Consider the following 67,660-nt stretch of genomic DNA (forward strand, 5'->3'; position numbering starts at 1 on the left):
CTACAGTAAAAATGGTAATACAAACCAAAAGTTCACTAAAGCACGTAATGACTTATGGCACAACATTAGAAACCGATTGCTAAAATGCACAAGGCCCCAAAATCAATTCCTAAAACCACAGAGAGATGAGATGAGGAAGCTAGAAACTGGGGAAAACTGAAGAGGCGGCCCGGCCTGAGTCAGTCGGTTCAGCGCAGGCACGGCCTACCTTCTGAATCTGCACAGCCAACTCTCTCGTTGGAGCCAAGATCAAAGCTTGGGTTTCTCGCACCTGGGAAATGATTGGAAAAGACAACCCTCAATGGTCTTCAGAAATTTTTACAAAAGAATGTGTATTAACTGTAGAAAATAAAGCGTTTCACTGTGACATCTTCATTCCAGCAGACAATCCACTATGACCACAACTGCCACTACCCTCTTGTCTTCAATATTTTCCTCTTGTCAAATAACCACTTTTCTATTCTCATAGGTTTTTTTTTTGTTTTTTAAATTTAGGTTTCACACATGAAAAAAATACATAAAATTTGCTTTTCTGACTTGCCTATTAATAGCTTAATACCGTGATTTCCTGCCACAGAATTTGTTTTCCTTTTGCTGGTAGTGGGGTTTGAACTCAAGAGCTCTGAGCTCTTGGCTTGCTTGCTCCCTTAGCACTCTTCCACTTGAACCATACCTCCAGACTTGCTCTCTATTTATTCTGGAGATGGAGTCTACCAAATGCTTCCATCTAGTCTGGCCTCAAACCATGAGATCTAAACCTCCTAGTAGCTAGGAATATAGGCATGAACTGCTGCCATCCAGCTAATTTCAGTATTTTATTTCATTTTATTTTGCCAGTCCCAGGCTTGAGCTCAGGGCCTGAGCCCTGTCCTTGGACTTTCTCAAAGCTAGAGCTCTAACACTTGAGTCAAAGCACCACTTCCGGTTTTTTCTACACATGACACCAAGAAATTAAACCTGGGGTCTTCATGCATGCTAAACAAGCACTCTACCACTAGGCCAAACTCCCAGCTTAGCTTCAGTATTTTTAAATGCGGCTTGTACTGATCCATCCTCAGATCTACTTTAAACATTCTTTAGTTTAAAAAAATTCCCCTGGGCTGGGATGTAGCTCAGTGGCAAGTGCTTGCCTAGCAAGTGCAATGTCCTAGGTTCAATCTCCAGTACAAAAAAAAAGGGAGGGGAGAAAGGGGGAGAGAGGGAGAGGGGGAGAGAGGGAAAGAGAGAGAAAGAGAGAAAGAGGGAAGGAGAGGGAGAGGGAGGGAGATAGAGAGGAAGAGAGAGGGAGAGAGGGAGAGAGAGGAAGAGAGGGAGAGAGAGGAAGAGAAGGAGAGAAGAAAATGACAGCAAAGGATAGAAGTGATAAAGTTCAGTAGTAGAATACATGTCTAACATGCAGAAAGCTCTGGGTTTGATTCCTACCATAGCAAAAACAAAAACACACCTACAAAACATTCTTAATGGAAAGGATTTTAGACAAATTATCAGCTTAGATATCAGCCATGTAATCAAGATGCTGAGTTAATACAACATAAAATACAAATGACACTCTTTTTCTTTTTTTGCCAGTCATGAGGCTTGAACTCAGGGCCTGAGCACTGTCCTTGGACTTTTTCTCTAGGCTAGAGCTCTATCACTTGAGCCACAGAACCACTTTCAGCTTTTTTCTATGTATGTGGTACCGAGGAATGGATCCCCGGCCTTCATGCATTCTAGGCTAACACTCTACCACTAGGCCAAACTCCCAGCTCTACAAATGACACTCTTCGAACACTACACTACATAAGAAAAAGCAGTGGCTCCCGGGACCAGGAGTAGTTTTAAAGGCAGCACTCACCTGAATGTCCAAGCACTGAAGGACAGATATACTGAAGGTGGCCGTCTTGCCTGTGCCAGACTGAGACCTGTTCAAAAGAGCAGACAGGTGGGACCGAGGGCCTGTCCCCATCCCCATGTCTCCTCCCTCTCTCCACACAGATCTTCAAAGGCCCAGCTCCAGAAGACTTCCTGGCTCTAGAATGGCTTCTTCTGCTCCAGGAGTTGGGGGGTTGGGGGGTGGAGGGAGGTGCACGCGCACACCGATTCTAGAAGTCCAGGATTTGAACTCAAGAACTCTCATTCTCTCCACTCACGGCTGGTGTTTTACCACTTTAACAACACCTCCAGTCAGCATTTTGCTGGTTAAGGAGGTAACAGTCCCACAGACATTCCTGCCTGGACTATCTTGAAACTGTAATCCTCAGATTCCAGTCTCCTAACAGCTAGAATGGTGGAAGCCATGAGCACTCATAAACTGATTTTTTTTTTTAAGGGCTTGGGGTGTGATTCAAGTAGGAGAACGCCTTCCTAGCATGGCAGAGTCCACACTGATAGCTGAGCAAGGTGGCTAAAACACAAAAAACTTTCTCTAGTTGAGAACAGAAGAAAAACGTAAAGTATAAAGCTATAGGGTTAAAGTGAAGGAGAAGACTGGACCCTGCAGAAAGCCTTTTCACTGTGCTGCATGCCACTGGCTGGATCTGCCCTCCCCACAGACCAACTTACTGTGCAATGACATCTCTCCCTTTAATTATCTGCTTGATAGCTCGCTGCTGGATTGCTGATGGTTTTTCAAAACCTGCAAAAAAAGAACAATTGAGCTGTCAACACAACAGCACTAAAAAAAAAAAAATCCATGGTGTATAGGCCAGGAGTGTGGCCTAATGGTAGAGTGCTTGCCTAACATGCACAAAGATCTGGGTTCAATTCCTCAGTACCACATAAGCAGAAAAAGCCAGAAGTGGAGCTGTGGCTCTAGTGGTAGAGTGCTAGCCTTGAGCAAAATAAATAAATAAAATTTAAAAAAAATCTATAGTGTAAACTCAGGGATTCACTTTTAAACTGCTACCAACCTGTGCCAGACCTAACCCAATATACAGGCAGGATGCATTTCCTACTATGTGAAAAAGATAACATCTGTAAAACAAACAAACAAATAAACAACAACAACAACAACAGCATTGAGTGCAGAAGACAGAGACCACAGTTTTAACAAGATGGTGGTGGTCTTTCATGGACAGTGAGAGGATGAGGAGGGGGCTTTACCTTTTACTCCACAATTTCTGTAGCCTCTGACTGTATTACAAAAGGCTTCATTGACTTACTAAGTAGCTACAGCGCTGTCTCTCCTGTCTGACAGTTACCATAAACAAACCTATTCTTAAGAATTTTTCCAAGCAAATAAAATCTTACAAATGACTTGAACCCATGAAGTTCAGCTCCTGCCAAGGACTGCCAGATAAACGGCATCCTGAACAAAGCCCACACCCTCAACCATGCACATTCCCATTCAAAGTCCCTATTCACCCACCATCTTACCCCAGCTCCACCTCAAACAGTAACAGACCCCCACAGTACTCCCCTCCCTGGAGGCTCCCAGGGCCAAGTAGCCTCTTAAACAAATCAAGACAAAATTTCTGCATTTACCTCCCTCCACCTCTGCCAAATATTTGCATCTGCCCATCAGGTCATTCAAAACCCCTGGAATTCTGCTGGAGTCCTTCTTCCTCTGGGACCAGCCCACCTGTGGCAGCTACAGTTCTCAACCACTACAGAAACAAACATCCTATGCTTCCTGGCTCCCAACTCACGAACACGCCACCTCGGCCCAGATTCAGACATTAAACATACTCATGCCACCTCTAATTAAAACGCTCCCAAGTTTCCTATTGCAATTAGAAACCAATGTGGCTCAGGTGGTACAATGCCACCAGTGAACATAAAAGGCTAGAGCACCGGTCCCGAGCTCAAGTTCTAGTGCTGGTGCACACAGGCGCGCACACAGCCACACATTTCCAATTACCTAAGTCATTCCTCCTGCCAGCTGACCCTGGGGCGTGGTACCGGCCGGGCCCCGCACCAGGCTCCCCTCTCCAGCTCACCCCACCGCGATCTGCCCGGCTTTAATTCCCTCTTCCCAGATCCGAGTCCACGACCATTCCGCTTCGTGGGTCTCAGCGCAACGGCCACTGCCTGAAGCCACTTGGTTTTGAACTCTGCCCGGTAGGCCAAACGGGGCTCACGGGTGCCTCGGGTCTCCGGGCACAAGGCCGCTCTCTACCGACTAGGGCGTGCGAAGGATGGGAAGGACTTCGAGGCCCCGCCAGACCCGGCCCGGGGGCGGCAGACCCGACAGGCGGGCGGCCGGCGGCTCCCGCACTGGTGGTGTCTTGGCCCTGCATTCCCGGCGCCAGACTGAAGTCTGGCGGCTTCCCGCCCGGCGTCCCCGAGCCCCGGCGTCCCCCGGCCCCGATGTCCCCCGAGCCCCGGCGTCCCCCGGCCCCGACGTCCCCAGAGCCCCGGCGTCCCCCGAGCCCCGGCGTTCCCCGGACCCGGCCTCCCCCGAGCCCCGGGGTCCCCCGGCCCCGGCCTCCTCCGAGCCCCGACGTCCCCCGGCCCCGGCCTCCTCCGAGCCCCGGCGTCCCCCGGCCCCGGCCTCCTCCGAGCCCCGGCGTCCCCCGGCCCCGGCCTCCTCCGAGCCCCGACCTCCCCCGGCCCCGGCCTCCTCCGAGCCCCGGCGTCCCCCGGCCTCCTCCGGCCCGCGATCCGTACCGTAGGCGTAGATGCCGCGCAGCAGGTCCTCCCGCAGGCCCATGGTGTCGAAGGTGGGCGTCACGTCCACCTCCTCGCTGGTCTCGAACTCCACCTTGGTCATGTCCTCCTCCTTGAGCAACCGCTTCCGCGCCGACCCCGAGGTCGCCATCGTGGCCGTCGCCGCCATGATCACCGACTCTACTGAGAGCTCGGCGCGCGCCGCGGCGGGAAGCGGAAGCAGGCCCGGCGCCACACCGGCGAGAGGAAGTGACGCCACGGCGTGCGCCAGACGCCGCGAGTGCCAGGGGGCCGACGTGCGCGCGCGGGGTCGTGGCGGGCGCGCACGCGCGGGGGCGTGCGGGGGCGGGGCGCGCGCGGGCGCGCGGGGTCCTGTGGGCGCGGGGGCGGGGCGTGCGTGCGCGCGCGCGTCCAAGCTCGCGTCGCGGCCCCGCCCTCCGGCGCTCCCGGCGCTCCCGCGCTCGCGCCCACGGGAGCGCCGCGGGTCCCGAGGCGGAGCGGCCTGTGGGGCGGAGCGGCCTGTGGGGCGGGCGTGTCCGCGTGCGGCCGGCGCCCGCCTGGAATGCCGTCTTCCCCCGAAGCGGAGGCCTGAGCGGCGGTTCGAAGCCGGCCTGGGCCGGGAGGCCGGGAGCCTCCGGGTCCCGCTCCCTTCCGGGATGGAGAAGCGGCCGGGCCCCGCGCACAGCGGCCTCCGGCGGCCTGACCGCCGCCCCGGGCCTTGCGTCCCCGGCCCCGGGGAGCCGGCCGGGAGCGGACAGCCCGCTGCTCCTGGCCCGCCGTGGCCAGGCCGCGGGCACAGGGCGCTTTCTCCTCGGGGGGGTGCGAGCCGGGCTGTGGAGTCCGCACGGCCGGCCCGCCCGGCCCCCGGCGGGGAGCCACGCGCAGGGCCCCCGCCGGCCTCCCCCGGGACCCAGAGGGCCGGGCCTGCCCCGCTGGGCTGCTCCCCGGGCGTGGCGCCCGACCTGGGGCGGGGCCTCAGGGAGCGCCGCCCTCCGCAGCCCGCCTCCTTCGGACTCGCCGGGGACAGGGCGGCCCCCCGCGGGCGCTGTCCAGCCGCAGGTTTGCGGCCGCCGCTGCCCTGCGGGAGTTCGAGGCCACAGAGGAGAGCAAACCCGTACAACTGCAGATGCATGATCACTTTTGTGTTGTCGCTGTGGAGCACAGGGCCCAGGTAGAAAGCTTTTGAGCTGCGTGTTTGTCCCCCCCCAGTTGAGAAGTGTTTGAGTCCAGTGCCCCTGGGAGGATGGGGCGGCAGGGTTAAGGCAGAAGAGAAGGCTACCAAGTGGGGTTCACAGGTGCTGTGGTGGCTGCAGACCCGCCTCAGCAGAGGGAGAGCACCTTTAGACCGTGTAGGGTTTCAGAGGGTCTGGGCCCCCCGGGGGAGAGCTGGCTATGGCCGCTGCACCTCTCACTTGGTTTTTGCGAAAGGGGGGGGGGTCACAGGAGGACTTAGGATAAGACAGCCTTGCTGAGGTTGACTGGGCAGGATGGTTAGGGGTGCAGGGCAGAGTTGCCTTGGGCTTCTGGTGAAATGAACACACCCCAGGAATGGGGGAGGTGTGGGCTGTGCACCCTTTGGGGTGAGGAACCTGCTCTGGAACTAGACACAAGTATGGTTGCACAGTGTGGATCCACCAAACACCACTGAGTTGGTCCCTCTGAAATAGCTGGTGGACTAAATACCACGACACCGGTCACTTTAAAGCAGCTCAATTTACATCGTGTGGTTTTCACCACAGCTTAAAAAGAAAAAGGAACACCAGTGAAGACAACTTGGGGGTAAGTGGGGGGGGTGGCGGTTAGGCAGAGGGAGCAGCCAGTTTACCCGCTCTGTGAAAGCACTGGCTTCCCGCCCTTCCCTGGCCCACTCCCCTGGGTTAAAGCCTACAGGTGGGCATGAGATCAGTGTCCCTAGCCAATTGAGAATCCATTGAGAATGTTCTAGAAGAAGACACAGAGACACACACACTCTCCCTCTCTCTCCCACGCAGAGATTCTCTCTCTCCTCTCCTCTCTCTGTCTCTGTCTGTCTGTCTCTCTATCTCTCTCTCTCTCTCTCACACACACACACACACACACTAGTAATAAGTAGAGAGAAGCCCCAGACCAGACCCCCCCCAAATTTCTCCGCTCATACTGTCCTGTGGTCCTTTGTGGGGGCCTTGATGTCTACCTCACACTCCATCTTTACCAGGTGCTAACACCCTGCTTTCAAGGCAGAGTCAGGACCCTTCCCCAATCCCAGATTGTCCTGGATAAATGAAGTGTCACCCTGAGGTGCGCTATGACTGGCCTAAGTTTAGGTCATGGCAGTCAGTCTTGCTGTCATAGGGTGTGGATCTGCTAGATCACCCTCTTGGTACCAGCTGCTGTCACCCTCCCCCCACCCCACACTTTGGGTGTTTCCCCCAGCAGTGCCCTGACCTACCTATCCAGGTTACCAGAATACCGTCCCTGCCCTGGTAACACTTAGCCTGGCCAGGATACCAAAATCTCTGTTGAATTGCCCCTGGCATTGGCACCCACCTACAAGCTGTGGCACAGAATGACTGATCCCTCAGGGTCTTTCTGGGGGCACAGTTCCTGCCCTCAGAAAGCTGACAGGGCCAGATGGCTGTTGGCTCACACCTGTAATCCTAACCTCTTAGGAGGCTGAGATCTGAGGATCCTGGTTCAAGGCCAGCCTGGGCACAAAAGTCTCATATCCAGTTAACTACCAGAAACAGAAAATGGCACTGTGGCTCAAAGTTGTGGAGTGCTAGCCTTGAGCTGAAGAGCTCAGAGACAGTGCCAGGCCCAGAATTCAGGCCCTATGACCCACAAAAGAGAAAAGAAATGGAAAGAAAGCAAGCAAGATGACAGTCCTTTAGAGTTAGGTACTTCCTCTTGTTTCTATATTTTTCCTTGACTCCTGAAGAAAGCATCTGTTTTCTTAAGTGCTGAGGCTTAGCGCGTTCTCCTCAGCTGACTCCATCAGCTTCCCCTTTTACTTTGCATGACATTTCTTTATGTTTTCTAGAACTATCTTGAGCTTTCTACATGCCAGACATGGTGGAGACACACTTTTACCACCCTCCTCTTTAAAAAAAAATTTTTTGCCAGTCCTGGGGCTTAAACTCAGGGCCTGGGCCCTGTCTTTGAGTTTCCTCAAGGCTAGCTCTCTACCACTTGAACCACAACACCACTTCTGGCTTTCTCTGTGTGTGTGGTACTGAGGAATTGAACCCAAGTCTTGGTGCATGCTAGGCAAGCACTCTACCACTAGGCCACACTCCCCCCATTTTTGTGGTGGTACTAGGGTTTGAACTCAGCCCTCACACTCTTTTTTTCCATATAATTTTATTGTAATTAATAGAAGGGTTACATTATATTCACCAGATAGAAGGTGCATTACTTCATAAACATTGATACCTTTTCAGCCCTGACACTCTTACTTGGCTTTTTCATTCAAAGCTAATGCTCTACCACCTGAGCCACGCCTCCACTTCCTGATTTTTGATGGTTAATTGGAGACAAGAGTCTTTTGCCTGAACTGGGATCTTCAGATTTGGCCTCTTGAGTTGCCAAGATTATAGATGTGAACTACCAGCTCTCGTTTGAGACACACAGTTTCAGACTTTAAGGTGTAACCAGTCTTTGGAGTTGTGTGAACCACCATGGGGCTGATGCTGGCGTGGACGCTGAGACCCTGGCTAGAGCTCTCACACCTGCCTGGATGAAGGTATCTCTGGGAGGGGCTCTGGGAGGTGACACTGTGTTACCTTGGGACCAGCCTTCCTTGTCTGAATGAAAGCCCTCCGGTGCTTCCCACTGAGGCCAGAGCAGTGACTCTCCTTCTCCATGCTGACCTGACAGCAGAGGACCAGACAAAGCGCTTCTGGTTCTCTTCCAGTGGGACGGCCAGCAGGAGATGGACCAGAATATGTAAGAAACCAGGGGCAAGGCACTCCACAGAGAGCAACGGAAGGGGAACGGAAGGGGAAGAGACAGCTTGGGGAGAGAATGGGCTGGAAAAGGCTCTCTGAAAGGCTATCTTGCCCTGGAGTAGTGTTCTGTAGTCAAGTGAGCTAGGTGGAGGGAACTATTTCTGGTGGAGGGGTCATGAGAGGGAGGTGTGTGGGGTGGGGGGCTCCTGATGCATTTGACTCCACAGGCATGTGATGCCTGCAGACCTGGGTTCTACTGAGGGCCTTGGACCTGTGTAGCCAAGTGAGTAGCCAAAGCATTACTAGGACTACCTTGCCTGCCACTGCAAACTGTCAGTGGAGGCCACTGGAGATTGGAGGGCCCCCAAACGTAGACGAAGTTGTTGGGTTCCAGTAGTTCATGCCTGTAATCCTAGCTACTCAAGAGACTGACATCTAGAGAATCCTTATTTGAAGCAAGCCCAGGCAGAAAAGTCTGTAAGACTCCATCTCCAGTTAACCAGTGAAAGGCCAAACAGGAGGCATGGCTCAAGTAATAGAGCGCCAACCATGAGCAAGAAAGCCAAGTGAGAGTGTGAGGTTCTGAGTTCAATCAGTGGTACCAGAAATTCTTTTAAAAAGCTGAAGACTAAGCTGATTGTAGATACCTGTCAACAGAGAGGAACCAGGACTTGTTTAAACTAAGTGTACACAAATAGGGGTAACCCCCACCCAAATATCCTCCCCCATCCCCATACTCACTGCCGGCTGTAGGCCAACCCAATGCTTGTCATTTCTAGGCTGGTGCCAAGCAAACGCCCATCGTGGCACACCCTGGCATGGCAGGAGTGTGCGGAGGCTCAGTTTCTGTGGGCAGAGCCCGGTGGATGTGCCGTCAGACCTGCTCGCCAGCTGCTGCTCTACCTACCCCGCCCGGCGGCACCACTGGGGGTCATTGTCACCGCTCAGGGAAAGACCGTGAGAGCCCACAGTCTGCCCCCCAGAGCAGGCCAGCACGCCAGAGGGACAGTGGCCAGGTAGGACAGGGCCCTGGCTATCCTAGGGTTGGGAGGGGGGAGGTGTGGAGAGCTGGCTTCTTCCTTGCCAGGAGCGGAGGTAATGCCTGGTCTGTGGAAATAGGTCACACCAGCTCATATCTTTGCTTGGCTAAAGTTCTGGGGCATTCTGTGGCTGCTGAGTTCCACCCTAAAGCAGGGTAGGCTGGGCCAGGTGGAAGGGTCCTGTGACTTGTATCCTTTCCCTCTGGATGCTGCTGGGAATATTCGCAGGAGGAGACTTCTCCAGCCAGGTGTACAGTGAGTGAGACTAGCTGTCCTGAGATGGTGGGAAGGGCACCTCCAGACATTCCTGGCATGGTGGCACTAGATTTGACCCAGGGTGAACTCTGCATTGGTGACCAACTGCCTTGTCCACCAGTCAAGGGCCTGTGAGCTCATTCCTAACTCATCATTCTTATTCTGGAATCCAAAATTGGGGCATGGAAGAGAACCTGTACTTTCTCCTTCCTATTTCCTAGGAGAAGAGGCTGGCCTTAAGAATCCGAGGAGAAGGCTGCTTGTGAGAGCAGGATCTGGATAGTCTGCCCCTCCGATGCCCTGGACTCCTGTGAGATTGAGTAGCTGGAGATCTGAGGGTTCCCTGGGGTATCTCTGGACCAGACTGCTTCTTTCTCTCCACGACTAACTTCTGTCAGAACTGGAGGGGAATCACCCACCTCCTCCCACCTTGTTTTCTGACATGAGTCTCATAGTGCCACCCAGGCACGTCTCCAGTTCCTGGGCCCCCGTCATTGTATCAGGCACTGAGACAACAGGACTGTGCTACCACACCTGCCTCTCCCACTTGTATTTTTATTTTTTAGTGGTCTGCCAATGAAGTCCAGGGTCTCATGAATACTATGCAAATGGTCTACCACACCCCACCACACACCCTGGGGCCAGCTGCTGTGGTCTCCCAGAGTGGGCCAGAATGAATACCTCCACTTACGACCTCACCCCAGCACATTGTGGGGTCCCCAAAGCCTGATGTGGTTGCTGGGGTTTGCATAGCTCAGAGAAGCTCTAGCTTTTCCTCTCCATGTTCATGTGCCAGAGGCAGGACCTACCCAAAGGCTGTGTCACCAGGCTGCAGGCAATCCTGAGACCCTCTGAGAGGGAGCAGAGGTGGGGACTCTGCCAGGGCCTGTTGTGGCTACTGGGACCCAGCTTGGGAAGGCTCCAGAAGTCCTTGAAGACATCCGAGCTTACTATCGCCCAGTCTTGGCCTCAGAGACCCCAGTCTTATCTAGGGGCCATGTAGACAGAATGAAATTGTGGTGAGCACCTGGCGAAGGGACAAAAACACAGATCAGTGCTCTGTGAGCCCTGTTCTGGGGGTCCTTGGGGCCAACTTAGCCCTAAAGCTGCAGGCTTCAGTGGTTACAGCCTGAGGGGCCCAGGTCTCTCCGCTGCACTGAGGCTTAGCCCCCTCAGGCCAGTACCTGTCCCGGGGGTGTCTCCGGAGTGGTTTGTACAAGACTCAGGGTTCTCTCTCTGTGTTGTGTTTGTACATAACAGAGAATCCTACTCCAAGCGTAAGACCTGGCCAGGCCAGTCCTGATCCAACCCAGCCTCCTTTCTCCCTTCCGGGAGCTTTTCCAGAACTTTCCCCAGCTCAGCTGGCACTTGTTATCCTGTCTGTACCCACCCTTCCATGTGCTAGCATGAGATAGAGATGGCTGACATCCCAGGGCTGAGGCAGGGACGTGGGAGAAGGCCACCGACGGGGAGCTGGGCCTCTGCACCCCCGCCTCCCGCCAAGCTGCTATGGCACCTGATGTAGGTGACTTGTGAGAGAGGAAACAGGCACTGCCAGAAATTATCCTGTGGAGAGACATACACGGTCCCATCCACCCCTCAGTCCCCCACCCCCCATAGAGCCTTCTAGCCAGTGAATGCCATTAGATGAGACCTTACTTGTCAGTTGAACTAATTTTATGGATTTCTGGAATAATGACTTTATGGCTTGATTGAATCTATATTTACTTATTCAACAAACATTGCAAATATCACAATTATGGAATAAGAGTCTAGAATCTCTGTGTTCTATCTGTGTTTGTGTCTCACATACACAGGCATAGCAGATGGACAGGTTGAATGGGTGGATGGATGGAAGAATGAGTGATACACATTGACTACTAGAAATATTATACACTAACATTTTATAAAAATGAATCCCATGATTTCCACGATCTTTTTGGCAGCATCGGGATTTGAACCCAGGGCTTCATGCTTGCCACACAGGTACACTTCCATGGAACAATATCCTCACCTCTTTCTTTGTTGGTTATTTTTGAGACAGGGTCTCACTTCCTGCCCAGATGACTGGGCCACAGCCAACTATTTTCTGATAGTTAAAGCCCCTGTGCACAACTATGTGGGGTTTTTTGGTTTATTTTTTATTTTTTTGCCAGTCATGGGACTTGAACTCAGGACTTGGGCACTGTCATTGGACACTTTTTGTTCAAGTCTAGCACTCTGCCACTTGAGCCCCATCACCACTTCCAACTTTTTCTGTGTATATGATACCGAGGAATCAAACCCAGGGCTTTGTGCGTGCAAGGTGAGCACTCTACCACTAGGCTACGTTCCTGACCCCCAGCTATGTTTTAAGAAGGGGATCTCATCAACTTTTCTGCACTGACTGGCCTGGAATGATCATTTTCCCGTTCCTTTAAGCCTGTAATCTTAATTACAGTCTCTACAGTGCTCTCCCACGTTGAACCATACTACTTCCAGTTTTCTGGTGGCTAAATGGAGATTAGAGTCTCAGGGACTTTCTTGCCCAGTCTGGCTTCAAACCACGACCCTCAGATCTCAGCCTCCTGAGATCTGGTGGGAACAGCTAGATTACTGGTGTGTGAAAAATCAGCACCTAATTAACTTTCATTAATTTTTCTGTTTCTTTTTCTTTTTTTTTTTTTTTTTTTTTTGGCAAATCCTGGACTTGAGCTCAGGACCTGAGCACTGTCCTTGGACTTTCTCAAGGCTAGCACTCTACCACTTGAGCCTCAGCACCATTTCCGGCTTTTTTCTATGTATGGGGTACCGAGGAATCGAACCTGGGTCTTCGTGCATGCTAGGCAAGCACTCTACCACTAGGCCAAACTCCCAGCCCAGAACTCGTATTTCTTTACAAGCACTAAGGTTGGACTGAGAAAGTTGTTCTAAGGTCTCTGCATCTCTCCTGCCCCCACCCCCACCCCCACCCCCACGCACCCAGGACTCTGCTGCCCTCTGCCTTGGAAATGGAGATATCTGTCTGCTACCTGGAGGCTCAGGAGGGTCAGTAGGCTGAGCTTTCCTTCTGATCAGCTGGGTTTCCAGCCAGATGCAGCTCCTCCCCCATGCTGTGGGGTGTGGGGAGGTGGGCCAGGCTGCTTTCCTCCTGCTTTGGGTGAGCGCGTTGCTGAGGGGTCCTAGCCCTTCTGTCTCTCCCTGTCCTGGGCCCATCTCTGGCCCTCTGCATCACTAGCCCATTCCTCCAAGCTTGGGGCAGGAGAAAATTTTTCTTTCTTTCACGCCGAGGACAGTGGTCTCTCTCCCTGGGCAATGCCATCCTTTGCCCAGCTTTCATGCGCTGAATTTGACTGAACCTTTGAGTCTGGCATGAGGGGAAGTGATTGGCCATTCTCACTCACACCCCTCTTATATGAGAAAGTGGGAGGGGACCCCAGACATAGCCCAAGCCAGTCCCAGAGGCATTCCTGGGAGGTTCCAGGGCCCTTAGGAAAGTGGCGACTCTGGAATGAGGAAGTGAGGGGGTGGGAAGGAGGAGAACAAGTGACAGCCAGAGTTATGACAGAAGAGCACAGGCTGGAGCTGGGAGTTTGGCCTAGTGGTAGAGAGCATGCATGAAGACTTGGGTTTGAGTCCTTGGTACCACATACACAGAAAAAGCCAGAAATGGTGCTGTAGAGGTCTAGCCTTGAGAAAGCCCAGGGACAGTGCTTAGGCCCTGAGTTCAACCCCAGGACTGGCAAAAATAAATAAATAAATAAATAAATAAAGCACAAGCAGCACTGGGAATATGGCTTAGTTGGTAGAGTGCTTGCCTAATATGCATGAAGCCCTGGGTATGATTCCTTAGTACCACATACACAGAAAAAGCTGAAAGTGGTGCTGTGGCTCAGGTGGTAGAGTACTAGCCTTGAGCACAGAGAGGCTTAGGGACAGTGCCCAGGCCCTGAGTTCAAGTCCAAGACCAGTTAAAAAAAAAAAAAAGAGCTGGCACCTGCAGGATGGAGGCAGTGTCAGAGGGCAGGGTGACAATAAACTAAAATGATCAATTAAACCTCAAAAAAAATTAATCATAGTACCTACCCTTCTAATAATTTCCTCTTTTTCTATACCTTTAGCCCCCTTAATTTACTCTATCCTATAGGGATTTAGGTTATACAAGACCAAGAGCCTTCAAAGCCCTAAGCAGCTCTCATGTTTACCCTCTGCCCCTCACCCTTGCTTGAGCCCTTTTGCCCAGCCATGTTGCTTTCCAGAGTTCTCTGCATGCATGTGTGCAGGGCCTGAGGCTTGAACTCAGTGCCTGGGTACTGTCCCTTAGCTTTGTTGCTCACGGGTAGCACCCTATTATTTGAGCCACAGCTTCGTTTCCGGCTTTTTGGTGGCTAATTGGAGATAAGAGTCTCGTGACTCAAACCATGCACCTCCAGTCTCAGTCTCCTGAGGAGTTAAGAGTACAGGTATGAGCCACGGGCGCCCATCCCCGACCTGGTTTTTCATGTCATCATCATGGGTCAATTGGGTGTCTGAGGTGAAGCAGCAGACTCCACTCACCTCCTCCTCCTGCCTGCCCAGGGAGAGGACTCAGTGCTGTGAGCCCAGGGGACTGGGCCGTCCCTGATCTGGCCCTGAGACACCAGTGCCAGGGCAGGAAGCCAAGTGTAGACTGTAAGGATGTCCTTCTTGCTCTCTGACTGGGGAAAGGGGTGTGTGTGGAAAGTTGACCTGGCCTCCGAAGCCAGCTCTCTGATGCCAGCCACCATTGCACCCCTCCAGGTCCCTCCCAGCCTCCAGGCATGGCGGAGCTGTGCCGCACGGACTCCCGGCTGATGGCTGTGGACGAGGAGACACTGTGGGAGATGATGGAGAGCCATCGCTACAGGATCGTGCGGAGCATCTGCCCCAGCCGCCTCACCCCCTACCTGCGCCAGGCCAAGGTGCTGGGCCAGCTGGATGAGGAGGAGGTCCTGCACAGCCCCCGCTTCACCAACAGCGCCATGAGAGTCGGTGAGCCCCCCTCCCCCCCAGCCGGGACTGCTGGCCCTCGCTCCCAAACCACAGCTGCAGTGCAGAGCCCCTCAGCAGGCGTGCAGAGTGCAGGACTTGAATACCTTTAGGGCCAGGGTTCAGACCAGAGGACAGCACACTGTGAGGCCCCCAGAGGCCGCCTAACACTGACAGCCATGCACGGTGGTTTAGAACAACGGGTGGGGGGGTGCTGGAGAGGAGGGGAGCTCACATTCAGCATAAGAGTCACATGAGTGAGGCCTTGAGTTCCAGTCCTGGCTCTAAGGAAAAGAAAACCACAGTGGGCACTGGTAGCTCACACCTGTAATCCTAGCTACCAAGAGGCTGAGATCTGAGGGTTGTAGTTTGAAGCCAGCCCAGGCCAGGAAGTCCATGAGTCTCTTATCTCTAATGAACCAGCAAAAAGTCACCAGTGAGCTATGATTCAAGTAGTAGCATGCCAGCCTTGGTTGAAAATGCTATGGGAAATGGCCAGGTCCTGAGTTCAAGCCCCAGTACTGGTGTAATAAAAGACATTGGATTCTCTCCCAGGTGGTGGGAGGTGTCGTGCAGCCCTGTGCAGGCAGCGCTGAGCTGGCCAGCTTGCCTAGGGAGAGCATTTCACCTTGTCTGCTTCCTGGGGGCTCAGGCATGCCTTGGCTTGTGGGCCCAACATTCTAGTCTCTGATCTGTCCTCCCGTGGCCATCTCTGTGCCTTTTCCCCTTTAGTCTCTTGTCATTGGGTGCAGACCCTGTGTGTGTTTCCAGAATGGCCTTCTCTAATTACTCTGGCATAGACCCTTTTCCTAGAACGCCGACTTTGAGCACACTGAGTGGTGTCTCTTTTGGGGATGCTGTTTGTTGGCCCTCAGATGTCTTGTTCCAGTGATGAGGCTGTGTTATTTATTCACCCAGAAATGTGAAAGCCAGTGACTAGTACAGAAACTGTGAGAAGTAGGGGATTTAGCTTGGTGCTCCTGTGCAGCCTGGGTCATGAAGGCAGGCGGGCAGCAGTGGCTGTTAATGTGCTGATGTGTGCATGGCGGAGCGCTCCATGGCTCTCTGGGGCCACCCCAGAGGTGCGGTGCTATCTGTTGTTTACGTCCATGGTCCCAAAAGCTCTCTCTGCACTGTGGTGGGCCATGTGTCTGTGTTCTCAGACTGCATGCCTCGCCCATAGCCAAGGGCTTGCCTGGATCTCAGTAGTTACTCAGTAAAAGACCTAGACTGCTCAAGCTGAGGTCATGTGTGTAAAGGGGCAGAACACTGAGGACATCTCACTGTGGGGATCCACAGAGATGCTCTCCCTAGAGATCCCTCACATGCAGGGCTGTCCCCCCACAGCCCCCTCATGGGGAAGCCAGCCTAGGCACATGGTCACTCAAGGTGGCAATCACCCTCCAGGGCACTTACTGGACCTGCTGAAGGCTCGAGGGAAGAATGGAGCTGTGGCTTTCCTGGAGAGCCTCAAGTTCCACAACGCTGACGTCTACACCCTGGTCACAGGGCTGCAGCCCAACGTGGACGTCAGCAACTTCAGTGGTGAGAGCTTGGCTGTGGGTGGGGTCACAGGCTAGCAGGGGTGTCCCTAGGCTCTCCCCACTTCCAAGGTGGATGTCCTTGCCTGAGTTTCCTGGGCTCCCTGAGGTCCAGATTTCATCACGTAGTATGCTGAGGAACACCCTGTGAGGGGGGAGGGGAGCGCTCTGGAGACCAGGCTTAGCCTCAGGTGGCTGGAGGCGGAGGCCAGCAGCACAGTGCTGTCTCTCAGGAGGGGACCTAGGCCCCTTCCCAGGAACGGGGAACCGAGCCTTCTGTACCCAAGCAAGCAGAGCTCTCGCCGGCACAGTGACAGGCAGTCTTATGGCCACTCAGTGAATGATTGACGAGGTCATGGTCAATGAGTGATGTGGGCTTCCCAGGAAGAGCCACTGCGCTATCTGTCTGTGGACCTTAACCCTGCACAGTGACACAGGCTCCTCCAGCTCTAGTATCTGCCTTTGTCCTTCTCAGCTGGTTCTGAGTCTAGACAGGGAGCGTGGGAGTGTGTTCAAGTCAGGCCTCTTTTGCATTTGCTTATAATCCTAGCCACTACCTCAAAGTGAAGCCAGCCTGAGCAAGGAAAGACCATGAGAATTTTCAATTTTTGGTTGTGGGGCTTGAACTGGGGTCCTGGGCACTGTCCCTGAGCTCTTCAGCTCAAGGCTAGTACTCTGCCACTTTGAGCCACAGCACCACTTCCAGTTTTCTGGTGGCTAATTGGAGGTAAAGGTCTCATGGATTTTCCTTCCCCGGGCTGGCTTTGAACCACAATCCTCAGTTCTCAGCCTTCTGAGTAGCTGGGATTAGAGATGTGAGCCACTGGCGTCTGTCTCCTTGGGTCCTGCTAACCACCAAAAAGCCACAGTGTAGCTGTGGCTCACTGGTAGAGTGCCAGCCTTGAGGCAGTAAGGCTCAGGGACAGCGCCTGGTACACATATAGGCATGTACACACATGCACACGAGCCCCACGGCTCTCAGGGATGATAAGCTGTGTGTGAATGTTCTATGTGTTCTATTATGCTTTTATTGGGATAATATTAAAATTATTAAATTTGGGCCCGCCATTGTGACCAAGGCCTCTATCACAGCTGTGTGGGAGGCACCTATTAGGAGTGTGCTGGTTCAAGGTCACACAGAGAATTGTTGTGCCCCCCCATCTCAATTAGTAAGGCATGGTGATCCTACCTATTACAGGAGACTGCAGATGGGAGGGGGAAAACTCAACACTCTACATGAAAAATAACAAAAGTGGTGGTAAAGTACCTGCCCAGCAAATGTGAGGTCTTGAGTCCAAGCCCCAGCACCACAGCCAGTCAGTCCACCAGTCAGTCAGTGACTCGGCCTGGGCGCTCTGAGCTGAGGAAGAGTACTGGGCATGGGCGTGGGGCCCCAGGGGAAGCCTAGCAGCTGCCTGGTACCCATATCACAAGCCACACTAACTCAAGCACACAGTCTAGCCAAGCCACTGGTCCGGGCTGGGGCCCTGGCATCTGGAGGCTGAGGACAGTGAGGCAGGTGACCAGGGCTCAGCCCCCGGCCTTCCTGCAGGCCTCATGGAGACGTCCAAGCTGACCGAGTGCCTGGCGGGGGCCATTAGCAGCCTGCAGGAGGAGCTGGCCCAGGAGAAGGCACACAAGGAGGCTCTGTCACGACAGTGCCAGCGACAGCAGGAGCGTCTGGGCCTGGCAGAGGCCCGAGCCAAGGACCTGCATCAGCTGGAGGCAGACCACGGCCGCATGAAGCGGGAGGTGAGCACCCACTTTCACGAGGTGCTGAAGCTGAAGGACGAGATGCTGAGCCTCTCACTGCACTATGGCAACGCACTTCGCGAGAAGGAACTGGCCACCACGCGCTGCCGCGGTCTACAGGAGGAGGTCCGTGACCCGTGGACACTGTACCCCTGGCCTCTGCCTGCGCTCTTCCGCCTTGCCTGAAGTTCCCTTCCCCTCCGCTTGTCCCCTCCTAGCTGCCTCGACTTTCTTTTTCCTGTTGATTTTCACAAGTCCCAATTCCTTTAAAATATATATATATATTTTTATTAGTTCTGGGGTTTGAACTCTGGGCCTGAGCGCTTGTGCTCAGGCTAGTGTTCTACCACTTGAATTACAGCTCTTTGGCTGTTACAGATAAGATTCTCATAGACTTCCGTCTGGGCTGGGTTTGTACACTGATCCTTAGTTCTCAAGCTCCTATGTAGCTGGGATTATAGGCCCAGGCCCTGGTCAGTGTTCTGACTTATTTCGTATGAGTAAGGTGAAGCAAACCACCCAGCCTCTGCCCAGCAGAGAGATACCCACCCACCTCCTCCCACCCCTCCCCCGCAGCTGTACCTGGTAAGGCAGGAACTGCAGCGAGTGAGCTTGGTGTCTTCCTGTGAGCGGGAATTTCGAGAAAGATCCCTGAAGATAAGCAGTGCCCTGGAGGCTGAGGATGAGGAGCTGAGTCGCCTGAAGGAGGAGAATGAGAAGCTTCGCTCACTGACGTTCAGCCTGGTAGGTCTATCCTGGTACCCTCCAACAAGTGTACCTGCCTGGCAAGGTCACCTGCCTGGGCACTGGTGGAGTATCCCCGCAGTCTCCACCCCCCTGCTGCTCAACCCACTGAGACAGTGACAGAATTAAAAGTCCTAGACATAGCTTGGCACCAGTGGTTCACTCTGTAATCCTAAGATCTTAGCTAATCAGAAGGCTGAGATTTGAGAATTGTGGTTTGAAGCCAGTCCAGGCAGGAAAGTCCAAGAAACTTTGGGGGCGTGTGTGTGTGTGTGTGTGTGTGTGTGTGTGTGTGTGTGTGCATATGCTCGCATGTGTCTGCAGGCACCAGTACCAGGGCCTGTACTCAGCCTGAATTCTGTCCCTTAGCCTCTCTGCTCCAGGTCGGCAATCTACCATTTGAGTCACAGCTCCACTTGGTTAATTGGAGATGAGAATCTCCCAGAGTTTCCTTTCAATCTCAGTCCTGAGATCTCAGCCTCCTGAGGAGCTGAGATTATAGGCAGGAGCCAGGCTTGATTCCTTTTAGTGAGTAAAGATCTATTTAGTGAGAAATTCCTTCACCACTCATTCGTTAGGGATGAAGCATGGTTGTCACTAGCCTGGGTTGTGCCATTGTTGTGTGGAGTGTGTGGTGTGGAGGGGACCTGCATTCTGGCTTTTCCCTCCCATTGAACCTCTGCAGGGAAATGGTGAGGAAGCCAAGAAGACATAAAGTGAAACTGCCACCCCGAGAGGCTTCAGCTTTGCTTTGTCTCCCTCCCTTTTATGATGAGTGCCGATCCATCCACGTTCCATACCTGCCCAGTGTACAACAATAAATTGGCGCTATCCATGGGTGTCCACGGAGGTTTCCTGCCCCCTCCCAGCAGGTGTCAGGAAAGCGGGGTCGTGGGCTGACCTCTTTCTGTCCTAGGCAGAGAAGGACATCCTAGAGCAGAACCTGGACGAGGCACTGGAGAGCAAACAGGAGCTGGTGAACCGCATCCACTCACTGAGAGAGCGGGCTGTGGCCGCAGAGAGGCAGCGGAAGCAGGTGACACAGCTGCCACCATCCTGGGGTGTCCCTGGGGTGTCACCAGGGACAGGGCTGCCCTTGGGGGAACCAACAGATGCTTCTTCTGCATGGAGATCAACTACTTTGCTTAATAATTTGTTGGTCCACTTACCAGACCTGCAATGGAACTCTATTGAATATCAAGGGGACTGGGTGAAGGTCAGGCAAGGGGAGCTGGCCAGGGAGCCACCGGCTTGGGTTGGAGCCTGGTCTTCCACTGGGGAAGAATGAGGAGGAAGGGGATAGCGTGAGAACATGTGGTTGTCTGGTAGCCTGGACATTAAATTAAAAAAAATAAGCCTCTGCATGCAATAAACATGAAAGTTCTGCTGATATATATATATATATATATATGTACGTATGTATGTATTTGCCAGTGCTGGGGCATGAACTCAGGACCTGGGCACTGTCCTTGAATACTTTTTGCTCAAGGTTAGTGCTTGTACTTGAGCCACAGCACCACTTCCGCTTTTTCTGTGGATGTGGTACTGAGGAATTGAACCCAGGGCTTTGTGTACACTGGGTGAGCACTCTACGCTCCTGGCCTCTGCTGATTAAATTTAATATGACCACTGAGGCTCTGTAGACACTCATCTCAACCTCACCCTGAAGAAAGAGCCTCTACCTACCTTCCTTCCTGTAGAGGCCCCTTTGGAGCTCCCTCTCCCTCTCCCTCTGCTTGCTCCTCCCCCATCATCTGGCCCTCAGCAGCTGACCTCTGTGGTCCTGTCTCCTCTCCCCCACTACTCCCACCTAGTACCTGGAGGAGAAAGAACAGACCTTGCTCCAGTTCCAGAAGACGCAGGTGGACTGTGAGCTGTACCGAGAGAAGATGAGCGCACTGCAGAGCCAAGTGGCCGAGCTGCAGAAGGAGCGTGACCAGGTAGTGGGAGACGCTGGCCAGGGCTCAGGCAGGCACGTGGTGCTACCCTTGCCAGGACTGAGCCACAGAGGCCCGGTCCCCTCCCCTGCCTGTGTGCGTCTGGTGAGGGAGCACTGCTGGCTCGGGCATAAGTCTTGCCTCCACCCATCCTTAATGGCAGCTGCTTCCAGATTTCAGTTGTGTGTGTGCAGCTGTGTGTGTGTGGTGTGGAGGAGGGCTGTGTGTATGAGTGTCTGTCTGTCCATCTGTCTGTGTCTGTGTATTGTATGTGTGTGGTATACACTGGTCCTGGGTTTTGAACTCAGGGTCTGGACGCTGTCCTTCAGCTCTCATGTTCAAGGTTAACACTTGAGCCACAACTCCACCTCCCACTCACTTTCTTCCCTGGGCTAGGTTTGAACCTCAATCCTCAGATCTCAGCTTCCCGAGCAGCTAGAATGACAGGCATGTGGCCCTGGCTCATGTGAGGCTACTTCCCTCTCCCCACCTTCCCCTGCCCCTCCTCCCCATCTCCTGCCTATGTCACTCCCTCTGCTTCTATTCCTAGCACAAAATATTGAGAAATCCACTTTGAAGAGTGGGTTCTAGCAAAACCACCTTAGGTGCACAGGCACGGAAATGGATTGTTGGTTTTTATGGCCCAGCAAGCAGTAGGGCTTTGTTGGGCTAAGACCTCCACTGGCTCGTCGGCCCTGCCCCTCACTGTCCACACCAATCCATCTTATCCTGGTGGTAGGCATACTCGGCCAGAGATGGGGCACAGATGGAGATTTCCCAGAGCCTGGCAGAGAAAGACTCCCTCCGCAGGAGAGTGTTCGAGCTGACGGAGCAGGTGTGCGAGCTGCGAACCCAGCTGCGCAGGCTGCAAGAAAAGCCCCCAGCAGGGGTGAGTGTGTGGGGCCTGAGCTGGGGACAGGGGCCACACGAGGGCCTGGAGGGCTGGTGTTAACTCTGCTGCCACTGCCTCCTCTGAGCTAGCCACCCCACACAGAAGGCCCTGGAGCCCATGACACTTCGCACCTGGGTGTGGGGATGGAAGATGTGAACCTGCTCCCACACTCACGTTTGTTTGGCTCATGACACTACAGAGTGCTGCCCATGTCAGGAAACCCCTTTTGGGGTCCTGCAGGCAGGGTGGGGTACGACACCGGGGGTGAGCAGGCTTAGCAGGGCTCAAAGGCCAGTGTGGAAATGACGGAATCTCCCTGCCCACGCAGGGGTGGCTCAGCCCCCAGTCTTCCTCCTCTCTAGACAGCAGTGCCCCAAGTCAACTCCCCTAAACCAACGGGGAAAGGGAAGGAGAGTGAGGGGAGCAAACCACCATGTAAACCATTTTGAGTGTGAATTGATTCTGTTCCCCACCTTCCATGTAGATAGTTCCACGTGGTGTATACAAATAGTTTTTGTTTGCCATTATCAGCGTTTGAACTCAGAGCTCATACTTGCTCAGTTGGCACTCTACCACTTGAGTCATACCTCCAATCTGGCATTTTTTTGTCAGTCCTGGGGCTTGAACTGGGCCTGGTCACTGTCCCTGAGCTCTTCAGTTCAAGGCTACCACCATACCCCTTGAACCTCAATGCCACTTCCATCGAGTCTGGCTTTTTTGCTGGTTATTTTGGAGATGGAGTCTTGTAGGCTTTTCTTCTCAGGTGGGCCTCCAAACTTGACCCTTTGGTCTTAGCCTCCTGCGTAGATATGAGCCACAGGCACTGGGCGGCATGAAAAAATTTAAACTAGCAAACAGCAATGTGTGTCCTCTAATAAAGGAAATGAAATGCTTCCAGTCTCCCTGGTGAGTGTGCTCGGGGGCTGAAGGGGTTTCGTGCCCAGAGGACAGGGACACAGTTGTCTTATCTGGAAGCTGAGGACAGGAGTCTGCCCCAGAAGAGGGTGTGAGCTCGTGGAGGGCTTCAGGGCACTCAGGGTGATGCCCTTTAGCTCTTACGCTCAAGGCTGGCACTCCACTACTTAAGCCACAGCTCTGCTCTGGCTTTCTTGGTTTCCTGAGTGAAGAGCTGTCTGGCCCATCTTTGGCAGCTGAAACAGGAAGCCAGGGCCAAGGATCCCGGTCTGCGGGGGAAGCAGCGGCTGGTGCGGATGCATGCAGTATGCCCGCTGGAGGACAGCGAGGGCGTCGGCCAGCTCCACAGTCTCAGCTCCACCGAGGTACCAGGCTCTCCTCCTCACCATGCCGCCAGAACATTCTCTGTCAGTACTAGGGGTTGTGTGGAGGCTGTGATTTTGGCTGGTTCTGGAGGCTGGGCATTAGGAATCAAGGCACTGCAGGGCCACACTCTCGGCTCCTCTTGAGAGGCTGGTGAGTTCCGGCCTTCTTTACCTGGTGCTGGATAGCTTTGACCCCTTCTCCACAGCTAGATGATGCTTTCTCCCACGCTTCTACCCAGATTGTTCTCCCCTTAGAAAGTATATCAGTCAGTTTTCCATTATGTGACAAAAATGCCTGAGATAGGCCATGTAAAGAAGGGAAGATTTGGGTCTGGAAGCATGGCTCAGTGAGTAAAAGCAGCAGGTACCAAATTCAAGTCCTGGTCTCAAGAAAGAAAGAAAGAAAAAAAGAAAGAAAGAAAGAAAGGAAGAAAAAAGAAAGAAAGGAAGAAAAAAGAAAGGAAGAAAAAAGAAAGAAAGGAAGAAAGAAAAGAAAAGAAAAAAATCTAGCTGGGTTTCAGTGGCTCATGCCTTTAATCCTAGCTATTCAAGAGGCTGAAATCCCAGGATCAAGGTTCAAAGCCAACCTGGGCTTTGAGACGCTTACTTCTAATTAACTGGAAGGAAAGATGTGGCTCAAGTGGTAGAGTTCCAGCCATGAATGGAAAAACTAAGAGACAGTGCAGCACTGAGTTCAAGCCCAGCACAAGAAAGGTGAGGGTGGGGGAGAAAGGGTTTATTTTCAGTTCATGGTCACGTGCCCCTACTGTTTTGAGTTTGTGGTTAGAAAAAAATCTCATAGCAGGGAGCACATGGTGTGCAGCAGAGATGAAAAAGACAGACAGACAGAAAGAGAGAAAAGGAGTCAAAACACAATAGAAAGACTAATGGGATCAATTTCCTCTCTAATTCAGTCTGAGTCCATCATAGGTTGACTTTATCGGAAAGATCCTAGTTTCTCAGAGTTTGGGTGACCATGAATTTGGGGAGTTTCCAGGAGGCAAGCTTACCAGGGTTTCTGGAACCTCAGGTCCTTAGTGTCCACTCCATCCCTCCAGAAAGTTCCAGGTTCAGGATGCTCTGGGTGGAGCACTCCTCGGGCAGGTGGAGCACTGCTTGGGCAGGTGGAGCACTGCTTGGGCAGGTGGAGCACTCCTCGGGGGGCAGGTGGAGCACTGCTCGGGCAGGCCTCCATGCCTCCTTCCTGGACCCTCCCAGCCATGTCCTCACACGATCCGCAAAGAGCGGCTTAGACTTGCCTGCTCTCTGGCCTGTTGGGGAATTGAGGAGAGGCAAGTTATCTCCCAGAACACCTTCCTGGGGAGGCGCAAATCCCAGGGTGAGCTCCCTGGCACAATCCACACCCACTGTGTGCAGTGCCTAGCACACAGTAGGTGTTCAATATATGTGATTTCTGTATGTATGCTCTCTGCTTCCCTTCACTGTCCTCCCTGCTGCTCAGTCCCAGCTGTGGTGGGACCTGAGTATCACATCGAGCCGTGAATTGACTGACAGCTTCCGCTCCAGCAGCCCAGTGCCTCCTAGCCAGCAGTCCCTCTATAAGCGGGTGGCAGAGGACTTCCGGGAAGACCCTGAGCCTGCAAGGTAGAGTGGGATGCAGCTTTAGGGGCCAAAACCTAGGAGCCACAGCTAGATCTTGGGCCATCTGGGCATTGGTGCAACAGCTCTGGAGGCCCCAAGGGCCCCAGGCTCTGGAGGAGGGGATTCTGCAGTGTAATCTGGCTCTCTGTGTTCTGCAGCCCCTTCCCGGACATCCTGGAGGTGGACCTAGGGGCATCTCCAGGAGCCAAGGATGACATAGACCTGGATTATGAGATCCTAGACAGGACAGGTGAGTAGAACTGCCCCACCTGAATCTCTCCTGCCCCCTCCCCATGATGGCAGGCAGAGTGGGGAGGGGCCACAGCTGCCTGGGGCAGGCAGGATGCATGCCAAACAGCCTGGCTGGGGCTCTAGGGAACAGGAAAACAGAAGTGAACTTGACCTGTGCCCTCGGCCTTGACCTCAGCCCCTAGAAAAATGCAGGCTACTTAGTGTCTCAAGTCCAGACACACACACACCTACCCCCGGTCCTCTCCCTGTTCTGTTCTGGGCACACTGGGCCTCCAGGGGGACTGGGACAGCAGGTGTGGGTGCTCAGTTGTGCCTGGCAGAGACACGGCGGGCAGGCTGGCATCCACCTGCTGGGAGCATCCATCCTTGGCCCATGACAGAACTAGTCCCTTCTTTACAAGTCCATGGGTCCTTCAGGAAGGCCCTTTGCCTTTTCCTCTGGGCGTCATAGCATCTCAGCCACCTGGAGTTCCTCTCATGGCCACCAGGGGGCAAGAGAGTCATACTATTCTGCCCGGGGTTGCTTTGGGTCTGTGAGTGAGGCAATCAGAAACCCTAATCTTTACAGACTTAGTTATTTATCATTTATTTAGTGCCGGTCATCTGGGCCTAGAGTTGCCCCTGAGCTTTATTTTACCCAAGGCTAGCACTTGACCACTTGACCCACAACTCTACTTCTGGCTTTTTTGGTGGCTAGTTGGAGATAATGAGTATTTCAGCCAGGCGCGGCATGGGGGCTCACGCCTGTGATCTTAACTACTGTGAAGCTGAAGTCTGAAGATCATGGTTCCAAGCCAGGCAGGCAGGAAAGTCTGTGAGACTCTTATCTCTCATTAACCACCAAGAAACAGGATGTGGTGTGGTGGCTCAGGGTGGTAGAGTGCTAGCCTTGAACAAAAGTGCTCAGAGACAGGGACCAGTCCCTGAGTTCAAGCCCTACAATGGACAAAACAAAACAACAACAACAACAAAGTGTTTCACAGACTTTCCTGCCTGTGCTGGCTTTGAACACTGTCCTCAAATCTCAGCCTTGTAAGTAGTTCAGATTACAGCATTCATTTTTATTTGTGACGCTTACAAGTTGAGTGCATCCACCCAAAGGCAAACCTACCCTGGACGTGACGCCATGAACGGAAAAGCGTTGTTCCTCTCAATTTCTCTTCTGTTAGGATTCTATGTAATTCTTATATTGCATATGCTTAGCAGAATTGTCTTCCAAATTCATTTGACTTTTTTTTTTCTCTCCCTTGCCCCCTGCCAGTACTGGAGTTTGAATTTGGGGTCTCGTTGCTTGGCTGGCATTCTACTGCTTGAGCCATATCACTAGCTGAGTTTTTTTTGCTGGTGATTTTGGAGCTGAAGTCTTCTAGATTTTTCTGCCCTGCTGGCTAACGCTTTGGATTTTAGCCTCTTAAGTAACTAAGATTATAGGCACGAGCCACTGGTACCCAGCTTCATTTGGAATATTTTTGTCACTCCCGGGATCATTTGGATTTGAATATAATCACAAAGGGATTTTTTGCTTATAGCAAGTAGTCATTAGGGTGGAATTGATTCTCCAGGGCAGTCCACAAGGGAGAGGCAAAACTGCAGATCTCCTGGTAAGGGGGTCATTGTCTGCAGATTAAAAACTGTCATGGGCCCGGAGCGCAGCCTATTAGTAGAGTGCTGGCCTAGCATGCACGAAGCCTGGGGTTCAAGTCCTTGGTACCACATACACAGAAAAAGCCAGAAGTGGTGCTGTGGCCCAAGTGGTAGAGTGCTAGCCTTGAGAAAGTCCAAGAACAGTACCCAGGCCCTGAGGTCAAGCCTTAGGACTGGCAAGAAATTCCACCACAGCTGGGCACTAATGGTTCATGCCTGTAATCATAGCCACTCAGGAGGCTGAGATCTGAGGATCGCAATTTGAAGCCAGCCCTGGTAGAAACATCAGTGAGACAAAAGAAGCTCAGAGCAAAAGAAGCTCAGAGATAGCATTCAAGCCCTCAGTTCAAGTTCCAGGCCTGGTGTAACAAACAAATAAACAAAATGCTAGAGCACTAGGTGTGGTAGTTCAGGTGATACACACCTATAATCTAGTACTTAAGAGGCTGGGACAGGAAGATCACAGGTTTGAGGCCAGCCTAAGATACATGGTGAGGTCCTGTCTTGAAGAGAGAGTGAGAAGAAGTGAGAAGAGGGAGGGAGGAGTGCTAGTCTTTGGGAGGCTCTGAGGAATGTCTTATCTTAGGACTGCCAACTCAGAGACCTGCCACAGCCAGCAGGGCACTGACCAGGGCCAGGAACTGCTGGTGTGGGAGTTCAGGCCAGGGTCACACCAGATTTTAGGACGAAATGTTTCCCATGTTAGTATTGAAGCCAGAAATGTAGACTCCAGGTGGTGTCTCCCTGTCTTTCACATTGTTGGAGACTAGTTCAAATGTCAGGAAATGCCACAGCCCATTCTTCTTTTTTTTTTTCTTTCTGCCAGTCCAGGGGCTTGAACTCAGGGCCTAAGCACTGTCCTTAGACTTTCTCAAGGCGGACACTTTACCACTTGAGCCACAGCCCCATTTCTGGCTTTTTTTTTCTATGTATGTGGTATCGAGGACTCAAACCAGGGTCTTCGTGCATGCGAGGCCAGCATTCTACCACTAGACCACACTCTTGGCCCCACGGCCCCTTCTCACTGGTTACTGTGACACTGGGAGACATGCCCTCGGGGTTTGAACAGAGAGGAGGAGGAGAGCAGGCAAGGCCAGGTGGGCAGGCTGAGGTGGTCAGGGTTGAGCAGGGTCAGCAGCACAGGGTGACCTCAAGCTCTGGCCACGGGCTCCCTGCTTCCTCCCAGACCTCCCCCAGCCAGAGGGCAGCCTGCAGAGGTCCATCAGAAGCCTGGACGTCCCAGAAAGGTGAGCTGTGACTGAGACCCCTCCACCCACTGGGGAACCAGAGCCCAAAGGTGACAGAGCAGAGTGTGACAAAGTCCCGTCCCCACGGGGAGGCCCCAGCCTTTCTGAGAGGGCGGGGTCATGGCAAAGGGAGCCCTCCCCCATGTTGGGGGCAGAGGGGCCGTGAAGCCATGGGCCGTTGGCCTCCTGCCCTGGCCGTGCTGGAGCTGGTCCCCTCCCTGCCTGGCAGTGTCCCTGTGCGGAGGAGGCCGGCCCGCAAGGTCTCCAGCCAGGTCACAGTGCTGGCGTTCCAAGGGGCGGCGCTGCTCAAGCAGGTGAGCGTCATCGGCGGGAACCTCACGGGCATCTTCATCCACCACGTCACCCCCGGCTCCGCAGCAGACAGCATGGCCTTGCGCCCCGGAACCCAGATCCTGATGGTGAGCAGTCCAAGGGGCCTCGGCAGCCTCTGGCCAGAGCCCAAGGGCCTGTGGGACCAGCACGGGGCTCTGAGGAGGTCTTGGGCCTGGGAGCCCCAGGTGAAGAGGGTGGTGTGGTGTGGAGGGAGCCCAGGCCTTGACCTGGAACCCCCGAGCTGGGAGGCCGTATTTGCCAGTAGCTGTACGAAGGAGATGCCATTCAACAAAGCAGCGTCTAAATACTGTGTCTTGATCAATGCCACCTCCGTCAACTCCTACCCTCTCCCTCCTCCATCTTTGTTAAATGTTATAGGATGTAGCCCCTTCCCATAGCTCTACCACTTCCAGCTTTGGGGTGGTTAATTAGAGATAAGAGTCTTGTGGAGTTTCCTGTCCGGTCTGGCTTCAAACTGTGATCCTCAGATCTCAGCTTCCTGAATATCCAGGACTACAGGCGTGTCTTGATTTTATCTTGTTATACAAGTACATAGCCTCCTAAACTTAACACAGGGAATGAGAAGAGTGGGCAGTGACAGCCCTGCGGGTAGGCATGGGCACTGGACGGAAGAGGACGATGTGGGTCATGTGGCATGGCGCAGGAGAGCCCCACTACCATAGAAAAACCAGGCCCCACATGTGAATAGTCCCAAGGCTGGAATGATCTAGAATATTCTAGAACCAAGTTCAGTCCTCCGAAGAGGGGAGTGCCTCTCTCAAGGAAACTGTGCTGAGCAGGAGGCTGGGAGGGATGGGTTAGTCAGTGACGTGGGGTGGGAGTGCATATGGCCTGGGTCCCCCAGCTTGGAGACTCCGATGGTTGTCCCCACACAGCCACCTGTGACAAGGGCTCCGTCTGGCCCAGGTGCAAGGGTGGCTTGGGAAGGGCAGAGGGTCTGTCTGCAGGGCCCCATTGGGCCCGCCTCCCCTCCACCCCTCTCCACATTCCTGAGCTCAGACTGCCTGCACCAGGAGGCCCCCCTCAGTCCCCGCGCTCTGCCCTAGGTGGACCATGAGGCAGCAGAGCCTGCGTTCAAGGCCACCCTGGAGAACACGACCCTGGAGCAGGCCATCCGGCTCCTCCAGAGGGTGAACGGCTTCTGCTGCCTCTCCGTGAAGCTCAACACTGAGGGTACGGCGCCAGCCTGGCCTGTGACCTTAGGCCTCACCCCTGCCCCTGATGGGTGCCTGGGCCTACCCAGAGCCAGAGGCGGCCCAGCCGGGCTGGCCCTGCACCCCACATCTCCCCCAGAGCAAAGGCAGCCCAGCCAGACTGGCCCTGCGTTCCCACACCCCCTGCATTAGCCCCTGGGGCTAATGTATCTTCCATGGCGTGGGGTGAGGCCCTTCCCTGTCCTCTGTGGGCTCCGGGCGGGGGCTCACTAATCCCTCATAGTCTGGCTCATCAGGTTACAAGAAGCTGGTCCAGGACCTGGAAGCCAAAGTGGTGACGTCAGGAGACTCATTCTACATCCGGGTCAACCTGGCCCTGCAGGGGAGAGGGGAGGGGGAGTTGGCAGTGCACTGCAACGACACACTGCATGTCACGGACACCATGTTCCAGGGCCGCAGCTGCTGGCGAGCCCACCGCCTGAACCCCTACACCATGCAACACACAGACCATGGCACCATCCCCAACTACCCTGGGTGAGACCCGGCTGCCCCGCCCTGCCCAGGAGTCGGCGTGGGGGATGAGGGGGCCTGAGAAAGGACACCCAAAGCACTGCTGAGATCTGTGGCTTGGTGCCTCCAGCACAAGGACTTCCGGTCTCTAGAACATTCCAGACGGCCTTCTCAGGCCCTGGTTCTATTGACGTTTGAGGCTAGAGCATTCTTCTGCACAGCTTCCCATTCTCCGCACGCCAGGTGGGACAGCCAAAACTGTCTCCACATCTATTGCCCAGGCCGGCGAGGCCCTGCACCCACAGCCTGGCCTCTCCTCACTGCTCACTGTCAGTCGACCTGGAAACCAGATGGAGCGGGTCCGCAAGTTCAGTTAGCTCCTCCAGGGTGGGCTGAGTGGGGACGGTGAGGGCCCATGGCCTGCAGCCGGGCAGGTGGGACGGCTCTCCTCCAGGATCCCGCCCAGGGCGTCCAGCAATCCCGTCTGTCCTCACAGGGCTCAGCAGCAGCTGCTCACCCTCATCCAGGATATGACCCAGAGGGGCCCCCCCACCCGCAAGGTGAGCTGGAGCCGAGGTCCTGGCCTCCTGGGGGGGGGCAGACTCTGACAGGGAGTGGGCACCAGCTGTCACCCCAAACGGCAATGTCTGCCCCCAGTGGGCCCTGCCATGCCAGTGCTGGCTTCTGCACAGCCTGCAGGCTCCGGAATGGACTCTGGAACTCTCCAGGTCTGCTCCTGAGAGCAGGCGCTGCACTGTGTCCCCCACTGCGTCCCCCTCTGTTGCTCAGCTCCCGTGCTCTTCTCCTCAGGGCTCTATGCACGCAGGACACATCCTAGTGAGACGCTGCTCTGTGCTGGGGAGGGGGCTGCTTCCTCTGCCTTTGTGGGCACCCTTCCCTGTAGCTCCTGATGGAGCCTGAACCCCCCACTACCACCAGGGCAGCCTGGTGCTCAGTGGCCCCTGGTGGTGTGGGGCTGTCAGGTGGGGTGGGGTCCAGGCCTGCCCCCACAGCACCTGTGACCCCCCCTCCTTGGCCCTTTCCTTTATCCCTCCCTCCTCACAGTCTTCTGGGGGACCACAGAAGCTGGTCCGGATCGTCAGTATGGACGGAGGCAAGGCCGGCCCTCTGTGTTCGTCCTTCAGCGAGGGCCAGCTGGAAGCGGGAAGGGTAGAAGGTGAGGCCTGGCTGCACAGGTGCTGGGGGACTGGGGAGCACACCGGTGGCTGGCAGGGTCCAGGAGGTGCCTATCAGGCTGGTTTTGCTGGCACAGGGATTGGTACTGGGGCTTGAACTCAGGCCCTGAGCTGGCTGGACAGGCAGGTGCTCTGCCACTGGAACCTCCTTTGCTTTTTTTTTGGGGGGGGGGTGCCGGTTCTGGGGCTTGAATTCAGGGCCTGGGTGCTGTCCCTAAGCCTCTTTTGCTCAAGGCTAGTGCTCTCTTTTGGTAATATAGTGGAAGACTCCAAATTTTCCTGCCCAGGATGGCTTTGAACCATGATCCTTCTCAGCCTCCTGAGTAGCTAGGATTACAGGTGTGAACCAGGCTCTGCTTTTTGCATTTCTGCTGCAGTCAGCCTGGACTGTCATCCTCCTGTTTATTTCCTGCATCGCTGAGATGACATGTGTGAATCACTGCACCCAGTTTTTTACTGAGTGAGACGGGACCTTGACAGCTTTTTGCCTGAACTAGCCTCAATGATTCCCTTGATCTTCCTATGCCATAGAGCTAGGATTACAGGCATGAGCCACGGCACCCCATCCCAGGTCCTGTTTAAGAATCACCATTGACAGGGCCAGGAGTTTGGCCTAGTGGTTAAATTGCTTGCCTAGCATGCATGAAGACCCGGGTTCGATTCCTTGGCACCACATACATAGAAAAAAAAGCCAGAAGTGGTGCTGAGGCTCAAGTGCTAGAGCTCTAGCCTTGAGAAAGTCCAAGGACAGTGCTCAGGCCCTGAGCTCAAGCCCAGGACTGGCAAAAAAAAAAAGAAAAAAAAAAAGAAAAAAAAAAGAATCATCATTGTCCTGCCCACCAAGCATGAGGCTCTGAGTTTAAACCCTAGTACTGAAGAAACAAACAAATATAGCTCATTGGTATGCACATGTCTTTCCGTCTGGCAGCTGAGGCATCTGTCTTTACGTCCTTCATACACTCCCTTCTCTATGACCTCCTCACTGGAATGGAAGCCATCTACACAACTCTATCCACAGCAATCTGTCTGAAGTAGTACAAATGCCCCGCATTGTATATAAGCCATCAAGCCCCGCAGGATGGTCACCACAGGTGTGTGCCAAGGTCACAGCTGAGGTCAGCATAGGTTGCTACAGGTGTGTGCCAAGGTCATGGCAAAGGTTAGGATAGCCCAGACCTCCACACACATGAAAATTTTGTAACAATGATTTCCAAGGTGGATTTTATTCTTTTAGTGTGGGTACTGGAGCTCAAACTCAGTGGCTGGGGCTTCCCCTTAGCTTTTTCATTCAAGGCTGTTGTTCTTAACAATTGAGCCATAGCCACTTCCCGTTTTCTGGTGGTTAACTGGAGATGAATCTCACAGATTTTTCTGGCCAGTCTGGTTTCAAACTGCCATCCTCAGATCTCAGCCTCCCAAGTAGCTAGGATTCCAGGTGTGAGTTACCGATGCCTGGTTCTTAAAGTGAATTTAGAATTTATTTTCTCCTCCAAAAGTACAGAAGAATCTAGGTGTTGGTGTCTCACTTCTGTAATCCTAGCTACTTAGGTGTCAGAGACCTGAGAATCCGGGTTCGAAGCCAGCCTGGCAGAAAAGTCTGTGAGATTCTTATATCCAATTATTCACAGAAAAAGCTGGAAGTGGCACTGTGGCTGTAGTGGTAGAGAGCTTGCCTTGAACAACAAGGAGCTCAGAGACAGCACCCAGGCCAATAGTTCAAGCCTCAGGACCAGAGGAAAACAACAACAAAATCATAAGGTGGCATTTGACAAGAGAAGAACACCACAAATTACTTCAACAGTGGAGGGCCCAGGAAGTGGGCAGCAGAGGGGCAGGCACCTGGTGTGAGGGCACCGCCCAGTGCTGTGCAAGGTGTGATTAGCTGTGAGAGCTGGCCACAAGCCCCTGTTAGTCTAAGGACGAGGCTGCAGCTGCTGGCCCAGCTCCCCCTTCCTGTCCAGTGAGGGGTGGGGGGCAGCCTGTGGCACTCACACCCCCTCCTTCACAGACCACTGCAGCGCCTGCTTCTGGGCGGAGAGCTGTTTCACCCTGGCCCCCTATACGCCCGTGAACCCCCACAGGCCTGCCCGGCCCCGGCCAGTGCTCACTGTGCCCAGAATCATCGGGAAACTTCTGAGCAGAAAGCTGTGTCTCCTCCAAGAGTTTAAGATGTGCCCAGCAGGTAGGCACCAGGCAGGATGGGGATGGGTGGGGCCTGCCAGAGGTCTGACCTGCCAGGGGGACCCTCCACAACTGCTGGGGGTGCACAAATAGCAGAAAATCTATCCATCCGCCTGTCCTTGCTCCCATTCACCCACCAGAGGCCCCCCCCTGCAGTGTCCAGGTAGTCCAGGCTGGTGGGTAGACGGGGGATGGACAGTCCAGGGTATGGACAGTCCAGGATCTGGCAGCAAGAGCCAGCTTGCTATCGTGGCTGTACCAGGAGGTCTGGGGAGACCGGGCGGAGCCGGTGGGGTTCTCAGGGGTGTGGCCTTCAGCACAGGCTCTCTGGGACCCCTGAGCATGCAGGTGGGTGACAGTTCCACCCAATGTCACCTCCAGAGCACTTGACCCAAGAGGAGTACGAGGCCTGGAGCCAGAGAGGGGACATCATCCAGGAGGGAGAAGAGTCTGGTGGCCAGCGCTGGGTGACCCGCCAGGCTGTAGAGGCCCTCATGGAGGCGGTAGGGGCGGGTTTGAGGGCTGTTCTGGGTCTGACCTGGGGAGGCTTGGGGAAGCACCTCCTGGGGCCCAGGATACCGGCTAGATGTTCAGGGGGACGGACACTTGAGGACGACCAAACCTCGACTCTGCGCTCCAGGGGCGCGTGCTCCAGGCCAGGCGTCGTTCCTGGAGCCTCACTTCTCTCAGTTCAAGAGATGTTTAGTACCTGTTTGCTCCTGGTGACACTCGTGTGTCTGGAAGCATCAGTGCACTTCCCCAGCGGTGGGGAGCCCAGCCTCCACCTGCTGGGGCCCAGCTGGTCCTGTGATTCCTGGGGTCTGCACCCCATGTGGTCTCTCTCCCTCCCACTGACCCCTTAGCGCACAGCACCCCGCCTGGAGTGGGGAGTCGCTCTGGCCCTTTACCCAGTGCCATCACCTGCGTCCTGCCCGCCCCTCGTGGATAGCACCTTTGACCCCAAGCCTCGTGTGCTTCTCCCCCCCCCAAAGAACACCCACGCCCTGCTGGATGTGCGGCTGGATAGCGTCGCTGTCCTGCACAGGATGGACATCTTCCCCATCGTTGTCCATGTCTCGGTCAGTGAGAAGACGGCAAAGAAACTCAAGTAGGTGCACACTGGGGTTCAGGTCACCTGGGAGCAGGAGAGTGGGGTTCAAGCCGTCCCAAGCCTGGGCCTGCACCCTCAGTGCTGTCCCGAGCCCAGGGCTGGGCTTCCTGAGCCTTCAGCCTGAGCTTTGCCGTTTCCCGACTCCCACTGCTGGAACCCCCACACATGCTAATAGCAGGGTCCACACGACCTGTCCCCATCAGTGAAATGTCACTTGGGCCTGGGTCCTGGCTGCTTTCCTAGGTCCCCTTGAGGTGAGGCCACCAAACCCATGTCCCAGGGTTTTGGGGGCCCCTGCTACCTGCACCTCTGGGCTGAGGTCTGTTCTGGGCAGTGGGTGTGGCTATGTCCCAGTCAGCCTCACTTGCCCTGAGCCTGTCTGTCACCACTGCCATGCAGGAAGGGCCTGCAGCGGCTCGGCACCTCGGAGGAGCAGCTCCTGGAGGCGGCCAGGCAGGAGGACGCAGAGCTGGACAAAGCCCCCTGCCTGTACAGCAGCCTGGCCCCCGACAGCTGGAGCGACGTGGACAGCCTGCTCGGCTGTGTCCGCCTGGCCATCGCCGACGAGCAGAGGAAGGTGGTGTGGACAGAGCAGTGCCCTCTCTGAGCTCACCTCCCCGGCCCGTGCTGCTCCCTCCCTCCATCCGGTGCTTTCCATCCTGCCAGGTGGCTGCCTGGGCTCAGGGCAGAGCCCTCCCATGTCAGGGCCCAGGTGCCAGGTGACCCCCTTTTTTTTGCCAGCCCTGGGCTTGAGGGCCTGGGCACTGTCCCTGGGCTTTCTCAAGGCTAGAGCTCTACCACTCGAGCCATAGCACCACTTCCGGCTTTTTGCTACATATGTGGTACCAAGAAATGGAACCCAGGTCTTCATGCATGCCAGGTGAGCACTCTACCACTATGCCAAACTCCCGGCCCCAGGTGACCTTTCTCAGCTCCCAGGGGCCAGTGCTGCCGATTCTCCCGACGACACACAGTGTGTCCATCTGGATGTAATGTCTCCGTGGCACACTCAGATTTTAGTGGGCCAGTGCCTGTGGCCTGAGTTCTGGTGGCCGGTGTGCTCTGTCCCACATGCAGGGATGTCAGGATGGGGCGCCATGGGCAGGGCCAGGGAGCTTCTTCTTCTTCCAGGGAGCTGCTGCTGCTGCTCCTGCTTCTTTTTTTTTTTTTTTTTTGTGGGTCATGGGGCTTGAACTCAACCTGGGCGCTGTCCCTGAGCTCTTCAGGCTCAAGGCTACCACCCTACCCTTGTGCCAAGCCCCACTTCCCATTTTCTAGAGATTAATTGGAGATAAGAGTCTCAGGTCCTTTTGTGCCTAGGCTGGCTTTGAACCTTGACCCTCAGATCTCAGCCTCTGGAGTAGCTAGGATGACAGGCGTGAGCCACCTGGCTGGCCCAGCCCAGGGAGCTTCTTGAGGTGAGGGCTGTTCCCCTCTCCTGGCACTGACTCTGTCCCTTCTTGGGGGACCAGTTCTTCTGTCCTGGCCATGGAGCCACACTCCCCTCCCCCACACCGAGCAGCTGGCTTATTTAAGAAAGGCCTCTAGGGACTGAGCCAACCGAATGTCACTCTGACCCTGAGTCTGGAGATCCTAGAATTCAGGTTGCAATGATTACAAATGAGTCTAGAAAACGAATTCCTGCATATTTTACTAAAATAAAAAGTTTTTATACCGCTGGGGCCCATGGTCTGCCTCCTCCCATCCCCTGCTAGAGCAGGCAGAGAGGAGAGGAGCCCAGTGGTGGGAGGGCAAAGGCAGATGTGAATGGGGTAGGGTGCTGGTATTACATGAGGAGGGGTGGGATACTGTCACCTCTTTAGAAAGACCACAGGACTCAACTCATCACCACCAAGAATCCGGGAAAGTGTGACCTGGGCTGGTGTGGCTGCGGGGGGAGGGGGAAGCAGGCAGCAGGAGTAAAAGCCCCAGGCTGGCCGTAGCCCCAGGATCAAGCCCCGGGCCGGGCACAGCCTTTTCTAAGGGACGGAAGTTGGTGAATGCGTCCATTGCCGGTTGGGGTCGCTCAGCAGGCATTCCAGGCCCGCAGACGCAGGGGAACCTGCTTCTCAGAAAGGGGGGGCCAGCAGGTGCCCAGGCAGTCACAGCTCATTGTGGAGAGGCTGGCACTGTGGGGAGAGCCTGTCCTCCAGGACGCCGTCAGGGGCACACACCCAGGGGTCGTGGGTCTCCCACTGCCACTTGGCCAGGCGGGCCCTCAGCATCTCCAGCACGGGTGCGAAACGCGGGTCAGCAGCCAGGTTCTGGGTCTCCCGCGGGTCCCGGCGGCCGTCGTAGAGCTCCCAGCGGGCGCGGTAGTAGTAGTGGTGGAGATCCGTGTACCAGCCCGTGGGCTGCCCGGCCACTGTGCGGTTCAGGAGGTCCTGGAAGGTGGGGGAGACGTAGAAGTCCTGGTCGATGGGGAAGGGCATCTTGAAGTGCAGATTGTGCAGCAGGTGGAAGTGCTGGTGGTACACTGAGCGCATGGGGTAGGACATGGTGACCTCGTGGTGGCTCTGGCTGCCGAAGACGGTGGCCCAAGGCGGCTCTGCCTCCAGTGCCGGCAGGAGGGACCGGCCCGTGAGCTGGACAGTCTTGGAGCCAAAGATGGCGTAGCTGGGGTAGGGGATGGAAAACCACTCCAAGATGGTGGGGGTGATGTCTAGAAAGGAAACAGCCATCAACAGCAGCTGTGGGCACAGAGCCGAGGGTCGGAGCCACCCAAGACTGGATCGCTGGCAGGGAGGGGTGCTCTGGGCCCTAGCCTGGCATCGCTGGCTGGTATACATAGTATGCCCGGAGGCCCCGGCTGGCTAACACTTAGCCTACCCTGTGGCCCGCCCCTGTGGTATACGCTACATTGCCAGAGCGCAGCCAGCCGTGGCGGCTGCCAGCCCCACACGAGGCAGAAGTGTACCTAGGAGGCTCACGTAGGCCTCGCTGACCTGGCCCCAGCGCTGTGGGTGCTCTGGGGATGACATCAGCAGGGGCTCGGCTGTGCCGGGCCGGTACAGGTTGGTCCTTCCGCTGGGGAAGGGGATCCCGTTGTCGGACGTGAACATGACCAATGTGTCGTTCAGGACCCCAGCGCTGTCCAGCTCCCGGAGCACAAGTCCAATCCCTGGGGACGGGGGTGGGGGTCGACACTGGGGCCTGCTTACCATGCTGCCACTTAGCCATGGGACGTCCCTCCCACTGCCCCACTCTGTCCTGGAGCCCCATGCTGGAGCTCCTGGGCTCTGGGGGTCCCCCAGCACTGCCATCACACCCCAGAAGCTGCCGCTGCCCCCCCATACCCTCCCCACAGCTTTCTGTGCACTTTGTAATTTCAAGTCCAACCCCTGAAGTGGACGGACAGCTTAGGAAGAAGCTGAGACAGCATCTTCTCCACAGCCCCTTCCCAGACCCCTCCGGTTCACTGCACCAACAGGACGTGGTGACGGGTACCCACCTCCTTACCAAGGAAGCCAGCCTCCCCCAAAGACACGTTCATGGGTACCTCTAAACCTGTCCTAGCCAGGCACACCTGTCATCCTAGCTACTCAGGAGGCTGAGATCTGAGGATCAAGGTTCAAAGCTAGCCCTGGCACAAAAATCTGTGAGAGGCCAGAAGTGTGGCCTACTGGTCAAGTGCTGGCCTGGCATGCACGGGACCGGGGTTCCATTCCTTGTACCACATATATAGAAAAAAAGCCGGATGTAGTGCTGTGGTTCAAGTGGTAGAGCTCTAGCCTTGAGCAAACGTGTCCAAGGACAGTGCCCAGGTCCTGAGCTCAAGCCTAGGACTGGTCAAAAAGAAAAAAAGTCTGAGACTCTTACCTCCACTAACCACAGGGGAGAGAAAAGGCCACAAGTGGTAGAGTGCTGGTCTTGAGCTGAAGAGCTTAAGGGACAGTGCCTAGGCCCTGAGTTCAAGCCCTACCACCCGACCAAAAGAATCCCCAAGGATCCTCTTAAGGAAGGAAGACACATAGCCAAGATGCCATGAGACATGGCTGCAGCCATGTGGACACAAGCCCAGGGATGTCACGCTTACCTAGCCCACTCCTGACCTCTGGACCGTGACAACAACATGGCTGCGGTCAGCCACGAACGTGAAGGCACCTCTCAAGTTCTGTGAGTGAGTCTAGACACCCCGCTCATCTCATCCACTCCCCTTGCTGAGCAGAGCTGGAGCGCTGGCGGGACTGGCCCAGCCCGGCTCAGGAGCAGTTCTGCAGCACAGCTGGCCACCCGCGGGACAGGGCTGCCTGAGTCTAGCCGGCCTACCACGCCGACTCTCACTCACACCCTGCTACTGGCGGCACCACCTGGTTAAGCCTAACCCCGGAGAGGGGGCCTCGGCCAGGGCACGGGGAGGGGCCAGGTCCCGGAACCCACCTTGGTCCATCCTGCCGATGGTAGTATACTGGGCAGCCAGGTCGGCTCGGGCTGCTGGTGTGTCCGGGACAAAGTACGGCACCTGGGGCGGGCAGGTGGGTGGGAAGTCAGAGACTGGGGAAGGGGTGCTCGCCCTTGACCTCGGGTAGGAAGCAAGTGCCAGCCTTTTCCCCAGGGTGAGCACCACCATGCTCCTGAGGGCAGACTGGCCAGAGGAGCTGCAGCCAGGGCGTCTCTCTCTGCAGCCCCGGGGAGGGGGCCGAGGGTGCACTAAGCACTGGAGTCTCCTTCCTCAACGTGGTGTCACGTCATGTGGGCAGGGTCCTGGGAGGAGGCCAGGCGGGCATCTCGGAAGACCCCCCTACCAGCACGTCCTCAGGATCGTAGGTTTGGGGTGTCCAGTCCGGGATGTGCCCCATGCCACTCTCCCCATTCCCAAACTTCTCACAGAAGGCGCCATACTGGGGCTGGGAGTGCCCACAGCGGTGGGGGTCATGGAAGGCCACGTAGAGGAAGAAGGGCCTGGAGGTGGGGGAGAGGCTCGTGTCAAGGTCAAGAAGGTCATGGGGGCTTGGCACACACTCACTTTCTGGCTTGGAGGGCCCCATTCTTTAAGCAGGAACATGCTGTCAGCTCTGTCTACTCCTGTCTGAAAGTCATCTTGTTTTCTCACTGCCTCAACTTCTCCATGTACCTTCTTCCTCTACCTGTTCTCACTAGAGCACCTGGATCTTCTCGCTGCCCTCCCTCCCAGCCATCCGCCACTCCTGTGCTGTGCTGTACACTAGGTTCAAGGCTGGGTCTGGCCATGCTTGGAGGTGACGTACCTGTCACCCTGGGTCTGCAGAAACCTCCGCACTAGCAGCTTAATTCTCGTGATATTTCGCCCCACCTGGAGCACAGAGCCATTCTCCTCCGTGTAGGCAAAGTCAAATGGGTACACGGTCTCCGGCCCCACATGCTTCTTCCCGATGATGCCTGTGGCAAGCAGAGACAGGCCCAGGGCTCTCTGTTCCCTCCTCATCCTGAGCCCCAAGAGTGCCGCGAACTACAGAGTCCTGGGCAAGGGAAGCTCAGTCCTTCTGACTCTGAGCAGGCAGGGGCCAGGAGGGACCGGCACCCCCCACCCCACCTTCAATCTGCACGCCTCACCTGTGCGCACGCCGGCCTGGCTGAGCAGCAGCGGCAGGCTCCGCACCTTGTCAAAGGAGCTGAAGTGGTGCACATCCTGGTGCAGGCCGTACATGCCGTTCTGATGCTGTGGACAGCGGTCTGTGAGGCAGGCTTCCTACCCACACCGCCTCGCTCTGAACGCCGCCTGAGTGCCATCCCATAGCTTTTTCACTCAAGCTCAGCAGCTTACTGCTGGTGGCTCACGCCTGTAATCCTAGCTACTCAGGAGGCGAAGACCTGAGGATCATGGTTCAAAGCCAGCCAGGGGAAGAAAGTCCATGAGACTCATTTCCAATTAACCACTCAAAAAGCAGAGCTGTAGTTCAAGAGGCAAATGCCAACCTTGAGCAGAACAGCTATGGGATAGAGCCCAGGCCCAGAGTTTAAGCCCCAGTACAGGCATAAACAAACACAAATAAAAGAAAAGGAAGGAAACTCTTGATATAGCCATGCCACGAATAAACCTTGAAGACACTAAACTCAGTAAAACACTCAGTCACCAAGGGGAAAGCACCATAGGCTCCACTCAGGGGAGGCCCTGGAGCAGTGGGACTCAGAGTCAAAGCAGAGTGGGGCTCCTAGGGACAGAAAGAGGGGTGGGGTCATTGTCTGATGGGTACGTTTGGGAAGATGGAAATTGGAGATGAAGGTCGGGCTGACAGCCCTGAGGACATGCTTAATACCAGCAGCTGTGCACTTAAAAATGGCAGTTGACGTCTCTATGTTATACAGACTTTGTAATAATAATAATAATAAAGGTGCCTTAGCAACACAACTCTGGTCACCTGCCAAGACGTAAGGTGACAAGGGCTGTGCATAGTGAGTGTGCAAGCCTTTTATCCACAAAGCCATGCTCAGTGAGGTTCCGCAGTGACCCTGTGATGTCCTTCTGTCCATTGCACATATGGGGAGACTGAGGGACAGAGAGGGCTAAGCTGTATGCTCAAGGCAACAGCAGCAGAGCAGCTCTGCTGACAGGGGAGGCCAGAAACCCTCACGAGCCCCTGGAACCATCTGCCTGATGCCTCCCCCGAGCTGTGCAAGGGAGGCCTGCAGCAGAGGCCTCACCCAGGCTCAGCCTGCCCACCATCTCCTCCATGCCCCGTCCTCCCTGGAGGACATCACCCTCACCTGGGGCAGGCCGGTGAGCAGGCTGGCCCGGCTGGGAGAACAGCTGCTGACGGAGGTGAAGGCGTTACGGAAGAGGAGGCTGCGCCGGGCCAGGGCATCCAGGTGAGGGGTAGAGATGGCACTGTTGTTGTAGGCACCAATTTCAAAGCCGCCGTCATCGGCTAAGGAAGGCAGACACAAAAGACGCGGGCTGGGGTCAAGAGGAACAGCCTGGCACCGGTGGCTCACGCCTGTAATCCTTACTACTCAGGAAGCTGAGATTTGAGGTTCAAGGTTCAAAGCTGGTGCAGGCAGATCAGCCTGTGAGACTCCGATCTTCAAGGAAGCAGTAAAAAGCCAGAAGTGGAGGTGTGGTGCTAAGTGGAAGAGTACTAGCTTTGAGCAAACATTCTAAGCAAGGAGAGAAGACCCTGAGTTCAAATCCCAGTGCTGGTGTGTACACACACACACACACACACACACACACAGCAAGGGAGGACAGGGGAGATGGCTGCAGAGGCATGGGCCAGAAATGCTCAGAAGGGCAAGATAGCCAGTAGACACAAACCTAAGCAGGGGATGAGTGACACGGGGCTGTGGGCAGGCAAGTGAGTTGTGATAGATACTTAGGCAGGCACAAGGGTGGCCTAGTGGTAGAGTGCTCGCCTCGCAAGCCCTGGGTTCAATTCCTTGGTACCACATACTCAGAAAAAGCCAGAAGTGGTGTTGTGGCTCAAATGGTAGAGCTCTAGCCTTGAGAAAGCCCAAGAACAGTGCTAAGGCCTTGAGTTCAAGCCCCAGCACTGGCAAAAAAAAAAAAAAAATCCAAAAACCTAGAAGCAGATGGTGGAGTCAGCAAGTAGCAATGCCGACCTGGCAGGCATGGCGCACAGTGCAGATGCCGAGTGAATACATTCACACAAGCAGACACAGGATTCGAGCAGGGAACAGAACCCAGCAGCCATGCTACCGGGACAGGCATGTTAGCAGGTGGTCATTGAATTCAGGCAGGCCACACTACCGGTCAGTTCCAGGCTCTACACAAACTGCACAGGAGAGCCATGCCCAGGGGACCCGCCACTGTCCCTTCTGCTGTGCTGCACAATCCCCTTTCCAGAGACCTGGCAGATTTCCCCTACCACTCTAGCAAGTAACCGAAGCCAGACAGGAGAGGTGAGGCTCGGTACCCACGCACACGCAGCAGGGCAGCAGGGAACGGGGCTAGGCCTCTCAGCTCCTCCAGCCATGCCAAGCTTCTTCCCGCTGCTCCGGGGCCCCCTCCCCCTGAAATCAGGGGGAACTCTCAGGGCAGCACTTCCCCAGCCTCTGCCCTGCCCCAGCCACAGGCAATGGATCTGGTCAGCCTCAAGTTGGGCCACTCTTCCCCTCAGCTGAATCCACTGGGCTCGTGACCACAGAGCACACTGAGGGATGGGTGCTGGGGTTCTGCCATTTGGGGTGCATCCTGCAGCAGGCCCTTGCTACGTCTTCTTGGGGAGTCTCGGCACTTAGCTCTGGCCCTGCTATGCGTGGAACTGTGTCTTCCCAGAATTCATATGCTGGGGTCCTTTGGGACCGTCGTGACAGCCCGAGCCCTTTGAGGTCTGGACCTCGGCCAGACCCACCCTTCGGGAAGGGCTCGGGCTGTCACGAGCCTGGCTCGGCCGCCTGCACAGGAAGTCTGTGAACACCGGGGTGCCTGAGAACGGGTGGGGAAGAGGGGGGTGTGGGGGCTGCTCTGGAGCTGGTAAAACGGGGGGAGGAGAAGAGAGCTCCCGGGCCTGGCCCGGGGGCGCCTCCCGCCCGGCCCCGGCGGGGTCCGCAGGGGCGCTGGGCGCGGGCGGGCGCTCACCCCCCGCAGTCCCGACCGGAGGGCCCGCGGAGGGGCGGCGGGGCGGCGCCGACCACCGGCGGGGAGTGGCCCTGGGGCCCGGCGGCAGCACTCACCGAGGAGCAGCAGCACGTTCCCGCGGCGCGCCCGGCAGAGCCCCAGGACCAGCAGCAGGGCGCAGCCGGCGAGTCCGGGGCTGCGCATGGCGGCTCGGCCTGCGCCCCGGGCGGCCCGGCCCCGGCCCCCGGCCCCGCCCCCGGGCCCGCCCCGAGGTCACGTGCCCGCCCCGGACCCGCCCCGATAGGACGGACGACCGAGGCCCCGCCCTCCGGGTCGCGCGTCTGCAGGCCCCGCCCACGTCCTCCCCGCCGTCACGTGCCCGCGGAGCCCCGCCCACTCCGGGATTCCCGCGGAGCCGGCGCCGGGCCGGCGGCGGGGGGCTCGGAGCCGCGGCGCCCCACAGGTGAGACCCCCTGCGCGGGGACCTTCCACCGCGGGCCCCGGCCGCGCCCACCGGCCTGGCGTGGGGCCCCGCGTCCCGGGCTGGGGTCCGGCGGGGTTCCCGGGACCCTCGAGGGAAAGTCCCCGCCCCCGTCCTCCCCGCGCCGCGGCTGCAAGTCTCGACGCCCCCTCCCTCCCCTCCCTCCCCTCCTCCCGGGGTCCCCCGGCCTCCCTCCCCTCCCTCCCCGGGGTCCCCCAGGCCTCCCTCCCCTCCCTCCCCTCCCTCCCCGGGGTCCCCCGGCCTCCCTCCCCTCCCTCCCCGGGGTCCCCCAGGCCTCCCTCCCCTCCCTCCCCGGGGTCCCCCGGCCGCCCACCCCTCCCTCCCCGGGGTCCCCCGGCCCCCCCCACCCGTGCCCCTTCCCTGGGCGTCCTCCGAGGCACCACCTCTGCTTGTCTCTCAGGCCAGGCCCGGGGTCCCCACCTTACCCCAGGACCCCTGCGCTTGTCTGGAAAGGTAGGACTTCTCCCGGAAGGAGAAATCTGTCCTCAGGCCTCCAGTGAGGAGGTTGGCAAGGAGGCCCCTGGGTCTTTGCGGGTGAGGGGCTGGGGCTTTCCACCCCCAAGGTGGCCACCAACCTTGGGCAGCTTAACCCTTTGGCTCCTGAGGGAAGACTGGCCACGCGCCTTCCCCTGCTGCTGGGCTCCTGACTGCCCATCTGCGTGTCCACCCCTAGCAAAGCCCTCTGTGAAGGACGGCTCTGGGCCAGGCCAGGTCTCCCAGCGCCGGCATGGCCCCCAGCTCCTGCTCCCCCGCGGGCCTGCAGCGGTGTCTGCCGGTCCTGGCCTGGCTGCCCAGCTACTCGGCGCAGTGGCTGAAGATGGACCTCATCGCAGGGCTCTCCGTGGGGCTCACCCTCATTCCACAGGCCCTGGCCTACGCTGAGGTGGCTGGACTCCCGCCCCAGGTGTGTGTCCTGCCAGAGGATCTCCTCAGAGCTCCGAGCCTGTCCACGGGCAGAGTGAGAGGCCAGACGCCTCTGTGAGCCCTACCCCAGGGCCCAAGAGTCCCTTGGCCTGAAATTGTCATCTCTGCACGTGACAGCCTTTGAGCCCAAGTTGGGTCTTGATGGTCCAGGCGGGGGCAGTGTGACGATGACTCCTGGTGGCCTGAGGAGATGTTCTTAGAATCTCAGACACAAGCTTGAAGGCCCCTGAGCCACCGGAGGCAGTAGTGCCCCCGCCCCCACTTCATCTGGTCTTCACCAGCCTAGGGCCATCTTTGCTAGTAGGGAAATTAAAACAGGTCTTGTTCACCACAAGGCCACAGTGGTGGCTACAGGACGGGTGTACCCTGCCGGGTCAGCTGGGGCCGTGGGGTGTGTGGACAGGCCCTGGGCATCCTGGCTGCTCACCGTCCCCTCCCCGCCTCCAGTATGGCCTGTACTCTGCCTTCACGGGATGCTTCGTGTATTTCCTCCTTGGCACCTCCCGCGACGTGACTCTGGGCCCCACAGCCATCATGTCCCTGCTGGTGTCCTTCTACACCTTCCACGAGCCCGCCTATGCTGTACTGCTGGCCTTCCTGTCCGGCTGTATCCAGCTGGCCATGGGCTTCCTGAGACTAGGTGAGACTCTGCCTTCCAGCGCTGGATGCCCTCCGCTTCACAGCTCCTGCCTGACCTCCAGGGCCCGTCTTGTGTCGGGGAGGAGGCGGCTCACATTCTAACCTCCCTCCCCTGCTCCCCAAACCATCATGGTCAGCGGGGGTCACTCAGCAGTCCTCAGCTGCTGGACCATCTGCTCCCAGTCCCCACCATGCCATGTCTCCCTGCCTCTATCCCCTGGAACCTGGGAACCCTTTGTGCCAGCTCAGCTTTCCTCTTGGCCACCAGGGTTTCTGCTCGACTTCATCTCCTGCCCCGTCATTAAAGGCTTCACCTGTGCTGCTGCCATCACCATTGGCTTTGGGCAGGTCAAGGTAGGCTCAGGCCCCCCGGGGCTCTGTCCTTTCACCTTTGCTGGTCACCACAGGGAACCTGATCTTTTGTGGCCAGTGGACATCTTGTGCTTTGGGATGATTTCTCCATGAACTGAGGAAAATAAGAGGGGTACCTCCCTTATAAAATGGCTCTTCTATGGGAGGGAAGGAGGGAGGGTGTGTGTGTGTGTGTGTGTGTGTGTGTGTGTGTGTGTGTGTGTTCCATCTTCACAGCAGATAATGTAGGGACTGACTCTTCTCTGACAGTGTTTGGGGCAGAGATGGAGGGACGTCATGGTGTGATTGTTTTGCCCTTGCCAACCTTGGCTGCCTCTCCCTCCCCCCACAATCATTTCCCCACACTAAAGGGCTTGGCTTCATATTTAAATATTTCAGTATTTGTCCTGAGATAGCTATACCAATACTCCCCACAGGTGGAATTTGCTCTCCTTTGCTGCGTCCAGTGTTGACTGTGGTACTCAGGACTGCACTGGGTGTGATAGGGTTGGGGAGGTCCCGATGGGGAGTGGACGAGGAACACTGAACTCCTCTGCAGATGGGGCCCTGGGGCCCTCTCTGGCACACTCTGCCACACCCTAACCTGGTGAGCCTGCCTTCACTCCTCATCCCCTCAAAGCAGGCTTCCCAAGGCCGGGCTCTGCATCAGGCCTAGACAGAGAAACCGGTCCAGGAGACTGTTCAGTAAGAGACACACTGGCTGTGCCCTGGCTCTAAGCTATGCTCTCCCTGCTGTGGGGAGTCAGGTTTGTTCCAGAGGAGGGTGGGAGATTATATACACCATGTCTGCACCCTACAAATGTGGTTGGATGAGAGCGCCTCCTTTGATTGTAGCAAACTCATTGTTAGCATAAGCGATGTTTCTTCCTCTTCCACACCAGGATTGAGTAAGTATTCTACTCATAATCACCAGGCCAAGGGTGGGTATCTTCTGTGTGCCTTTCTAGTCGGCCAGGCTCCACCCTAAGGTTTTCCAGCGTTGCTTAGGTTATCTGTGGCACGGAGCACTCTGACGTGTCTAGGTCAGAAGCTCTTTCCTCAGCAGCCAGGTGGCAGATCCCATCAGCACTCCCCTGCCCAGCTCCCACCTCAGTCGATACATGCAACAGCGTTGAGGCAGTCAGCGTGGCTTGTCCTGTCCCCTACCAGGTCTCAGAACGCAGAAAAAAAAATAATAAGAAAGCAAGGCTTAGAAGCACCCCCCTGAGGGTCGTCGCCAAAGAAGTCCTGGTAGTCCTGGCAGAAAGCCAGGTCTGGCCAGCAAACCCTGCAAGGATTTTGGGGGGAGGAGCCAGTATCCAATTTGATTTTTATTTGCTGCAGGGAGCAGTGCTGGGAGTGACTGGCATGGACTTGGGCCAGTGGCCTTAGGGTGAGGGCGGGGCCAAGTGGCTGGGTGGCTAAAAAACTGCCTCAGCTACCAGGTGATCCAGACTGTGTTTGAAAGGACCCAGGCATGAGGTTCAGTCTCCTTCAGTTCTTGTCCTTGGCTTTGAGGATGGGCAGTCCTCTGGGTCCCAGGGTCCCTTGGAAGACCTGATAGACATAGCTGAACCCCAGGAAGAGCCCTGCGGGGGGCGGGGGGCTGGGATTCCATGGCAGGCCTGCACACCAGGCTAGGTGGGCGGGGCCAGGCTTTCCCGGGGCCAGTGGGCTAATCCATTTCTGTTTGAACAGAACCTTCTGGGACTGCAGAACATCCCCAGGCAGTTTTTCCTGCAGGTGTATCACATCTTCCTCAGCATCGGAGACACCAGGTACCTTCTTGCTGCTTCTTCCCCAGATAAGGCCCCTCCTGGGCCCCCACCATCCTCCACCCCAGAAGGCATTTGTTGTGTCTTCTGGGTGTCGGACTCAAACCCATCCCTGGAGCAGCCCTGTCGCCTTACCCGGGAAGTGGGTCTGATATGCGGTGCCCAGCCAGCCTAGGCCAGCTGAGCCAGGGCTGCAGTGGGCAGGAGCCCCAGGCCGTGCGGAGCCCCTGCCTCCACTGTGTTCTTGGGGGAGGCAGGCGTGAGGAATGTCGGGGAGGGCAGGGGAAGGGCAGTGGGCTCCTGCTTGTAGAGCCCTCACTCAGCCAGCGGAGGGCCAGGGGTGAGCTGGGAGAGATGTGGCTCTTGCAGGGCGCTTCCCTCAGCCCCGGCCAGGACAGTTCTTCCCCTTGTCCTGCCGAGATGGCTTGGGGGAGCAATTCAGGGGGTGACCCCACTATGCTGGGGCCTGGAGGGAGTGGCGGAGGTCCTGGCCTGTTGCAATGACTCCCCAGAACCTGAAGCCATCATGGAGGGGGCTCAGTCTCCTGGGGGCAGTGAGGGGACAATGGCTGACTGCGTGTGAAGGGTCTCCCGGAGGCGCGGTCTGCAGACCTGGCAGCCACAGGCAGGGAGGTGTGGGACGGAGATGTGGCTGTGGACCTGCGCCATGGTGACCTGGGCTCCTGGACGTTGCTTGCTGCCCGAACCCGGGCAGTGCACCGCTGAGATGAGACTGGAGTGTAGAACGAAGGGGGACGCACAGAAAGAGCCATGGAGAGAGCCCCCGGGAAACTCCGGCTCCAGCGTGGCCCGGTCCTGGCTGCGTTGGTCTCAGAAGGGACGACCGCGGCTCTGCCCGCAGGGCCGGCGATGCCATCCTGGGTCTGGTCTGCATGGGGCTGCTGCTGGGGCTGAAGCTGATGCGGGACCAGGCACCCCCCGTCCACCCCGAGACGCCCCTCGGGGTGCGGCTCAGCCACGGGCTGGTGTGGATCGCCACCACAGGTGAGGAGCCTGCTGGCCGAGGCCCCACGGGGTCTTGGAGCTTCTGTGTGGCCATGGCTGGTGGGAACTCCTGGATCTAACAGGGAGCTGCAGCTGAGCAGGCTGGGCTGTAGGGTCCATCACCTGACTACAGCTAGGATTATAGCCGGGAGTCACTGCCATCCTGTTTTGTTAATTATTCAGAGAAGGATACTGAACTCTAGCTGTGATTAGGGGTTTTACATAGTTGAAAGTCCGTGATTAGGCTTGCAGACATACAGCGCTACACTTTCTTTTTTTCCCCTTGAAATTTCCCCATTGACTGTTCTTCACCCTGAAATCTAAAATCTACTTTGGTAGAAAAAAAAGCCGCTTAAGCTTTTTTTTTTCCCCCTTTGGTTAATCATGGGACTTGAACTCTGGGCCTTCGCGCTGTCCCTGAGCTCTTTAGCTCAAGGCTACCACCCTACCCCTTGAACCACAGCTCAACTTCCAGTTTTTCTGGCAGTTAATTGGAAATAAGAGTCTCATGGACTTTCGTGCCCAGGCTAACTTTGAACTGTGATCCTCAGATCTCAGCTTCGTAAGTAGCTAGGATTATAGGTGTGAGTGACTGGCTTCCAGCTCAGCTTTCTTTTGATTAGTACAAGGTATCTTCTCTCATCCTTACAGTTTTAATCTATTTAACCTAGTGTAACTTCTGTGAACAGCATATAGGTGGGGTTTGTTTTGGGGGCTTTCTGACACTGCGTCATCATCTTCCTTCTTCCTCCTCCTGCTGCTCCTTTTCCTCCCTCTTCTGTCATGAGGCTTGAACTTAGGCCTCGGCACTGTCCCTGAGCTCAAGGCTAGCAGTCTACCACTTGAGCCATCGTGCTACTTCAGGCTTTTTCTGTTTATATGGTACCGAGGAATGGAATCTAGGGCTTCATACGTGCTAGACAAGCACTCTACCACTAAGCCACGTTGCCAGCACTCTGCTTCTTCTTTTTTTTTTTTTTCCTTCCTCTGGGCCTGGGCACTGTCCCCGAGCTTTTCAGCTCAAGGCTACTGCCCCACCCCTGGGCCTGGGAATTGAGCCACAGCTCCACTTCCCATTTTCTAGTGTTTAATTGGCTGGGTTGGCTTTGAACTGCAATCCTCAGATCTCAGCCTCCTGACAGCAGCTAGGATTACAGGTGTTTTGTCTCTCTTGTACCTGAGATTACAAGTGGTTTTATGGCTACCACTGTACTTGGTTTATTGATTGAGAGAGGATTTTGCTAGCTTTTTGCCCCCAGGTTGGTCTCAAACCTTGATTCTCCCTATTTCCATCCCCACACAGCTGGGGTGACAGGCGCGCGCCATCACACTGCACACAGTGTGTTTTGTCCCTGTCCCACTCTTGTGTGCTTCACAGGGCTCATGCCTGTCCATGGCATGACAACAGGCTTTCCCAGGGGTGCCCTGGGTGGAGTCCCCACCTATGAAGTAGGTATGGCTCAGTGACATTCCTGCTTTTACCAGTGCCTCCCCCACAGCCCGCAACGCCCTGGTGGTCTCCTTCGGGGCTCTGATGGCGTATTCCTTCGAGGTGACAGGATACCAGCCTTTTGTCCTAACTGGAGAGACCGTGGGGGGCCTTCCTCCAGTCCGGCCCCCGCCCTTCTCCCTGACCACGGCCAACGGGACGGTGTCTTTCATCCAGATGGTCCAGGTGAGCAGAGCACGGCCAGCAGCAGAGCTGGGGCCATGCGGCCCCTGAGCCTGCGTCCTCCTCACTGGATACTACCTCAGGGATGTGGAGTCCTTGAGCAGGGGCACCTAGGGCTCATGGGAGAGGTGGGGATGGGCCGCCACCTTCAGTGTCCTGGACGTCCTGACCCTGGTGCTCCTGGCCCCATGGCCACCCAGGCCTTCCCTGACCACAGGCAGCCGCTCACCTGCCTCTCTCCCCTCCAGGACATGGGGGCTGGACTGGCTGTGGTTCCCCTTGTGGGCCTCCTGGAGAGCGTAGCCGTGGCCAAAGCCTTCGGTAAGACGCCAGTCCCCGCAGCCCCCACCCTTGGCTTGTCCCCCTACACGTCTGCCCCCCTCAAGCTGCTGCCCTCCTGTTTGCTTTTGTCTGCTCTATTTTTCAACACTGGAGCTTTATGTAAGGAATTATATGCTCGTGTTTTTAAAATGTGGTAGGGGTGAAGGAGACAGGGAGGGACCGGGGTGGGCAGGGTCGGGTGCTGTGCTGTCACCACACTCACCGTAGGCCTGTGGTGGCTTGTCATCTGAGGGCCTAGTGAGCTGTAGTGAGGTTTTTGTTTTGTGTGTGTGAACTCAGGGCCTTACGCTCTCACTTGGCTCTTTCACACATGGCTAATGTACCATTGAGTCACTCCTCCATTCCCGCTTTTTGCTGGTTAATTGGAGATAAAAGACTCCTAGAGGGCCAGAAGCATGGACTAGTGGTTGCATGCTCAGCTAGCATGCATGAAGCCCTGGGTTCTATTCTCTGGAAGCACATACATAGAAAAGGCTGGAAGGGGCGCTGTGGCTCAAGTGGTAGAGTGCTAGCTTTGAGCAAAACGTGTCCAAGGACAGTGCTAGGTCCTGAGTGCAAGCCCTGGGGGGAGAAAGTCTCGTAGACTTTCCTGCCAACGCTGCTTTCAACCCAGGTCCTCAGCTCTCACCTCCCGAGTAGCTGGGAGGACGGGTGTGAGCCACCAGGCCCAGCTTCGGTATTGTGTTTTAGATGTAATTGGTAATAGTGACCTAACTTCAGCCTTCAACTTTAATAACTGCCTTCACAGAACTCCATAACCACCCCTGCCCGCTCAGCCTTTCCCGTCCCCTCCCCACCCCAGGCAGGCAGGAGAAGTTCCCGGCCTTAAACACCGCCTGTGGTTTATTTAGCTACTTAGCCTCCGTTTCCACTGCAGTGGCCATATGTCTGGCTGTGGATTATCAGTGTGTTGTTGCTCTCTCTGTCTGTAGCCATTGCATTGGTTAATTCTGAGGATGAAGAGCCACTCGGTGAGCTGAGGGGGTGTGGGTTAGTGGTGGGCCCGTCATCCCGCTGCAGGCAGAGCACGGAGCCTGGGGTGGGGTACAGACCTACTGCACATGCGCGCAGGCCGGTGGTGACCTCGCCTCCACCAGGCGCTGGGCGGTGCTCAGAGGCCTGCGGGGCCGCCTGAGCATTGCCAATTCAAAACGAAAGCCCTCAGTATCCGGAAATCCAAAAGCTTTGGACATCATGCCAGCATTCAGAAAAGTGCCGGTGTTTGAAACTTTGATGTTTTGTTGCTGGTTTTAATTTTAGATTAGATTGGACTAGGAGTGTGGCCTAGTGGTAGAGGGCTTGCCTAGCATGCACGAAGACCCAGGTCCATTTCCTTGGTACCACATACACAGAAGAAGCTGGAAGTGGTACTGTGGCTCAAGGAGTAGAGGGCTGGCCTTGAGAGACCTCAAGGACAGTGCTCGGCCCTGAGTTCAAGCCTAAGGACTAACAGTAAATAACTAAATAAATAAATTTTAGATTAGACATGCTCAGTGTACAGGTAAAGTTTTTATGTGTGCTTCAGTACTTTTATAAAACAGTGCCATATATAGACTGGAGGGGGATTTTTAAATTTTTATTCCATCAGTTTTCCCAGCAGTATCATAATGCTTCCAAACAGCTTTCTTTTTATTCTTTTCCTTTTTGCTGGTCCTAAGGCTTGAACTCTCCCTGAGCCTCTTTGTCCTCAAGATTAGCAATCTACCATTTGAGCTGCAGCTCCACTTCTGGCTTTTTCTGTGTGTATGGTACTGAGGAATTGAACCCAGGGCTTCATGCATGCTTGGCAAGCACGCTACCGCTGTGTCACACTCGCAGCCCCAGCAACAACGTTCTTGTCTGTTCTCTAGCTTCACAGAATAGCTACCGTATCGACCCCAGCCAGGAGCTTCTGGCCATAGGTAAGACGCCTTGTGGTCGGGCCCCCACAGCTCTGAGTCGTACCTAGTCTGGCAATGCTCGTGATGAGCGGGGAGCTTTTAGAAATGAGCCTGGGCTTAACCCTAAGTATCCCCAAGGTTTCACATACCTGTAGGAGTCAGGAGCCTGTGCCCGGGGCTCCTAGCATGGCACACTCAGGTTTGGACCCTCTCCAGGCATGCCCAGACCTTTCCACCTCGGGAGGGAGCTGGAGGACGTGTAGCCAGGTAGACCTGGTGACACGAGTTAGTTTCTAAACGTCCCCTTTCTTGCTCTACACCACAGGCCATGGGGCCGGAGAGGTCAGTCATGGGGCTTGACTTCCTGGGTCTGGACTCTGTCTCTGAGCTCTTCAGCTCAAGGCTACTGCCCTACCCCTTGAGCCACAGTGCCACTTCGGTTTCCTGGGGGTTAACTAGAGACAAGAGTTTCATGGACTTCTTGATGCCTTGGCTGGCTTTGGGCCTTGATCCTCAGATCTCAGCTCCGGAGTCGCTAGGCCTACAGGCCTGAGATACTGGGCCAGCAGGGAGAATCACCTGTAGTGACACGAGGACTGGTTCCTCTGGCTACACCCTGTCCCCTGGGCAGCCCTGTGGAGATTCTTGATTTGCCAGCAGGGCAAACTGCCAGCTTCCTTTTTTCGCTTTTTTTCTCATTCTCTAAACCTACACTTGTTTTGTGGTCCTGGGGGTTGAACCCAGGACACCACGCTTGATAGACAAGTGCTCAACCACTTGAGCCACACTCACCAATGTTTTTGTGGTGTTTTGGTTTTGACCTAGGTTCTTTATAACGTTACCCAGGCTGGCCTTCACCATCCAGGCCCCTCGTCCTAGAGTCTCCTGAGACTGGAGAGCCAGTATTTGAGGGCCTCAGCCTGGCTGTCCACCCCCAGAGAAGGCCTTGAACCTGTAGCCCCCTGGTCATCTCTACACAGTGGTCACCGGGAGGGTTGGAGGTGGGGTGATGCTGGGAAGTGGGTTGTGATAATGGGGGGAGGGGCTGTTGTCTCAGTTCCTGGGTTCTCTCCAGGTGGCCCGGCAGTGCCCCTCGGGGTGGCTTACAGGCCTTGGCCTTTGCCCCTCACCATGGCTCACCATCTTACAGAGCAAGGGTGGGGCCTGAGGCAGGGAGCAGGAGCTGGATCTTTCAGGCTTCCTTCCTGAGCCATGCCCAGCTCTGGGAGTGCCGCCCTCTGTGCCCCCCGAGGAAAGCACGCAGCAAGGCTGGGGGGGGGCTGCAGTACCCACAGTCATGCTGGGCGCTCCGTGGTGCTGATACACAAGCGCCTCTGCTCCTCCCCAGCACAACCTCTACAAAGAATCCAGCTTGGGCAGATATGGCAAGAGTGGGCTGTGCTTTCCTCCCCAACACAAGGCCTGCATGGCCTGGCCCCAGTGGCCTCACTGGTTCTCCGTCCCCTCTCCTCTACCCCTCCTGGCCTCCAATAAGCCTGCTTTTCCCCAGGTCTCACCAACACGCTGGGCTCCTTCGTCTCATCCTACCCCGTCACAGGCAGCTTTGGGCGGTGAGTGACTGTGGCCCTTCCTCTGAGCCTCGAGGAAGGCCAGGCCTGAGGGCCTTGTCCCCTCACCATCACCGCTCCCATTCTCGCTGCCAGAGTCCCCATGGCCTCTGACAACTCGTCTGTGTGAGGTAGCCGGCCTACCAGCTGGGCTGGACAATCTGAGCTCCTCAGCAAGCCCCAGCGCCCCACACTCCTCCAGAATGCTGGTGCCCACGTTAACTCCCAAGAGAAAGCAGAGGCAGGAAACGGCTTCCGCTGTGGCCAATCAGGGTCCCAGGGGAGCCATCACCCCACAGGCCCTCCCTGGAGTCAGGCCCAGGTGTCTGCAGCTCATGCCTGTAATCCTGGCTTCATAGGAGACCAAGATCCAAGGATTAAGGTTGAAGGCAGCCAGGCAGGAAAGTCAGGAGATTCTTTTGTTGGCAGTGGTTGTGGGGCTTGAACTCAGAGCCTGGGTACTGTCCCCCAGCCTCTGTGCTCAAGGCTAGCCCTCTGACACTTGAGCCACAGCACCACTTCCAGTTTTTAAATGGTTAATGGCAAACGGGGTCTCATAGGTACTTCTCTGCCTGGCCTGGTGTTATCTCCAATTCTTAGGACGCTGCCTCCTGAGTAGCTAGGATTACAGGCATGGGCCACTGGCGCTGGCTTCCTTGACTTACTTTCTTTCTTTCTTTCTTTCTTTCTTTCTTTCTTTCTTTCTTTCTTTCCTTCCTTCCTTCCTTCCTTCCTTCCTTCTTTCTTTCTTTCTTTCTTTCTTTCCTTCCTTCCTTCCTTCCTTCCTTCCTTCCTTCCTTCTTTCTTTTTTGTTGATTGTGGGGCTTGAACTCTGGGCCTGGTCACTGTCCCTGAGCTCTTCAGCTCAAGGCTAGTGCTCTACCCCTTGAGACACCTCACCACTTCCAGTTTTCTGGTGGTTAATCAAACATAAGAGACTCATGGACTTTGGTGCTGGGGCTGGCTTTTGAACCTTGATCCTCAGATCTCAGCCTCCTGAGTAGCTAGGATTGCATGGGTGAGCCACTGTGCCTTGCTTCTATGAGATTTTTTTTTTTTTTTTTTTTGCCAGTCCTGGGCTTGAGCTCAGGGCCTGAGCACTGTCCTTGGACTTTCTCAAGGTTAGAGCTCTACCACTTGAGCCTCAGCAACACTTCAGGCTTTTTTTTCTATGTATGTGGTACCGAGGAATCGAACCCGGGTCTTCATGCATGCTAGGCAAGCACTTTAACCACTAGGCCAAACTCCCGGCCCCTTCTATGAGATTTTTATCTCTAATTAACTACCAAAACCAGAAGTGGAGCTGTGACTCAAGTGATAAGAGTGCTACGCTAACCTTGGGTGAAAAAGCTGAGCAAGAATTGGGTGCCAGTGGCTCATCCTGTGATCTAAGCCACTCATGATGCTGAAATCAGGATTGTGGTTGAAAGCCTGCCCTGGCAGGGAAATCTATGAGACGCTTACATCCAGTTAACCACCACAAAGCTAGAAGTGAAGCTGTGGCTTAAGAGGTAAACCAGGTCCTGAGTTTAGGCCCCAGGACCAGTGTACGTGCACATGCACTCGTGTGTGTGCACACGCAGAAGCCAAGCCACCGCTTAAGGCCTTGAGTTCAAGCCCTAGTGTACACGTAGAAGAGGAGGAGGAGGAGAGGAGTAGACAGCCGTCTGAAGGACGTGTGTTTTCTCATCTGAACTTTCATGATGAGTTACAGTCACTGTGTACTAAAGGAATGCGGGTGCCTGCCCTGACTGCATGTGCCGCCCGAGCCCAGCGCCGCCCAGCACGGGCTCTGAGGAGCAATGCGCTGCTGCAGTCGTGGCCCGTGGCCGGGCCTCTCCCAGGCGCGGGCTTAACAGCTTCTCTTTGCCTTCCAGGACAGCTGTGAACGCTCAGTCAGGAGTGTGCAGCCCAGCCGGGGGGCTGGTGACCGGTGAGCCCCCCGCAGTCCCCGTGTACCCGTGGAGGGGCCCAGGGCAGCGGGAGAGAAGCCACGGTGGGGTCTTCACTACGAGGCCTCTTCAGCACACCGCTGGCAGGGCCTTGACGGGTCCAAGCCCCAGCCCAGGCTGTACCCTCCGCTGTGCAGGAAGGGGGACCCCAGCCGGGCCCTCCCCAGGTCTCACTGCCCCCCGCGCCCCCTGCAGGTGTGCTGGTCCTGCTTTCCCTGAGCTACCTGACCTCGCTGTTCTACTTCATTCCCAAATCCACGCTGGCTGCGGTCATCATCATGGCCGTGGCCCCGCTCTTCGACCCCAAGATCTTCGGGACACTTTGGCGTGTGAAGCGTATGTATCTGAGCCGGGCATGGTGGCTCACGCCTGCAGCCCTAGCTGCTCAGCAGGGGGAGCGGACTGGGCAGGAAGGTCCATGAGACTCTTAGCTCCAGTTAAACAGCTGTGGCTCAAGTAGTAGAGCGCTAGCCTTGAGCACTAGCAGAAAGCTCAGGCACTGTGCCCAGGACCTGAGTTCAAGCCCCAGTCCCGGTGCCCACACTCACAAAGAAGAGGAGTGCTGGGCGGGTGTCTGTGAGCGGCCCCACCGGGGTGGAGCTGGGAGGTGAGGGAAGGCCTTGAATCCTAGCTATTTAGCAGCCTGAGAGCTGAGGATCTGGGTTCAAATCCAGTTCAGATAGGAAGATCTGTGAGACTCACGCCAGCAAAAAGCCAGATGTGGAGGCCTGGCCAAATGGTATAGTGGCAGGCTTGAGTGAAAAAACTAAGTGACAGCGCCCAGACCCTGAGTTCAAGCCCTGCTGTCAGCCTATACACACAGAAAGTATAAATAAGCTTGTGTGGGATATAGTAGAAGCTCTTAAGGGAAACTGAGGCTTGGAACTCAACCAGGCTGGCCTACCTTCACCTCAGCACAGAGAGGGCAGCGTCCCATACCTACCAGCTCCACCCCCAGCTGCCATCCCTGGGGGCGCCTTGGGCTGGTGACTGCTGGTACCGGGGCTGGGAGGAGCGGGGCCAGTTGTCTGCAGGGTACAGGTTGAGTGTCAGGTGGCAGCAGGGAGCTGAGTAAGGAGAGATCACTGCTGAGCCGACCCTGTCCTAGGGCTGGACCTGCTGCCCCTCTGTGTGACCTTCCTGCTGTGCTTCTGGGAGGTGCAGTACGGCATCCTGGCTGGCACGCTGGTGTCCCTGCTCCTCCTCCTGCACTCGGCAGCCAGGCCCAAGATGCAGGTGCGCCCCGCGGAGGGTGGGGGGCTCCTGGGCCCCTGGGTGTGCAGGAGGCTGTGGGCGGGGCACTGCCGAGAGTGACTGACAGTGGCGTGGGCTCATTCTGGGCGGGCGAGTCTTGGAACAAAGCCTGGCTGAGGCGTCGCTGTACCCCCGGACCTCTGGACTCACTGCCTCGCGTTGCGTGCAGGTGTCAGAGGGGCCTGTGCTCGTCCTGCAGCCGGCCAGTGCACTGCACTTCCCCGCCACCGAGGCCCTGCGCGAGGCGGTCCTGAGGCGGGCTCTGGAAGGTGCGTGGATGGGCTGGGGCGCTCACATCAGCGGGGCCCCTGCGACCCCCAGCCAGACCCTGAGACCCAGCCGCAGGGCCTGGAAGTACTCTACCTGAAGTCTCAGCCCTGCTTGCTTGGCTGGCTGTCCTGTCCACGGCTGGCTCTCCGGAGCCCACGGCCGTTTCAGGCCCACTCTGCCCTGCCAGCGTGGCACGAACCTGGGGGTGCGGGCTGTCTCCCCAGTGTCCCCACCTCGCAGCGCGGTCCTGGCCTGCGGCCACGTCTGCAGCATTGACTACACCGTGGTGCTGGGGCTGGGCGAGCTCCTCGAGGACTTCCACAGACGGGGCGTCCGGCTGGTCTTCGCAGGCCTGCAGGTGAGCGAGGTGGCAGCCCCTGGTGCCAGCCCAAGAGTGGAGTGCCCGGCCCTCACCGCTGTGGCTCCGAGGGGGGCTCCTGGCCCCGCTGACCTGTGTCCCTGGGGGAGTCAGGGATGCAGCCTCACTCTCCCTGGAGTCCGAGCTGGCCCCCCATTTGCCACCATGCCGTGTTCAGCACTGGGCCGTTGGCCCCGGGGTGACACTGTGTGTTTGCGGAGCGGGGGGCCCGTGGGTGTTGAATCTCCTCTGTGGCAGCAGTCCCTGCCCTTCCCCCACACACCGGTGCAGAGGTGAAGCTGCACCTCGAGGTCACTCGGGGTGCTCAGTCCAGGCCTCCTGCTGCATGGCCATGGCCGAGCCTCCCCCTGGACTCGTGTGGGTCTGCCTCACAGGTGCCGGTGCTCTGCACCCTGCTGGCTGCTGACCTGAAGGGCTTCCAGCATTTCTCCACCCTGGAGGAGGCAGGTGGGTGTGGGGCTCGCCCTGCGTGGTCAGGACAGAGCAGGGCAGGGTCACAAGAGCAGAAGCCCTGGGGCTGGGGCGTGGGGGGTGGGCCACTGGAGAGCCCTGAAGGGCACCGTCGTATGGTGCTGTCCCCGGGCGGGATTGCCGGCCAGCAGGGCTCCAGGTTCCAGGCGCAGCCGCAGAGACCTTCCTTTCTGGGGATTTTCATTGTTTATGTTTGAGGTGATGCTGAAACAAAAAGAAGCAAGAAGAGTTTTTGCTTTTTGTGTGGGCAGTTCTGGGGCTTGAACCCAAGGTCTGGGTACTATCTGAGCTTCATTTTTGCCCTCTACCACCTGGGCCACAGCACCACTTCTGGCCTTTTCTGTGTACGTGGTACTGAGGACTTGAGCACTCTACCACGAGGCCACATTCCCAGGCAGCAGAGTTTAAACGTCCTATCTGTGCATCCTTCTGACTGGCTACAGGCTTCCATCATTCGCCTTCCAGGGTACAGTGTTTATCATTCTAGAAAGCTCCCTTCTGTCGCACCTGAGTTCAAGCAGAGCCGTGCACACACAGTCCACAAAGGTCTGTGAAGTCCACCCATGTTCTTAGTGGAAGTGGCTTTAATGCTGGCACAAGGAGAGGCCTGAAGGCCTGGTGTCACAGCTGTAGGAGAGGCAGCCGGCTTGGCATCCAGCAGGCAGGTTCACCCCCAGAAGAGAACATGCTCAGGGAGACAGTGCCACCCGCACAGGGTCCCCGATCTGGGAGGGCGGCCCCAGCTGGCCCCGGCTCCCCCTCCCTAATCCCCCCCCCCCCCCCCGCCTGCCACTGGCTGTTTTCTTGTTGTTTCAGAGAAATATCTGAGGCAGGACCCAGGGCTGGAGCCCTATGACATCCGTGAGCGCCCAGCCCCCGAGGACACAGCTGCCCTGCTGCAGGCCTAGTCGATTATCGAGGGGCAGCTGGTGTGGGTAGAGCCTCCAGAAAGTTCTGTCCCTGGGATGGGATGCCAGCGGCTGCTCCACTGGACACTGGCTGGAGAGGGGATGCGTGGTGACCCAGGGAGGAGTAGGGGCCCCATGGGGGTCCCCCGGTGGGCCTCGTGTCCTTTGGGCAGATTACAAAGTCCTCTCCCTGCTGCCAGCTGGCATGGGCATGTCCAGGGGATGGGAGCCTCCCCAAGGGGCAGACAGCACGGCGCAGGAAGAAGGGGGCTCCCTGCTCCCCAGTTCCACCTGGGAGCTAGGTGGAGGGGGCAGGCACCCTGGAGACGCACAGAGCCCCATGCCCTGGGAGTCAGATGGCACCAACGTGTGCCCGGTGATTGGAGAGTGATTTTGTGGGTTTTGTTTTTTTTTTTAAGGAAATGATGGCTTTGATGTTTCTGTTTTAAAAATTAAAAGGTAAGGGGCCAGGAACTTGGCCTAGTGGTTAAAGTGCTTGCCTAGTAAGCACGAAGACCCGGGTTCGATTCCTTGGTACCACATATATAGAAAAAGCTGGAAGTGGTGCTGAGGCTCAAGTGGTAGAGTTCTAGCCTTGAGAAAGTCCAAGGACAGTGCTCAGACCCTGAGCTCAAGCCCAGGACTGGCACAAAAAAAAAAAAAAAAAATTAAAAGGTAAAAGACTTCCTATAAAAAATAGTTGGAGGCCATCTCCCCACCCCAGACCCTCGCCCCAAGGTGCGTCTGGAGCTTTGTGTCAGCACAGGGGTGTGTTTGGTGGGATCCTTCATGCGGGCCATGAACTCATCTCCCGCCGCGAGTGCTGGGATCAGTGGGACAATAGTACCATTGACTTGCACTAGCGCCCTCCTCCTGGCACACGCACCTCTGTGGGAGCTCAGGCTCGGGCCCCACATCCATTTAAGGCTCTGCCCCAGGGTGACTGTCCTTGGTGATGGACATTAGGAACGGAGGCATCCACCCTTAAGGGGAACCGAGGCACCAACTGATTAAACAAGATACTGGGTGCCCGTAATTAGTTACCCAGGAGGCTGAGCACTGAGGATCATGGTTTGAGGCCAACCTGGGCAGAAAAGTCCGCAAGACTTTTTTTCTTTCTTGTCAGTCCTGCGGCTTGAACTCAGGGCCCGAACACTGTCCTTGTGCCTTCTCAAGGCTACCACCCCACCACTTAGCCACAGCACCACATCTGGCTTTTCTGTGTATGTGGTACCAAGGAATCGAACCTAGGGTTTCGTGTGTGCTAGGCAGGTACTCTACCACTAGGCCACACTCCTGGCCCAGATGTTAATTCCTGGGCTGAGAACTGTCTGTCATGAAGAAATGCTTCCCATCTCTCTTTGAAACAAAGACAATGCTGCCATGTGTCTGAATATCACGTCTCTGAGTTGCCTCTGAGTTGCCTCATTTCCGTCCATCTGTCCTGCCCCGAGGCCAGGGATGGGTGAAAGCTAATCCTAGATGTGCTGTCCCCTTTCTAGCTGCATAAGCAGTGTGCCTTCCTCTCTGGTTAGCCCTGAGGCAGCACGGAGGAGGAGGAAGAGGAGGTGGTGGCGGCAGGGGAGCTTCTCCAGTTCAACCTAGGACAGGAAGAAGCAGATGAAGCCACCTGGGTACTGGGTGCTGTCCGTGCTGTGGGGGCCTGGTGACGGCTGTGGGGGTCTCCCGTGGGCCGTTACCTGCCCTGGCCTACTCTTTTTTTTTTTCCTGACTGTGGACGTGTCATGCTTGTGGTGGTTGACTGGCTCATGACAGTGTTGGGAGCCAGAGTGGAATCAAATTGTACCTTGATTTGCATCAGACAGTGGCTTTATTGTCTTATTGTTTTCTGGCCTTATTCTGTTTAAATGACCTGAGATTTACCATTTGAACGTAACAGTTGGAAGTTCCCTGGTTTCAAGAAGGGATAGAAGCCTGGAGTTGACAATAAACAAGGCTGCAGTTTTTGCCTGGGCTGCAGACCTCCCGGACCGATGTGTTTGTCTCTCTTCCATTTTTTCCAGTCCCTGCCCCCTATTTCAGGAACCCCAATTTGCTGCCCTAGGCCCCGGCACCACAGAGCCAAAGGAACATCCTATTAGGAGTGCAGGAATACTTAGGTCCAGAAAACAACTGGCCTCACCAGCCCCGCTGTCCCCCAGCCCAGAGATCTTGAGGGCAGGTTGGCAAGAGGAGCCAGCAAGGCTGTGGATTCCGCCTTCTTGCTCAGTACCTGTTTCCACAGCCGGAATCAATGTGAGTTGTCTCTGTCCTGCCTTGCTACGCAAGCCCTGCCCTGGGCAGCAGCAGGTAGAGACTCAAGCCCTAGAAAAGCACGACCCGGTGACTGTGCCTCTCCAGGCCCACGCGCTCCCTCACAAGGCCTTCTTGTTCTCCACACACTTAGCAAAGGGCCTCTGTCAGCACAAGCAGGGCCTGGCGGTACAGCCAGACAGGCGTGGGGCGGCCGCCGCCACAGGCTCTGAAGGCTGCATTCTCAGGACAGGATTTGGACGAGTGCCAGGCAAGGACGTGGCACAGGGTGTTCCAGAGTCCGGGGGCTCCTCTCTCACCATGCAGAGGCTCTACAGCCTCTCTAGGCCTGGTGCCCCTCCCCAGGTGGCAGAGGTACACCCAGGCTCCAGTAGAGAGACTAGGGGACAGCATCTCCTTCCCCACTTTACCCCCTGGCTCCATGCCCTTCCCATCCAGGCTCACAGCTCCTGCCAGGTCCATGTATTCACGCCTCTCTGTTTCACTCTAATTTGATAGATCACACGTTTATGTTTTGCTATTTTGTGTGCCTCTCTTTCTCTTGAAATGGGGATGGTGGATCTGAGTAGCGCCATGTTGGCATCTTAATAGAAGATCTTCACAGCTGGGGCCTGGGGACTCCAGCGCTGCTGGATTGCCAGCAGGAACCTGAAAGCAGAGGATTCAGACTTCACACCATGGATACCGCTCAACTCAATATAAACTTGGATAAGATGAAAGAAGGAGGGCTGGGAGTTTGGCCTAGTGGTTAAAAGTGCTTGCCTAGCATGCACGAAGACCAGGGTTCGATTCCTTGGTACCACATACTTAGAAAAAGCCGGAAGTGGTGCTGAGGCTCAAGTGGTAGAGTTCTAGCTTTGAGAAAAATCCAAGGACAGTGCTCAGGCCCTGAGCTCAAGCCCAGGACTGGCCAAAAAAAAAAAAAAAAGAGATGAAAGGAGACTGGGTCTCACCGGCACCATCTTACCAGTGTGGCTCCTGCCCCAAACTTTGACCCTGTTTAGGCCCTGAGTAGTTCAGGCGCCATCCTGTGCCACACCTCGGGTCTCCTGGCTCTCAGGCCACCATGGCACCCCACTTCAGCTCTCCATTGGAGCTGATTGCATTGTTTCTCTGCTCTTTCTTTCCTCTGCTGGCTCAGGTTTCTAATTGTGTGTTAAGAGGCTGCAGGTTTTCTGGGGACACTTGTAGGCCTGCAACTGTTCGTTTTCTAATGCAAACTTCAAATTGGACCTGTCAACACAGGCTTCTCTCTGGATAGAATTCCCTCCTGTAAAACCAGCCTAACTTAGGGATAATCGGTGAGCTTCATTCTGCGGGGTGAGCTTCACTCTGTGGGGTGAGCTTCGTTCTGTAGGTGAGCTTCATTCTGCAGGGTGAGCATTCTGCGGGGTGAGCTTCATTCTGCGGGTGAGCTTCTGGGGGTTACCAGGGTTTTACCATTTCAGAGGGCGGTTTCCCAGGCCCAGGTACAGCCTTTACACAGTTACCCGATGGAAGCTCAGGTACTTTGTTGCTTGACATTTCCACAGTCTACCCCACTTTGTCTTTTTCTGGCCAGTCCTGTCCTTGGGCTTTCTCAAGGCTAGAACTCTACCACTTGAGCCACAGCCCACTTCTGGCTTTTTTACTGAGGAATTGAACCCGGGTCTTCATGCACGCTAGGCACGCACTCTACCACTAGGCCAAACTCCCAACCCCCCCACTTCATATTTACGAAGCAGTCTCTTAACTTCCTTGTCTCCTTACCTGTCTCCCCCCCCACCCAGTTAAGTCCTGCCACGACTAAAAACCTTTTGTGTGAGACGGACTCCTTACCTGACTTGCTTGCTAACTGGACTCCAGGGAAAAGACTGGCATCTTGGCATCTCTGGCAAGGTGCTTGCTCGCTTGTATTCTTTCTCTAACTCTTCCTCCCCCCTTTCTCATCTCTGTCTCCCCCCCCCCAACGGAACCATTGAGCCAGGGCTCAGCTGTTTCCCCTGGTTACTCTCTACCTAGCATCTTCCCAGCCCCATGCCACACCTTCATGTCTACCTTCTGCAGACTTCTATGCCAGGGCTACCTGGAGCCACCACAGTCCTTGAAATCATGTGCCGGGGCCAACCGGCAGCAAACCAGGGTTCGCAGATTGGGATTCCTGAAATAGGGGGCAAGGACTAGGAAAAAATAGAAGAGAGAAACAGATGGGGTTCAGGAGGGCTACAGCCCAAATCAGGAGCCACAGCTTAAGAAGCCTGTCGCCCAAGACCGTAGCCCAGTTTATTTCCAGTTCTCAATCTTAAATACACATCTTTAAACTAGGGAACTGCCAGGGGCTACATTCGTACAAACAGTATCAAGTCCCAAACAGGTTAAATGAGAAGCTATTGACACAGCCCAAAATCATGATAAGAGCTTACTTCCTTGTGTACTCAATTGTGCGGGTCCAAGGTCACTGACCCCACAGTCAGTCCCCAACAATCATGGACTTGCTTGTAGCTGGGGATGGTAATGGCTGTGCTCAACTCTGGCTTGAAAAGGAATCTTTTCAAAGTACAGTTTGATTCCACTCTTGCTCCCGACATATCCCCCATCTTTATTTTAAAAGAAACACAAGTGCAATTTCTATTCTTTCCACTACCTCTAATATCTCTAATTATCCTGTCTCACTTTCCAAAAATGACTGGTCCCTTCATCTAAAGGGGATTGATGGGTGGAGATTCAGCTTCTGTGACTTCTTCAAGCTGACTCAGGGGCGTTGTCTCTGTGCTTGACCAGGGACCTTAAGAAGCCTAGCCTGTTTTATCAGGGATTGCAAGGATTAGATATCAGGAATAATAATTTGCTCCAAACTGGAGATCATATTCAACATTTAACAACTGCACAAACCTTTTTTGGCTACAATAGTGTAACTTACTTAGCACCCATTTGCAAAGGCTTTTTCTTGATTGTCTGGGGAACTAAATCTCTGCAACCTTAACAATGCTTCAGTTGTCAGATCTAAACAGATTAATAGAGACACAAGTCCCAGATCCACAAACTTTCCTGAATTTGTGGCTGGTGTCAAATAAAAATTCACTCAATTAGGACTTTAAACTACCCACTATCACAGAAGATTGACAAGTTCCTGTCAAGTTATGAAAGGCACGAGCATTAGTAAGGCATGCTTACAAACTATTCTATGATCTCCCGGCTCTGAGTAATTTGAGTGGCCAAGCACAAGTGACTCTAAGATCTGACACCATCTCTGCCATCCACGCAGAGGCTTTCTGCATCTGGATGCTTCGTTGTCTCAGTAGTGTCTCTCCACACAGGGATAAACATTCCATTGGCATTTCACTTGCTTGGTTGCTGGACTTGAACTCGGGGCCTGGGCACTGTCCCTCAGCTCTCAAGCTCAAGGCTAGCACTCTGCCACTTTGAGCTCCAAAGCAACTCTGCCTCAATTAGCACTCTGCTGCCAGATTAGACACCACAGTCTCACAGGGACTTCGCTTTGCCCGGGCAGGCTCAAAGCTGCGGCTTTCAGATCAATGAGTCCTACAAAAGGCCACGTTATTCCAATTAAAGCAACAAGGTGGTCAACACAGAAATAGTCTCTAAGCATGAGCTTACCTAGAACCTGGTAAAAGCCAAAGTTACATCTGAATAAGGATTGCTGTCCTTCTCCATGGGCTAGCTGGAAGTTGCTATAAGGTAACTTACAAGAGCAAGCTGAAATAGCAATTAAGCAATTACTTTGGTAGTCCTAATTTTCCTTTTTTCTCTTTCTTTAAACATTTAAGACAACTTCACTTTCAAATATTGTTTAGAAACCCATTTCCAATGTTCTTAAAAACTTTTGCTGATAATGGCTTAAACAATTAACACCTTAGCCTTTATTTGCAATTGAAAAACCTTTAAGGGCACAAAGAACTCCTTCTGCCTTCCGGCCCCCTAGGGCTCAAGGCACTCCTCTTGCCTTTTAGAAAAGGGCCTTTTTTTTTTTTTTTGACGTTAATGAACAATTTTACATTGAAATCTCTAATACATGTTTCCAAACTTTAACTTAAAGTAATAAATCCCAAATTCCCTAACACCTCTGTGCTAAACAGGATACAATGTTTACAATGTAAACAGCTGTATGCCTTGCAATAAAATGCAGATTTCAGGATCTAGAAAAATATTTACCAGCTTTTCTTTAAGACAATGCAATAAACCTTTGAGATATAGGAAACATTCAAACCTACTAATTTTTTTTTGAAGTTCAGACTTAGATTTACCCAATTCCCTTTGTGTTTCAAATGAGCTCAACCATAGTTTTATATAGCATGCTGACAATTTAACCTTGAACATGTTCACTCACACCCATTCGCACACACATTCATACTCAAAGATCTTAAAGCGCGCAAAAATAATATCGGCCGTTCATTTTCCAGAAAATTTTAGTATCATGAAGGTTTTTTGCTAATCTTATTCTTGTGGGTGACAACCAAGTTTTAAAACAAAGCCCTTTTAACAAAGCGACTAGCTAAAATTAAAGACTGAAGTTTGTGTCCCGCCACCAACTGTCTCTAGACTGTCACTTCAGCAGGTTGTAGGAAAAAGGAAACTAGACGAAGACTGCAGCTGCTTTGTCTGGCCTCTGCTCACCTCAGCTGCAGCCAATTGGGAGGGGCCATACCAGGCCCGAGTGGAGCGAAAAACTTTTTACTTCCCAGAAATATTCAAAAAGATAACAAGGATGTGCTTGTGTACACGCAGAAAAACCATAAGGATCCATATTTAGAACTGGTACCAATTTTAAAGACAAAACTGGACAAAACAAAACAAAACAAAATACCCAAGGAAAACTATGTAACACGAACAAGACAGAGAAGCAGAGACTTTTAAACAGAATCAGACATTGACATATAACAAGAAATTTGGACTCAATCAGATACACTTAACATAAAAAACATGAGCTCAAATGAATGTTTTCACCAAACAGTTATTTTTAGATTTAGACATGTCTTGCTGGTGGGACTCTCAGGTATGCCTTGTTATCGACAAGAAACTCAGAAGGGGAGGGGGGGTCAAGGCGTCCCTTGACCACCCAGGCCTCTGTTTTAGGCCCACAGTGCACCTTTTCAAACAAACAAACAAAAATAAAATAAAATAAAATAAAACACAGACATACAGGGGGTCGGCCGGCTTCTACTTACCTCTGGAGGCCTTTGCTTTTCACCTGGGCATCTTTTACAAAAAAGGTTATTAAGAAGAGGGCTGGTAAAGACAAAATAATGTCACATATTAAATTGTGTAGAGTCAATGAATATGTTAAAAGGTCCCTACATAATAGTAAAAGGAGGAGAAACACAGCTCATATGAATGTGTGGAACAAGTGGGTCAGTAGCAGTCCCGATTGACATGCACAAATAACTCAGGTCCTTCCCACGTCGCAGGATGCACCACTGGAGGGTTGGGGGTGTAGGCCCAGTGAGTCGCTGCTTGGATGGCCACTGTCACTCTCCACGATCCGAACGCAGCGTTCAGGCAGCCAGCGGGCGTCATTTTCTCCTTGTGAAAAAACACATACATGCCCTCGACCCCAGGTTAGAACAGGATCGGGTCCATGCCAAGCACCAGTTAGGGGATCCTTCCACTTTACTAAGGCAAAAGGACGCTGCGCTCTTTTTTCCCAGAATCGCTGAGCAGCAGATAAATTATTTGAATCCAAATTCAAAAAATTTAAAACAAATAAATCATGATTAAGTATATTCACAGGGGTAGCGGGATATGACTCTCCTTTCTGTATTTTAGCAATTTGATGTTTTAATAATCCATTAGCTCTCTCCACGATACCCTAATCCTTGTCTCTGTGAGTGAGACTGGGGTTGGAGTGGCTCTGGCTCCCCCTGTGCTGCTCGGCCTAGTCCCCTAAAGGGGAGGAGGCCTTGATCAAGTAACTGCTTAGTGACCGCAGCACTAGGACTAAACATATACACTCCCATTTTTTCCATGATATCACGACCCCATAAATTAATTGGCAGATGATCCAGGACAAATGGCTGAAAATGACCAGAGTGTCCTTCCTCATCTCTCCAAGTAAGAATCGCACTGCTCTGCTGTGGGTCAGTTGCTTGCCCAACCCCCTGTAGGGAAGTCATAGAGGTTGACAGGGGCCATTGGGCTGGCCAATGTTTTTTAGATATCACAGACACATCTGCTCCAGTGTCTAATATTCCTTTAAAGGGCTTTTCTTGTATAAATATAGTCATCTCAGGCCTCTCTTGTTTTATGCTTTGTACCCAATAGATATCAGAAGATCTAAATCCTCTCTGTCCACATGGGGAATTAGCAGTCTCCCCGGAGGTAAAGGCACAAGTATTAGTTGTGCTAATTTTTGACCGGCTGGGATCACGTGTTTCGGGGCAGAGGCCATAACTTTGATTTCTCCAGTAAAATCCTGGTCAATTTTTTTTAAATTAACATTGTTTTTTTTTTTGTTTTTTTTTTTTTTTTGCCAGTCCTGGGCTTGAGCTCAGGGGCTGAGCACTGTCCTTGGATTTTCTCAAGGCTAGAGCTCTACCACTTGAGCCTCAGCACCACTTCTGGCTTTTTTCTATGTATGTGGTACCGAGGAATCGAACCCGGGTCTTCATGCATGCTAGGCAAGCACTTTAACCACTAGGCCAAACTCCCAGCCCAATCCTGGTCAATTTTGCCAGGTGTAATCTGTATCCCTTTAAGGGCTGAGCTACTTCGCCCTAACAGCAATCCAGCCACTCCCGGGGGAAGGGGGCCGAAGACCCCCGTGGGGAGAGCTTGTATCCCCATCTCTGGGGTCAATACTGAGCAGGTGG

The 67,660-nt window shown here is 55.0% G+C and overlaps 4 protein-coding genes across 6 annotated transcripts in view; 2 read left to right on the top strand and 2 right to left on the bottom strand.

Annotated features, from left to right (window-relative positions):
* Eif4a3 (eukaryotic translation initiation factor 4A3) overlaps positions 1-4,812 on the bottom strand; it is an 11,142-nt gene extending 6,330 nt beyond the window's left edge. The window contains exons 1-4 of the mRNA XM_090351330.1: positions 4,591-4,812; positions 2,545-2,617; positions 1,838-1,904; positions 209-271 (exon numbers count right to left, since the gene is read on the bottom strand). Of these exons, the coding sequence (XP_090207456.1) occupies positions 209-271; positions 1,838-1,904; positions 2,545-2,617; positions 4,591-4,759 (372 nt within the window). The 5' untranslated portion in view covers positions 4,760-4,812. The remainder of the gene's footprint in view (positions 1-208; positions 272-1,837; positions 1,905-2,544; positions 2,618-4,590) is intronic.
* Positions 4,813-14,589: 9,777 nt separating this feature from the next.
* Positions 14,590-35,833, top strand: Card14 (caspase recruitment domain family member 14). Of its 2 annotated transcripts, none has more exons than XM_090351334.1 (20): positions 14,590-14,800; positions 16,205-16,342; positions 17,891-18,216; positions 18,667-18,834; positions 19,751-19,870; positions 20,649-20,774; positions 21,511-21,660; positions 22,815-23,012; positions 24,406-24,548; positions 24,704-24,795; positions 27,628-27,688; positions 27,918-28,107; positions 29,089-29,215; positions 29,493-29,730; positions 30,203-30,266; positions 30,772-30,883; positions 32,911-33,084; positions 33,465-33,586; positions 34,076-34,191; positions 34,594-35,833. In XM_090351334.1, the coding sequence occupies exons 1-20, from the start codon at positions 14,590-14,592 to the stop codon at positions 34,799-34,801; spliced, it is 3,084 nt and encodes a 1,027-aa protein (XP_090207460.1). In that variant the 3' UTR covers positions 34,802-35,833. The 2 variants fall into 2 exon arrangements, with proteins under 2 accessions (XP_090207460.1, XP_090207459.1); XM_090351333.1 differs by having other exon boundaries at positions 22,815-22,943.
* Positions 35,828-42,918, bottom strand: Sgsh (N-sulfoglucosamine sulfohydrolase). Of its 2 annotated transcripts, XM_090351331.1 has the most exons (8): positions 42,805-42,918; positions 40,879-41,039; positions 39,727-39,832; positions 39,402-39,552; positions 38,940-39,096; positions 38,575-38,656; positions 37,112-37,315; positions 35,828-36,856 (listed from the first exon to the last, which is right to left on the bottom strand). In XM_090351331.1, the coding sequence occupies exons 1-8, from the start codon at positions 42,890-42,892 to the stop codon at positions 36,297-36,299; spliced, it is 1,509 nt and encodes a 502-aa protein (XP_090207457.1). In that variant the 5' UTR covers positions 42,893-42,918; the 3' UTR covers positions 35,828-36,296. The 2 variants fall into 2 exon arrangements, with proteins under 2 accessions (XP_090207457.1, XP_090207458.1); XM_090351332.1 differs by lacking the exon at positions 37,112-37,315.
* Positions 42,919-43,870: 952 nt separating this feature from the next.
* Slc26a11 (solute carrier family 26 member 11) lies at positions 43,871-59,733 on the top strand. The gene is made up of 16 exons (XM_090351335.1): positions 43,871-44,094; positions 44,562-44,754; positions 45,022-45,107; positions 46,803-46,882; positions 47,742-47,884; positions 49,384-49,559; positions 49,805-49,877; positions 51,749-51,799; positions 53,289-53,349; positions 55,224-55,279; positions 55,494-55,634; positions 56,407-56,534; positions 56,722-56,821; positions 57,047-57,180; positions 57,576-57,648; positions 58,489-59,733. The coding sequence occupies exons 1-16, from the start codon at positions 43,918-43,920 to the stop codon at positions 58,578-58,580; spliced, it is 1,764 nt and encodes a 587-aa protein (XP_090207461.1). The 5' UTR covers positions 43,871-43,917; the 3' UTR covers positions 58,581-59,733.
* Positions 59,734-67,660: the final 7,927 nt, after the last annotated feature.

The sequence above is a fragment of the Megascapheus bottae genome, chromosome 17 (genome assembly GCF_031878675.1).
Source record: "Megascapheus bottae isolate mThoBot1 chromosome 17, mThoBot2.hap1, whole genome shotgun sequence".
NCBI lineage: Eukaryota > Metazoa > Chordata > Mammalia > Rodentia > Geomyidae > Megascapheus > Megascapheus bottae.

Excerpts from the sequence above, each read along its gene's own strand:
- Card14 (XM_090351334.1), top strand. The coding sequence starts at position 14,590 with ATGGCGGAGCTGTGCCGCACGGACTCCCGGCTGATGGCTGTGGACGAG. Across the intron at positions 23,013-24,405 it reads CTAGGGGTTGTGTGGAGGCT|TCCCAGCTGTGGTGGGACCT; the intron begins GTGATTTTGGCT and ends CCTGCTGCTCAG. Across the intron at positions 24,549-24,703 it reads GAAGACCCTGAGCCTGCAAG|CCCCTTCCCGGACATCCTGG; the intron begins GTAGAGTGGGAT and ends TGTGTTCTGCAG.
- Sgsh (XM_090351331.1), bottom strand. The coding sequence starts at position 42,892 with ATGCGCAGCCCCGGACTCGCCGGCTGCGCCCTGCTGCTGGTCCTGGGG. Across the intron at positions 41,040-42,804 it reads GAACGTGCTGCTGCTCCTCG|CCGATGACGGCGGCTTTGAA; the intron begins GTGAGTGCTGCC and ends TGCCTTCCTTAG. Across the intron at positions 38,657-38,939 it reads ACGATCCTGAGGACGTGCTG|GTGCCGTACTTTGTCCCGGA; the intron begins GTAGGGGGGTCT and ends TGCCCGCCCCAG.
- Slc26a11 (XM_090351335.1), top strand. The coding sequence starts at position 43,918 with ATGGCCCCCAGCTCCTGCTCCCCCGCGGGCCTGCAGCGGTGTCTGCCG. Across the intron at positions 44,095-44,561 it reads TGGCTGGACTCCCGCCCCAG|TATGGCCTGTACTCTGCCTT; the intron begins GTGTGTGTCCTG and ends CCCCGCCTCCAG. Across the intron at positions 45,108-46,802 it reads TTGGCTTTGGGCAGGTCAAG|AACCTTCTGGGACTGCAGAA; the intron begins GTAGGCTCAGGC and ends CTGTTTGAACAG.